We start from the raw sequence: 60,290 nt of genomic DNA, 5'->3' as shown, positions 1-60,290 counted from the left end.
GCCACTTTAGGACTTGAACAGCAGGTTAGGTGTAAAGATTCGCATTCTAATCAGTAATCTCTAAACTGTCTGTGCTTTATATGCTCTGTCCGAGGCCAGAACTCTCCATTCACCTGACGAAGAGGGAGTCCCCTCGAAAGCTTGTGAGTTTACTATCAAATAAATCGGTTGGACTAAAACCTGGTGTTGTCAGACTTTTTACTGTGCTAATTATATCAGCATGTATTCAGTACCAAGCCAACAACATCCACACTGGCTTGGCCATATTCATCACAAGGAAGATGGCTGTATCCCCACAGGCCATCCAAAACATCTCTACAAGTAGGCCTGCAAGTGAGATATAAAGATGGTGAACATTGACCGTGACTACCTCCAGAGGTTGACCGTTTGGACAGGTGTTGGAAGAGGCAAGCAGGAACAAAAAGCACAGCTGACCAAGGAGAGGGCCCAAAAAGAACGAAGGACAGCCAACTGTGCACTTCCTCAGCCCACTGTCTTCTTCTGCAGTGGCTGAAGCAGAACCCTGTCGTGTCAAAGTGAGCTTCCTATACACCAGGCAATGTTTAACATCATTGATCACCAAACCACATCCTCACGAGATGGAAAGCTGCCAAAGGGTGAATAGCAACATTTTCAGTAACACGTCCGCATGCTGTATTTACTATTATTTAAAGAGCAGCTGCTGTCTAATATCCTTTACCAGGAAACATTTTTAAACGACCAATGCAAATTTTTGTCCTTTTATACATTCTTACTGTAGTTTATTTGCATAATATTTTATTAAACTAACAGCATTTTATTAAACTAAGAAACAAGCCATTCATCCCAAATGGCCCATGTTGCTGTTTAAACTCCCCCTGCAACTCTTCCTGCACCTCTGCACCAGGCCTCATTAACTTATCCATCTATTCCTTTCTCCTTCCTGAGCTTATACATCCGACCTCTTGAATGTGTCAATTTTATTCACTTCAATAATTTTATGCACTTCCTTGTGTGGTTATTTATCATGGACCTGAGCCACGTGGACAATGAAGATTATTTGACCAGGGCAGCAGTACGGCATCTGCGAATGGCCTCAGCAGCCCAGTTCCAGGGGAAAGGGTGAGAATCAGCTACAGCTCGGGCATCTGAACACTTATTCAGTGGCTCTAAGTGGGAAGTCCACAACAGTGGGTTACACCTGAGTACAGCACTTGGCTTAGTGATTGTCTTTCCATCTCTGAATTGTTTGTTGAACTCCCTGTTCAGGTGTGAAGTATAACCCATTTGGTGAAGTACTGAAGGGTGCCTGACCCCCGTGGAACAATACCCCAGTGTGAGCCAGTACCTTTAGGGTGGAAGGGGTTGAGAAAGGCAACTGCTTCCACCCTTCCTCTTCCTCCCTACCATAATCCTCAGATCTCTGACTTCAAAAGCATTTCCTCCATCTAATTGGTACCTGAAAACTGGCTTGAATGGATTTGTAGGCCCTGCATTTTGCAGGTGGTATAATCTACAAGGTACAAATTTAAAACTAATCTGGTTCACTGATGTCCTTTGGGGAAGGAAATCTGCTGTCCCTACCTGGTCTGGCCTACATGTGACTCCAGACAGCAATGTGGTTGACTCTCAACTGTCCTTGGGCAATAAATGCTGGCCTGTCAACAATGCCCATGTCCCACGAATGAATAAAAACAAAATTGTGCCGGAATGAAAGGATTGTTTAGGGGCCAAAGGTAGAAACTGTCAAAATGGGATTTGGTATCAGCAGGCAGAAGATGATGACCATGGAGGTGTGAATCCTGGAGGTTATGTGACCACTGAAGAAGAGTGTGAAAAGTTTGGTGACTTTGTTGACCGTGGAACAATAATGCCTGCGAAAGGCCAGCTCACCAGAGAACGGAAAATAAAATTGCCAAAGACAGTGGGTCATTTTCTTGCTTGTCAAGTATCTAGATAAGTAGGAAGATATGTCTACACTCTACAATCGGATCACCCAACTGTTATCCTTTCCAATCTCATGCCCGACTCAGAAATATGCCAGGTGGCTCAGCCTGAACAGGAGCCTCAAAGCACTTCATCAGCTTTGAGAGTATTCTGGAAAGATTGTGTAACGGATGAGGGTAAGTGTCACACCACAAGCCACCAAGTGGTTCGTTTAAATCATCAAGTTATCCCATGACAGAGGCACAGAGTATGCCCTTAACTTCATTCCTAATAGATGGGAGAGATGATATAGAGGATACAAGAGCACAAGAAACAGTGTCAGGAGTAGACCATGTGGCCCATTAACCTGATCTGCCATTTAATACAATCATGGCTGATCTTGGGTTTCAACTCTTTTTCCCATTGGCTCCCCTGTCCCTGAATTCCCTAAGAAACCAAAAATCTGTCTATCCCAGACTTTAATGTATTCCATAATGAAGCATTTACTACCCTCTGGGGTAGAGGATTCCTAAGATTCACAACTGTTTGAGTCTTTCTCCTCATCTCAGTCCTTACTGATTGGCCCCTGTGTTGCCCTCTCCACTGTGGGATAAGCAGAATGGATGCCAGCAGCATTGAGATGGATTCAAACACATTGATCTGGATCGACAACAGTGGAGGAAATGGGTTGCTTCATGTCCCATTGGCCACATATAAAGTTGTGATTGTGCCGCACTCTGTCCCCAGACCCACCCCAGCAAACACAGCCTGACCAGTTCAGCACGGAAACAGACTTTCTGTTCTCTTTAGCTGGAGGGCTGCAGTGGGATCTCCCAGTGCCAGGGTGCCAGGCTGTCATTGCTCAAAGGGCACCCCCCTGCCCCAACCTCCTGGCGAGGGCCTCAATGGCCTCTGGCCCCATCAGCAGGGCGAGCACACATGGTTCCCGTTGATGAGAACAGTTGTAAACCCCTCTGCTGGTAACTTCTCCGGGTGGGGGGGGAAACGACACTATCAGGCCCGGGCACTACCAACCTGGACCCGCTAATCAGTCTGGTGGGGTGGGACCTAATAGAGCCGGCAATGCTGGCTCCACTGAGATTGAGGCGCCGTCTCTGAAGGGCACCCTGATCAGCGCTGAAGTTGAACTCCTCCCACCCCTCAAATGGACACAGAGCAGCCCCCCCCCGCCAACAAGCATTGCGGCAACTCCCCCATAACATAGAGGTATTGGGACTCCCAACACCCCTTCCAAACAGCACAAGGTACCCCTTTTCACAGGCAAGTCTCTCGATTGGCATATCTGGTCTGCTACCCCTGCTCACTGGCAGGTCTCCCCCCTCTTCAAATGCATTGCATCTTTCCCTTCCCCCCAACGCATATGATAGAAACCACCCCCCCAATGGGGCTCCCCAGTGCCCACTCCTGTCATTGTCCCCTGATGCAGTTAGCAGTGTCAGGTTAGCACTGCCAACCTGTGGCAGGGCAGTGCTGACCTGTGCTGGGGGACAGTGCCAGGACTTGTCCCTCTCCATCCAGGGACTATACTTAACATTGACACTCCTGGTGGGTTCTGCCTGATTGAATCCTATTGTTCTGAATCTGTTGTAAACCCAGCTGACGTGACGGATTTGAATATTCGGTGAGGGGAAGGGTGAGGAGGTTTGTGGCAGGAACCTCGTAACATCACCAGCAAGGGTAGGGGAAAATTCGGAAATGAGATCTCACCAATGAGAGTCTCTTTTACCGACCCTTGAGATATTGTGTCCGTGGCGTTGTTTACATTCGCGGTGAATGTAGGCACATAATCACCCCCTGTGGGTGGGGTGGGGGTGGTGGGGGTGGTGGTGTGGTTTGGGGGGGGTGCGGTGGGGGAGGTTAGTGGGAGCATGACTGATTAATCAGCCTGTGCTCTTGGACAAGTGACCTGAGGGATTCTCTGCTCCAGAATAGAAAGCTGTTGAGTTCCACTTTGCAAGCGGTTCAGGCATTTTCTGATTTAGTTTGAGGGAACATTTGGTTCTTTTGTTACCAGTTTGGGTTTGATCTTGGAATGGCCAAGGACTTGTTCTGCTTTTTCAAACTTGTGATCCTTGGGATTACTACCAATGTACAAGTTCAGCAAAATGGAATTGTATTTATTTAATCATCTCCTTCCTGGTGATTCAGTGTTCACCTACTGCACAGTTTCTCACAAGATTCTCTTCATGGAGATGACATAACTTTGCTTTTAAGAATGAACCTGTGCATATATAGAACATTGGAAGGAGGAATGGAGGCATAGACTATTTTCTAAATGGGAAAATGCTTAGGAAATCAGAACCACGAAGGGACTTGGAAGTCATTCTTCAAGAATCTCTGAAGGTTAACGTACAGGTTCAGTCGGCAATTAGGAAGGCAAATGCAATGTTAGCATTCATACCGAGAATGTTGCTGAATGATCATTGTGAAGGAAAGGAATTCCTTGACATCCCAAAGCATTTTTACCTCAGTTCAGCCACCCTGTGGCTAATTGGGTTGGATGGTTTTCTTGATTCTCTGGTGTGGTGTTAACGAGTCTGTTAATCATTTGGGTTAAAAGGTTAATACTTAACTTCCTTTAACTAACTGTTTAGTTTCGCTCGATACAAATTGACTGGTGGGACTTTGTTTCGATGAAATGAAGCAGTTTTCTCTCAGATTTTCTGACTCAGTTGGTTCTGACTATTTGCAGCGTCTGCCATGAATGTGGTGGTGACTGGCAGGCAGCGTTCTGTTTGCTGAAACCACAATATTTAACACTGCAGAGCAACTTGTGAAAGCTGGTTAGCTCTGTGGGCGGTTAGGAAGGCTATGTCCCATCTTGCTTGTTTAGCTGCTATAAGATCATAAGACTATAAGACATGGAAGCAGAATTAGGCCACTCAGCCCATTGAGTCTGCTCCGCCATTCAATCATGGCTGATATTTTTCTCATCCCCATTCTCGTCCCCAAATGAGAAAACCATCCAACCCAATTAGCCACAGGGTGACTGAACTGAGGTAAAAATGATTTGGGATGTCAAGAAATGTCTTTCCTTCCCATCATTCAATTTGTGTTGCGTGAAACCAAATAGTTAGTTAAAGGAAGTTAAATATTAACATATTAACCCAAATGATTAACAGACTCATTAACATCATACCATTGAATCAAGAAAACCATCCAGCCCAATTTTTGCTATAACCACTGATCCTCTTTTTAGTCAAGAACCTGTCTATCTCTACCTTAAAGACACTCAATGACCTGGCCTCCACAGCCTTCTGCGGCGAAGAGTTCCACAGATTCATTACTCTCTGGCTGAAGAAATTCCTCCTCATCTCTGTTTTAAAGGATTGTCCCTTTAGCCTGAGGTTGTGCCCTCTGGTTCTAGTTCTTCCTCCTAGCGGAAACATCCTCTCCACGTCCACTCTATCCAGGCCTTGCAGTATCCTGTAAGTTTCAATAGGAACCCCCTTCATCCTTCTAAACTCCAATGAGCACAGACCCAAAGTCCTCAGCCGTTCCTGTTACGACAAGTTCTTCGTTCCAGGGATCATTCTTGTGAATCTCCTCTGGAACCTTTCCAAGACCAGTACATCCTTCCTTAGATATGGGGCCCAAAACTGCTCACAATACTCCAAATGGGGCCTGACCACAACTTTATACAGCCTCAGAAGCACATCCTTACTCTTGTATTCTAGCCCTCTCGACATGAATGCTAACATTGCATTTGCCTTCCTAACTGCTGACTGAACCTGCATGTTAACCTTAAGAGAATCTTGAACAATGACTTCCAGGTTCTTTGTGTTTCTGATTTCCTAAGCATTTTCCCATTTAGAAAATAATCTATGTCTCCATTCCTCCTTCCAAAGTGCATAACCTCACATGGTCAGATCAGGTTTGTGATCGATTTGCATTTAAAAATAGGCTCTGCCTCTCTGCCCAAAATCATGGTCAGAGTTTTCAGAAAAGGTCCTGCAGCTGAGACTGAAAGTGGGACCCAAACCCACATCGATGGTTGGCAGACCTTTGGGTGCCATTTTATCAGCAGTGACCAAGAACAGTCCTCAGTGAGCAGGAAGGCTTTTTTTTCCGATTTGCTGGGGCCTGTTATTGGAGGAGTGAATACACCAGTGGCAGTGTCATAAGTCAGTAAGGACGTCCGAGGACCATGGTATCTCCATACAGGAGAGACTCCCTCCAGGAACCCACTGAAAGGCCACCAGGATTGACCTAGTGGTCTGTCCCCATGGCAGCAACCCCTTTTCTGGTACGCTGAGGGAGAATTTTAGCACTGCCAATCCATCTAACCAGCACATTTTTCAGACTGCGGGAGGAAACCGGAGCACCCAGAGGAAACGCACACAGACACGGGGAGAATGTGCAAACTCCACACAGACAGTGACCTAAGCCAGAAGTCAAACCCGAGTCCTTTTCACTGTGATGCACTGTGCCATCGTGCCACCTGTGCATGAGTGCCAATTCACCTGTTACTTCCTTAAATTATTTGCGTGTGGCTAACAAAAGTTAATGAACATGTACTAAAGGAGCCCTCAATTATTTCCAATATTTCTACTATTCAAGAATTTCTGCTGGATTATGGTAGGCATCATGCAGGAAAGATGGACAAATCTTAAGAATGGCTGCATTAATGTGCCAGGATTGAGAAACTTAAGGTTGGAAAAAGTTTGGACTGTTCTCCTTGGAGCAGAGAAAGTTAGCAGCTGACATGATGGAAGTTTCCAAGGTGGTGAGAGATTTTGACTGAGAAAGAAAAGCTACTCCCTCCAGTGGGTGGATCATAACCAGAGGTCACGGATTTAAAATGACTGACAAACCATCTAGAGGGGAGATGAGGATAAAACTTCATCACCCAGAGAGTTAATGGTATCTGGAACATCGGCTGGGATTTTCCAGCCCCGTCATGGTGAGAACCTCTGCAGGAGATTTGGCGGCCCAGCCAAAAGCCTATTGACATTCAGTGGGACTGCACGAGCGGGTGGAACTGGAATACCCTGTCTATTATCTGGAAACTGGTGGAAGTTGATTCCATGAATAATCTTAAGAGGGAGCTGGACATTCACTTCAAAATAAAGAACTTCCAGTGTTACACATGTAAGAGTGTGGGATTAAGCACACTTAATGGTGTCTCTCTGTGCTGCAAGATTCTATGATTGTTCCATCCCCACAGATATATGTTGAATGGCCGGTCTCATATGAATTATATATCATTTTTTAAAATGTGTTGAAATGCTCATCCTAAGCAGTAATCACAGTGACACAGTGATTAGCACTGCTGCGTCACAGCGTCAGGGACCCGGGTTCAATTCCTGGCTTGGGTGACTGTGCAGAGTCTGCACGTTCTCCCCATGCCTGCATGGGTTTCCTCTGGATGCTCTGGTTTCCTCCCATGGTCCGAAAGACATTCTTGTTAGGTGCATTGGCTATGCTAAATTCTCCCTCAATGTACCCGAACAAGCGCTAGAGTGTGGCGACTAGGAGATTTTCACAGTAACTTCATTGCAGTGTTAATGTAAGTGTTAACTTGCGACACTAATAAATGAACTTTAATCATTTCAGGGCATCATCAGTTATCTTGGAGAGAGAAACATAGTTCATGTTTAGTACCCATTGACCCCTCTGAGGGCCAATGGATTCGTAAAGTTCATTATGTTTCACTCACTAAAGATGCTGCCAGACCTGCTGAGCTTTTCCAGCATCCGCAGTATATTGCTTTTATCATCATTGGTTATTTACAGTTGAGGCAGTCTGAATAAACTGCTTATGTAGCATAATGGGATGAATTTTTTTTCAGTCATCCAGGGCAAAGGGACATATGACTCCTCTCAATCCCTGTACTTTGTATTACTTCCAGATCCCGTGAGGTGGTAAAACTTGTATTTTTTTGAAATCCCGTTCTCCTTCTCCTCAGAGACATGCGCCGGAATTCTACCACCCTGCCGCCGAATCAGAACGGGTGAGGGGCGGATAACGGAAATGTCCATTGACTTCAGTGGGAATTTCCGCTCTCGCTTGAGTAAGGTTGTAAAATCCCGCCCTGTAGAGTCATAAACCGGAATTTTACCGGCCTGCCTGCCGAGGGTATCAGAGTGGGCGAGGGGAGGAACATGGGAAGGTCCGTTGATCTTGGGTGGTATTTTATGATTTTGGGACGGGCAAGTCCGTAAAATCCTGCCATTGAGTGTTACGGCCCTTCAGCCCATCATGTCTGTGCCGGCCACCAAGCATCGATCTATTATAAGGAAAAACAGAAGTTGTGGCACATTGGGTCAAAGTATCACATTGAATCAGCCAGGCACTGACAACAGGGAAATGAAAAATACTGATAGAGTGGCACAGTGCATTGGCACCACCACAGAATACATGACAGGGGTGTTAGGCTTTGATTACAGGGTTGCAATTACTCATATGGAAAGTTGCTCCGTCAGCCATGTAACCAGTGATCTGTGTCAGAGAAGGCAGCTGACATCTATGGGTGAATCACATAACTCCTCACACGCAACTTAAAAGGCAGCACAGGCTGAGACTTCAATGTGTGGCTGTCTGCTTGCCTGGCTGCAGAATGGTATTTGCCAATTCCAGAGACAACAAACTTCTTAAATATCCAAAAAAAAAAGGTTACAAATAAAAGTAATTATACGATCACAGCACATCCTGTGGCTCCTCCAATTCCACATGTTTCTTGTGATTGACAAATGTGCTGGGAAAAGGTCTATGTTTTCTTCACTGCAATGTCCTTTTAAAACCAGAGTGTGGACTGGGACATATTGTAAAAGGCAATTGTTTCCTGACTAACATTTTTACATTAAGAAACGCTCATGTGATTTGAGGTTGCTGTGGAGATAAACAGCTAAGAAGCAAAGGATAAATAGAAAAGCTAATTGCAATGGGTTGGGTCAACCAGCTTTTTTTTTCCCCACACTGAAAATTTGTGTAATGAGGAAACAGGCAAGATTCTTGATGCGTGGAACGGCTTTCTGTTTGGTTGTCTTTGAATCAATACTGTTGCTTCAGTAGGTCTGTGACAATACAGAAGGGACTATGTTACTGTGTGTGTTACACAGTTAGAAAGGGCAGTGAGCTGAAGGCAGGAAGGGCATTGGATTATGGGTTAGGCAAGACTCATTGCTGTCATTTTAACCCACCTTTCCTTTTAAAGAATGACAGGGAAGGGAGTCTCTGGGCCATTAGGACTGTTGTGACCCGAGTGAGAGGGGATTTGTAGACATGTACCTTGATGGTGATAATGGTGTCCAGGGACTTTGCATGAAAAAAAAGAGTTGCTGGTGAAACCAATTCAAGGATAGAAGCAAACATAGTGGATTCGGACACTTTAGGAACTTTTGATATTAATGGATAGGCATGTGGAGCACACCAGAATGATAGGGAGTGGGATAGCTTGATCTTGGGATTGGACAAAGCTCAGTACAACAGAGGGCCGAAGGGCCTGTAGTGTGCTGTACTGTTCTACGTAAACAGTGAGAGGCTGTATAAAGCAGCAGCTGAGTTGGAAAGACTATGAGATTGCACATTGCCCCACTTTTGTGAGGCAAGTAACAGGAGGGCTTATAACTAGTTGAGGTGCATCTTTGTGTGGACTATTTAAACTTTCAATTTTAAAGTGAAATTTACCCCTTGATTTGAAATATCTTTCACCTGTTAATGCTTGAATTGTGTTGACTTTAGTCGGTTTGACACAATAGAAGTTTGAAGCAGTGAAATCTTGACCATTACTTGTCTTTTCATTAGCATATTGCAGGCATTCCCTTCTCTTTAAAAAGTTACCAGATTGTGAACAGTCTGAGTTAATCCCTAAAAGGTTGCCAAGGCTCCTAAAAAGAAATGCAGCAAAAACCCTAAACGGAGGTATTAAAGTGACAATTGCTAAAATATGATAGTGTAAGGATACTGAGTTAGAATCATTAAATCCCTGCAGTGCAGAAGGAGGCCTCTGTAGGGATTCCATGTTGAGCAGCACAATGGTTAGTATTGCTGCCTCAGTGCCAGGGATCTTGGTTCAATCCCGGACTCAAGTCACTTTCTGTGTGGAATCTGCACATTCTCCCTGTATCTGCATGGGTTTCCTTCCGGTGCTGTGGTTTCCTCCCACAGACCAAAGATGTGTGTGCAGGTTGGGTTGATTGGCTATGCTAAATTGCTGCTTAGTGTCAGGGGGATTAGCAGGGTAAATACCTGGGGTCACAGGGATAGGCCCTGGGTGGGATTGTTGTCGGTGCAGGCTTGATGGGCTGAATGGCCTCCTTCTGCATTGTAGGGTTTAAAGTTGAAGCTTGCTGTAGCAAAATGTACATTAAAAGTGTGAAAAAATACTTGGAAATAGTTTTGTAAATATCAAGACTTTATTAAGATACCAACATAGGAATAAATCATGAATAGTCTTGCTATAAGATTCATTTGTTTTGTCGTTTAAGCCAAGAAATTTAACAGAAACTTTGCTACTTTCACACCCAAAATTCCTCTGCCTTCTGCAAGACATTGGAAATGTAGTAAAACCCAAAAAGCCAGTTTCACACCCCTTACTGAGGTGAGGATCAGCCGTCCAGCCCTGTTGCTCAGAAAATCCAATATTGGCAAGCATGCTTGCAACGTAAGCAGTGAAGCCAGTGGCAGCAATTCAGTTTAGACACATGTAAGGCTACAAAGCTTCTGAAAACTCCTTAATATTTTGTGACGCAGTGCAAAGTGATTTTTGAAATTTACTTTTCGTCTGGCATATTGTCTAGTTCTCCCCCACCACCCCACCAGTCCAGCAATCTCCACCCGCCCCCTTCCCCCCCCTACCAAAACTATAAATTTAATATGCTACCAGCCATCCTCAAACCTGCACGGTGACCTTGGTCCTAAGTACCCAGGAATATTTGAATCACTTTCAAAATTATTATCGGTCCTCAATGGTGAGTGAGCATGAACAGTCTGTGTCTCCTCTATTCAAGGTGGAAACATCCACTTCGCAAGTCCCTCCTAATCTCTGTGGCAACTGACCACATCAGACAGGTTCCCTTCTGACAATGTCTCTCCTTTGCCCCTTGATTTAGTCCAAGTCCAAGTCCCATTCTTGCCTACAAGAAAGTACCAAACTGTTCAAATAATGCCACTGTATTGAGTCTCAACTCAATGTAAAATTGGAGGCTCAGGTTTTCTGGCCACCTTAATCCAGACTCTACCCCATGAAATACAACAGGCGCGATCTTACTGGCCATTCATGCCCCGCTACAAGCCAGGGTGGAGAATTTTGCACTCAGCCAAATCTCCGTTCACTGCGACGAGACCAGAAAACCCTGCCAGCATGAACAGCTGGAAAATCTCGCCCAATGTCAATGACTTGAAGGGAAGGATCAACAGTTAAACTTTGGGTCAGTGGCTTATTTTTCAACAGATGGCTGGCTCGCAATTCCTAGTTTTCGGAGCCTGAACCAACGGCAGAGGCAACACTGAATCTATTACTATTCCCAATATAAGTTATGAAATATCAAGCTTCCTTGAGTATACACATATTCACTCACTTTTCCATAAACGGTGAAAAATGCTGCGGAATTTCTACTGGCACTATAATACCCAACTCTGCAGAGCTTTACAGCTGGGGCATGCAAATAAAGAAAAGCGTGGCTCCATTTATCTCTTCCCAGCACTACATGTTGAGGCTGGCCAAGTATTTTTCCAGGGGGCTCATATCCCACATTTTGGGGTCCCAAGCCATGAACCACCCTGTGAATGTTGGAACTTCTTCTCCTTGCTTCATAATGGTAATAGGAGTCCCCGGGTCTCTTCCGGTTGGGTCAGATTCCAAGTATTGTTTTGCTGGAAAATGCAAAATAAATATATTAGTTGGGAAAGTTCATACAAGAGGTGACACAAATTCAGTTTCTTCGTGTTCACTTTTACATCTGTTTAGAGTGATTTTTCTAGTCAAGGATTAAAACCTTTTTGTTTAATTATCAAATTGGACTGAAGTTTGGAGTCTGCCGGAAAAAAAAACAAAATGCTAAATCAGGGAAGAATATTTCTTCATTTTCACTGTTGTGTTTTAAACTTCCTTTCAGATTGAATGGTTTTGCTCAATCATTAAGAGATTCTGAACCTCAAACACATGGCTGGGTTTTGCAAGCCGTCCAAAAAGCCACTAAATTTCATAATGCAACAGATTGCACCATCAGCAGCCCTGGAAAAGGGTCATCCAGACACGAAACGTTGGCTCTATTCTCTCTCCGCAGACGCTGTCAGGCCTGCAGAGTTTCTCCAGCATTTTCTGTTTTTGTTTCAGATTCCAGCACCCGTGGTATTTTGCCTGCACCATCTGGACTTGATCTTATGACCATCAAACCAATTCCTGACCAGGTAAGCCCCTTTTTAACTAACACAATCACTAACAGCTTCACACGGGAGGCCCGTGGGCTGTATTTAGCTCAGTTGGCTGGACAGCTGGTTAGTGATGCAGAGCAATGCCAACAGGGCAGGTTCGATTCCCGTACTGGCTGAGGTTATCAATGAAGACACTGCCTTCTCAATGGTAATCCTCAGGTTAAGTCACCACCAGTCAGCTCTCCCCCTCAAAATCTTCTGTAGGCATATAACTAGTGAAAGTGTGGTAAAATGAGGAGTAATGCAAACAGAGGCTGTGGCTGAAGTATTAAATGAATGGTTGGCATATGTTTTCACCAAGGAAGAAGATGCTTCCCAGGCCACGTTGAAGGAGGAGAAGGGGCGAAGGTATTGGTTAAGCGAAGTGTACAATTCTAAAGGAAGTGCAAGAGGGTCTTGGATGCATAAGTGCAAAAGTCAATGAAGGAACATGGAGCACAAGAGCAAGAGAAGTATGTTGCACTTGTATAAGACACAAGTTCAGCCTCACACAGAGTATGGTTTCCAATTCCAGGCACCACACTTTAATAAGGATGTGAAGACATTGGGGACAGTGCAGAGAATGGTTCTAGGGATGAAGAACATCAGTCATGAAGAGAGACTGGAGAAGTTAGAACTGTTTTTCTTGGAGAAAAGAAGGCCGAGAGGATTTTTGTAAGAGGTATTTAAAATCATGAGGGGTCTGGACAGAGTAGATAGGGAGAAACTCTTCCCACTCAAAGGATCAAGAATAAGAGGGCACAGATTTAAAGTAATTGACAAAAGAAATAAAGGAGACATGAGGAAAATCTTTTTCATGCAGTGACTGGTTAAGATGTGGAATGCACTGACAGTGAGTGTGGGGCAGGCAGGTTCAATCCAAACAGACTATAGGAATTAGACTTGTATTTTAAGGGAACAATGTGCATGGTTATGAGCAGAAGGCAGGAGAATGGCATTAAGTAAACTGCTCATTTGAAGAGCCAGTGCAGACATGATGGGCCAAGTGGCCTCTTTGCTCAGTAACAATTCTGCAAATCTGTAATTCTAGATAATTTTATAGAAAATTCTTGTTACTAATTCTTGCTGATCTTACAAACTGAGTGTTTTCATCACTCACCGCATTTCAGTGACTCCGACCTCTCCACTTCATTTGCAGAACTGCCAAGCCAAAGAAAGATCTACAAAATTTTGAAAGGAATAAATTATCAATTCTTTGTTACTTGCATAGTCAGTTGCAGCACATTTCCTGAAAATTTATTTATTAGTGTCATTAGTCGGCTTACGTTAACACTGCAATGAAGTTACTGTGAAAATCCCTTAGTTGCCACACTATGGCATTTGTTCAGGTACACTGAGGGAGAATTTAGCATGGCCAATCCACCTAACCAGCACATCTTTCAGACTGAGGGAGGAAACCGGCGCACTTGGAGGAAACCTACACAGACACAGGGGGAACGTGCAGATTCCGCACAGTGACCCAAGCCGGGAATCAAACCCAGGTCTCTGGCACTGTGAGGCAGCAGGACTAACCACCGTGCCACCCTTGTTAATGGCCAGAACAACCAAGGTCGGGATCTTCAATTCTGCTGTACCAATGCCACCAGGAAAGCTCCATGTTATTATACAGTAAGTTAAATGAGCCACAACTTTACCTGATCCCCGCTATCTAACAGCATCACATCGTCAACTGCCAAGTCACTCTGCGTGAAGTCACCAGGAACTTCCTCAATCTGTGTGGAAAAGATAGACATTAACTTTGTTCCACAATTAAAGCTTTAAAAATGAAATCAATCTGCGCAAGGAACAATTTGAATTTTCCGGGATTCAAAAGACTCACAACAAATGTTCCAGTTTTGTTTGAGCAGCCGAACAAGCGAACTGGGTGGGTCGCAACTTCCTCCTTGAGGCCTTTGGAACTCTGGTATTCCTTCTTGCCACCAAGATCCTTCCAGAAGCTGTCTGTATTTGGGAGGAAGCAGAGAGTGAATTGTGGTGGCAGGATAGGTCTTCCACAGCTATTTCCCACCAATCTCTCATTTGGCAGAAATCCCAGTAAGAGGGTAGCAGTGAATGTTCACGCCATTTTTTTGAGAAAACCCACCAAAGAGATGACAGGAGGTTGGAAGGTCAGCTAAAGGAGGGGTCCTTCAGCTAAACTATTCACAGATGCTGCTATTATCATGGGATAGGTTGTGGCGTAGTAGCTCAGAGGTGACCAGGTACATTTCAGATTTGAATCGTAACCAAGATAAACATGATTACAACACAGAACAGGCTACATGTTCACTCCACTCCTTCCTGGCATTGGTTCTCCATTCTGACTTTTATCCAGATCTAAGCCTGTTCCTGCACCTGTTAATCCCCACAAATATTTTACCTGCACTTACAGCACTGAAAGTTGGAAGAGCAAATATCCAGGGTTATGCAGAATAAGTCAAGGGAGAGGGATTAATGACCTCCTTCTGTGCTCAATAATTCTGTCTGAGTCTACAAAACACGCCATTCAGCCCAACACCTTTATGCTGATGTTTCTGTTCCACACCAGCCACGTCCCGCTTTATTCCACCCAACCCCATTAACATACCATTCTGTTCCTTTCTCTCGTGCACGTGTTTATCAAGTTCCTCCTTGAAGGCATCAGTTGTTGTTTGTCATCTTTATCAATGATCTGGATGATAATGTGGTAAATTCGATTGGCAAATTTGCTGATGATACAAAGATTGGAGGTGTAGTGGACAGTGAGGAAGGTTTTCAAAGCTTGCAGAGGGACTTGGACCAACCAGAATAATGGGCTGAAAAATGGCAAATGGAATTTAACGCAGACAAGTGTGAGGTATTGCACTTTGGAAGGACAAACCAAAGTAGAACGTACAGGCTAAATGGTAGGACTCTGAAGAGTGCAGTTGAACAGAGGGATCTGGGAATACAGGTACAGAATTCCCTAAAAGTGATGTCACAGGTGGATAGGGTCATAAAGAGTGCTTTTGGTACATTGGCCTTTATAAATCGGAGCATCGAGTATAAAAGTTGGAGTGTTATGGTAAGGTTGTATAAGGCATTGGTGAGGCCGAATTTAGAGTATTGTGTACAGTTTTGGTCACCTAGTTACAGGAAGGATGTAAATAAGGTTGAAAGAGTGCAGAGAAGGTTCACAAGGATGTTGCTGGGACTTGAGAAGCTGAGTTACAGAGAGAGATTGAACATGATAGGACTTTATTCCCTGGAGTGTAGAAGAATGAGGGGAGATTTGATAGAGGTGTATAAGATTTTGATGGGTATAGATAGAGTGAATGCAAGCAGGCTTTTTCCACTGAGGCTAGGGGAGAAAAAAAAGGGCATGGGTTAAGGGTGAAAGGGGAAAAGTTTAAAGGGAATATTAGCGGGGGGGGCTTCTTCATGCAGAGAGTGGTGGGAGTGTGGAATGAGCTGCTGGATAAAGTGGTAAATGCGGGGTCACTTTTAACATTTAAGAAAAACCTGGACAGGTACATGGATGAGAGGGGTGTGGAGGGATATGGTCCAAGTGCAGGTCAGTGGGACTAGGCAAAAAATGGTTCGGCACAGACAAGAAGGGCCAAAAGGCCTGTTTCTGAGCTGCAAATTTCTATGGTTCTATACCATTCTCCTCACTACTCTCCATGCAAATGATTTCCATGTTCTGATGACTCTCTGGTGAAAGTGGTTTCTCTGGAGTTCTTTATTGGATTTAAAAGGAAGAAGTGAAAACCTTACCTGGTTCCTTTCCTTCTTGGATCTCTGTTCCACTTCCTCCAAGAACACCAACCACGTACTTTGCAGTCTTTAATTCAGCATCACTGGCACCCACACCTTTCCAGATGTAAGTCTGCTGTGGTGTTTTCAGCACAAAGGTGTCATTGCTGTTTAGTGAGCCTGCTTCAGCGTTCACCTGGAAAGCGCACCAACATACTGTCAGCAACCACAGGCCATCGTGACACCTCAGAAAACCAAGAAGTTGTAATGACTCATTTATTTCTTTTAACTCAAATGTATCAGACTTCTTAGAAAAGGGAATTGATGCCTTGTGACTGAAAGAGATAGAAGCTGTGGTCCCGGTGGCTGCTCTGATAAGGGGTTGGCGGGGGTGGCGGAGGGGAGGTGGAGTTAATGGCCTCTCCATTACCCAAACACCAGGACTATTTGAATACTGCCTTACACCAACAGCAGTAGCATTTCTGAGTGAGACCAGGCCCAATGTGTTGAGGAGGAGACCAGACATGCTTCTCGCCCAAGTTGAGCTGCCTACAGCGTAGCAGCAACCAATCTCTCATGTCCTTTCGAAAACCACATTGTGGTCACCAATCTGCAGCGAGCACAAATGCTGATGTCCTTACCGTGGGGCAGGTCAGCTGAGACTTTGCGGGAAGCTCGACATTCTCACTCCCAAAAGCTGGCAGAAGGGGAAATGGGCAGTAGTAATGCCAATCACCACTCCCTTTACTCACCACATTAATATGTGTCAGAACAGCCAGAGGCTGTAGAAGTATAGTCAGAACAGCCTTGTCTTAAAAAAAATCCTAATTTCAACCTCTTTTCCCCTCCCATTGCCCACCCTACCCAATCGCTTTAACCTCTAAGTCTACTGCCACTATTTCATGATCTCGCTCAGGCAAGGCTCGTAAAGTCCCATCCAAGGTCAACAGAGAATTCCGTTCTGTAAGCCTCGCCCGCCCCAATTCTAGGGGGCAGGGGGGGTGCGAGGGAGTAAAATTCTGGCCTACGTCTTTACTGAATGTGTATTTTAGTTAGGCAATGGAATCAAAGGTTATGGGGGGGTGGATGGGGAATGTGTAACCTGAAACTCAAACAGTTCAGCCATGATCTTATCAAAAAACTGAGCAAGCTCGAGAGGCTGAATGGTCGACTTCTGTTCCCATTTTGTAGGTCGGTATGTTCTTACTGTCCATGTGTGAGGTGGAAGGAGACAGTGTCCTCTGGGGTGCTTTACCTCCTGACCAAATGAACATCAATGCAAAATGGAAGCCAATCACATCAGCACTATAGTTATTCTGTAAATGCAGGGAAAGGCAATGGACAGGATTTTCCAGTCACTGCCACTGGCGGGATTCTCCAGTCCTGCTGTATTTAACAGAAATTTCAGTGGATTGACGCATCCACTATGGCAAGGAAGACTCGGAGAATGTCTTTTCAATTAAATAGTGGCATCGACAATGACCAAGAAGCTATGCTGAACCTTTATAAAATACTACTGAGGCTTCAGGTGGAGTTCTCGGTCCAGTTTTGGACTGGGGCATTTCAGTTCCATAGAACAACTACTGAAACTGTGCTTGTTCTCTTCGAAACAGAGATGGTTAAGATTTGATAAAACAAAAGCAAAATACCACGGATGCTTCTTCAGCTCATCATCTGTGGAGAAAGAAATGGAATTAATGTTTCAAGTCCGCAACAGTCTAGCTCTGAAGAAGTCATATTGGCCCCAGAACGTTTACTGTGTTTCTCTCTCCACAGATGCTGCCAGACCTGCTGAGTTTATCCAACTTTTTCTGTTTTTATTTCAGATTTGATAAAAGTTTTCAAAACCATGAAGGATTTGGTCGACTGAATGAGATACTGTGTGGGATTCTCCAATCTCATCCACACTTACCCCACTGCAAGTGGGAAGTGCCCCTCCCCTATATCCCTGCACATTTACCACGGCCAATCCACCTAACCTACATATCTTTGGACACTAAGGGCCAATTTAGCATGGCCAATCCACTCAACCTGCATATCTTTGGATTGTGGGAGGAAACTAGAGCACCCGGAGGAAACCCATGCCGACACGGGGAGCATGTGCAAACTCCACACAGTCATCCAAGGCCAGAATTGAACCCAGGTCCCTGGCGCTGTGAGGCAGCAGTGCTAACCACTGTGCACTGATCATTCTATGGGTGGGACTTTCTGGTCACACCCGCTCCAAGGCCAGAAATTCCCAAATTGAGGTCAATTGACCTTTAAATGGAACACCAAATGGTCTGTCCCACCTGCAACGATTCCAGCAGCAGGTGGGACCAGAAAATTTTACATTTCATCCGAGTGTAGGGTGTCGAAATTTGCTGATGACACCAAGATTGGTGGAACGGCAAATTGTGCGGAGGGTGTGGAGAGTCTACAGAAGGATCTAGATAGGCTGGGCGAATGGGCCAGGAAATGGCAAATGGAATTTAATGTTGGCAAGTGCGAGGTGGTCCACTTTGGTAGGAATAATGGTAGGAAGGACTATTACTTACGTGGCGAAAAACTGCAGCAGGCGACGGTGCAGAGGGACCTTGGGGTCCTTGTGCATGAGTCACAAAAACCCAGCTTGCAGGTGCAGCAGGTGGTCAGGAAGGCGAATGGGATGCTGGCCTTCATAACGAGGGGGACTGAATATAAAAGTAGGGAGGTCTTGCTGCGGCTGTATAGAGCATTGGTGAGGCCGCAGCTGGAGTACTGTGTGCAGTTTTGGGCGCCGTACTTACGCAAGGATATTTTGGCCTTGGAGGGAGTGCAGAAGAGGTTTACTAGGCTGATACCGGAGTTGAGGGGGTTGAGCTATGAGGAGAGGCTGAATAAACTAGGCTTGTACTCGTTAGAGTTTAGAAGAATGAGGGGAGATCTCATTGAGACGTATAAGATGATGAATGGGATGGATAGGATAGAGGTGGAGAGACTCTTCCCGCTCAGAAAGGATAACAGGACTAGGGGGCACAGCCTCAAGATAAAGGGGGGGGCGGTTTAGAACGGAGTTGAGGAGGAACTTCTTCACTCAAAGGGTGGTGAATCTCTGGAATTCTCTGCCCGTTGAAGTGGTGGAGGCTGCCTCGCTAAATATTTTTAAGACACGGGTTGATGGGTTTTTGATAAGCGAGGGGATTAAGGGTTATGGGGAGAGGGCGGGAATGTGGAACTGAGCCACGACAGATCAGCCATGATCTTATTGAATGGCGGGGCAGGCTCGAAGGGCTAGATGGCCTACTCCTACTCCTATTTCTTATGTTCTTATCTTCAGAATGGCATCTGGGATCCAAACTGCCTGACTTTGTATTGTTGATGGAGCTCCTACCTGAAGACTTATTATGGAAAGTATCCTAAATAACACATGTCCTAATAAACATGAATGAAGTTAATTTCCAAACTCAATTACAACCTATATAGAAATACCAAAGCCATTAATCCCAGAATCTGCTTCCTCAGCCTTCTGTTATTTCCACATTAGCTTAACCTAAGATAAAAAAAGTTACTCAAAATGTAATATTAATCAGAGGTCTTTTGTAACGATAGGTAGATACAACTAATCTTTCACACACTCCCTTTAATTATGGTAGATACTAGTCAAGTATTTCCTTTGATGCAGTGAATACTGAGTTAAAATTTAGGCTAATTAGAATTTGAACACCATCGTTTTGGTTTGACTCACCTCAACAGCTCTCGTAGCGCCTGTTGAACTTTTCCGAATGTGGAAAAGCCGAATCGGCGCAGGCGCACTCTGGCCACTCTTCCTGGAGGTCCCTCCAAGGTATACGATGACTGGCTTATCTTTGAACAGGCTTAGCAGGTGAGCAGGCTCCTGACCCTGTGTCACTCGTACCTAGAAAGCAAACCACAACTCTCTTCCAACAAATGAAGTAAAAATAAGTGCTTAGCTCAGAACCATATTGACCAGAAAGGTTACTGAAAAAAAAAGAAGTGAACTTGGGGTTGATGAGGAAGTAATGACGCCAGGAGCTTGGACTTCCAGGAGTTTTGTGACCCTGAAAGAAGTTAGAGAAGGAGGTCAAACAATATCCTAGAGGCGGAGCACACTCCACTTCACTGCAAGTGCAGAGGAGCAGACACAGATCTGAGGAATCCCCTGTCTTCACAGTGGGGAGGTGATGGCCTAGTGGTATTATCGCTGGATTATCAATCCAGAAACTCAGCTAATGTGTCGGGAACCTGGGTTCAAATCCCCACCATGGCAGATGGTAGAATTTGAATTCAATGAAAACAAAATCTGGAATTGAGAATCTACTGATAACCGTGAAACCATTGTCGATTGATTGGAAAAACCCACCTACTTCACTAATGTCCCTTCAGGACGGAAATCTGTTGCCATTACCTGGTCTAGCCAACATGTGACTCCAGAGCCACAGCAAATTGGCAACTCTCAACTGCACTCCAAGAGCAACTAGGGATGGGCAATAAATGCTGGCCAGCCAGCAACACCCACAAATGAATTTTATAAACTTTGCTGTAATGGGAAGATACATGATGTTGCTTTTGGATTTCAGAAGGGGAACCTAGACAAGACAGAAAGGGATAATATTCCTTTCTGCACTCTCCCCATTATATTCTCTTGCACGTTCCTCCCAAACTGGACAAATCAAGACACAATCCACATGAAATAGGGACAGAAACCCCAAAAAATCTATTTCTGACATCTAGGCCTGAGTTTTAGCACAGATTTTTGAGTCTCTGTTATCAGAACCAAATTAGTTCTCAAGCCTGTAAACTGTCGTCTAAAGGACTCGTCTCCCTGGCAGGATCTAGATACAGAACTGGAAGTTTCATCGGGTGAGACAGGTGTTGCCATGGCAGTGAGGTATAGGGGGCTACCTCAAAATGGAGGCACACTCAGAGGGAAATTTTAACTTTGTGTTCTAGGTGGTCCAAGGAGAGGCCCCTCAAATGTGGCATTTCCCCCTACTGCCCCCCCTCCTTGGGGCATGGAGCCTCCAGCTTCAATGTTTACTCAACCCTGCAAACTGAACTGGATGAGCCATATAAATACTTTGCTACAACAGCAAGTCAGAAGCTAGGAATCCTGAGGTGTATAACTCACCTCCAAATCCCCCTTGAAGCCTGTCCACCATCAATAAGGCACAAGTCACAAGTGTGATGGAATACTCTCCATTTGTCTGGATGAGTGCCGCTCCAACACCACTTGAAAAGCACGACACCATCCAGGAGAAAGCAGCCCGCTTGATTGGCATCCCATCCACAAAGATTCACTCTCTCCATTACCGAGTGCAGTGGCAGCCGTGTGTACAAGATGCATCGCAGCAACTCAACAAGGTTCCTGAGACAACAGCTTCCAAACCCACAACTACTGCCATCTAGCGGGTCAAGGACAACAGATGCCTGGGAATACCACAGCCTGCAAGCTCCCCTCCAAGCCACTTGGAACTCTAGTCCACTGTCACTGTCAGAAATCGTAGGGCGCCTGCCCTAACAGCAATGTGGGTGTACCTACACCACATAAAACTGCAGCAGTTCAAGGCGGCAGCTCACCACCAGCTTCGCATGAGCAATTAAGGAGGGGCAACGAATACAGGCCTAGCCAGTGATGCCCAGATCCCATGAATGAATGAAAAGAAATCCATCCCCAGGGTGCTGGTCAGGGGTTGGAATTGGCCAATTCAGAACGGTGATTGCAGGCAGTGGCTATGCTGCCAAGTGTAGCCGTCTAAAATACCCGTAATACTTCAGAACTGACAAACCAGCCACATGACTCTGTGCCTGTGGGTGGCACAGTGATGCCCACATCATGTGATTCACAGAGATTAATTCTATCTTCCAGCAGGTTCAGACCAGTGTAGCAGAAATCCCTTCAGAGACAGTAAACACATACCTGGACAGGCAAACCATGCATCTGATCATCAAGTTCAACAGTGAGGGCTGCTGATGTTCCCAGCTCATCTTTTGTTGCCTTGTTGCCTTGCCTTAAGAAAGTAAACAAAAGTAAAAAATCCTTGTTCCCTTTTCAGTCTGTTATTTTAGCTTTCTCAGTCTGCCCAATTTTTAAGTTTCAAAGGCAGGTGAAGAAGCTTACCAAGTATAAATGAGGTGCTTGTCCTTGTCACCTGATTTGTAAGAGTACAGAATAATGTAACAGTCTCCGCCATAGAACTGACCGTACGTTGAAGGGTCAACAGGCTCTTTCTTGAAGCCTTCAATCCGCCAGATCTGCAGAGGAACAATTAAATACATTTTTATGCGCGTGACTGACTCTAGGTCTTCATGCTTTGACAAGATGAAAACATGCCAGCCATGGATTGTTACCTGGACTTTGCCCGATCCATCATCCACCATATTGTGTTGTGCAGCCATGGCGGGTGACTTGTGAAGCTTCGTGACATCGAAGGGAATGGACTCAATTTTGGCAATCGAGCCAATAGTGTACACTTTTCCAAGCCCTTCGCTTTGGTATTTAGCCTTCCAGTCCGAAAAGAATTGGGTGAACAATGCCGTCTCACCATTTTCTGGAAGTATTTCTATCTACAAAACAAAGAAAGACTCAGGTTTCTGTCCTTCGCCACACTCCCATGTGTCACCCATCCCTCCACTGGCCAGCACAAAACCACAATAACTGAGAAAAAGGGTTCAGTACGTATGTAACTGCTGTCAGGACGTGTAAAAATACAGCTGTAAGTCATTCACCTCATGACCTACAGAATTGTACATGATATCATTTGGACCCTGCCATGCTGGGGAGAGGTGCACATGGATGGTATCATTGGCTCTATTACTGCAGCAGGTGGTCAGGAAGGCGAATGGGATGCTGGCCTTCATCGCGAGGGGGATTGAATATAAAAGTAGGGAGGTCTTGCTGCAGCTGTATAGGGCATTGGTGAGGCCGCAGCTGGAGTACTGTGTGCAGTTTTGGGCGCCGCACCTGCGCAAAGATATTTTGGCCTTAGAGGGAGTGCAGAGGAGGTTTGCTAGGCTGATACCGGAGTTGAGGGGGTTGAGCTATGAGGAGAGGCTGAATAAACTGGGCTTGTACTCGTTAGAGTTTAGAAGAATGAGGGGAGATCTCATTGAGACGTATAAGATGATGAATGGGATGGATAGGATAGAGGTGGAGAGACTCTTCCCGCTCAAAAAAGACAGTAGGACTAGGGGGCACAGCCTCAAGATAAAGGGGGGCGGTTTAGAACGGAGTTGAGGAGGAACTTCTTCACTCAAAGGGTGGTGAATCTCTGGAATTCTCTGCCCGTTGAAGTGGTGGAGGCTGCCTCGCTAAATATTTTTAAGACGCGGGTTGATGGGTTTTTGATAAGAGAGGGGATTAAGGGTTATGGGGAGAAAGCGGGAAAGTGGAACTGAGCAGCGACAGATCAGCCATGATCTTATTGAATGGCGGGGCAGGCTCGAAGGGCTAGATGGCCTACTCCTGCTCCTATTTCCTATTTCTTATGTTCTAAACAAGAACCAGGTCAAGATCTGGGCTGCACTTGTGACACTTGGATATGTAGCATAGTGATGGAGGTTCAAAGTTTATATATATATATATATATATATTGGGCCTCAGCCAAGACTAGTTAAAAGTCAGACCTCCGCTAGACACTTGTGACATTGGCTGCCTCAGAGAAAACTAAGGACATCAAAACAACCCTGAGGCTCTAACTAACATAAACAAATGATCTAATGTCTGCTTCAATTTGGAGGAAAGGTCACCTCTTGTTTGTCTTTCCCCAGTATAGTCAGCGTTGCACTTTGGAGGACTTACCTTGCCCAGCTCCTGAAAAACAAACACAATGTGGCCCACTTCCTACTCTTTTGTTTGCAGGCCTGCCTGAGGAGTCATTGAATTTAAAAAGGTCTAAATCAACAATAGTGGAGGAAACCATCAAAGGTTGATGCAGCCGTTTAACATCGTGCATTCTGCCCCAATTAGTCTGATTACAAAGAATCACATATCCTGTTAGATAGATAAGACCAGTGAATATCTGACACGATCAGGAAACCTACAAACACAGACTGCACTGCCCTGTCCTCTGAAAGAGGAAGTGTGCTCTTCACAGAGTTTAAAGAAGAGAGAATGGAAAACTATACAGAAACATGCACTTCCTCAATAAGTTGAACAAAAACAATGGCACAATTTGCTACAGGCATATATTTACCAAATAATTACCTGATATTGGAACTAAGCAGTGATCACAAGGTGAATAAGGGAAGTGGAGGCCAAAACGCTTTTTAAACTTGAATCTTGCAAAGGGTATTTTATATTAATTAGAAGCTAAGGAACTAACCTCATATTCCTCATCTGCTCTGAATCATCTAAAGATTCATGAGGTGAAGTTGGTACCCTCCATGGCCTTGCCCCTCCCTATCTGTATAATCTCCTCCAGCCCCAAAACACTCCCAAGGTATCTGTACTTATTTAATTCCAACCATTTGGATAGCCTGATTTTACTCACTCAGTAACTGGTGGCTATGCTTTCAGTGGCCTTGGCTCCAATCTCTGGAATTCCCTCCCTACATCTGCCCATCTCTTGACCTTTTCTTCCTCCTTTCAGGCACTTAAACATTGGACTACAGTGGTTCACTAAGCCAGCTTACCACTGCCTTCTCAAGACCAACTAGGAATGGGTCTTAAATGCTGGCCTAGCCAGCGATACCCACATCCCATACATGAATAGCAAAAAAAGAACTATTCAAGGTTAGGCTATTCCTTTTGGCCTTTTGTTATAATATCTCTTTATGTAGTTCGATTTGTTTTGTAATGTCCCTATGAAGTACCTTGGTGTGTTTAATTATTTAAAGGGAACAATGTAAACAGAAGTTGTTGCCACTGAGTTTCCTTAGAGTGATCAGTTACCGTACCTTTGGCGGAAATCTCGGTAGAATGGTATTCACATTCTCTTCCCCGTGAAATCTATGGTGCTATCCTGAAGTGTGATTGAGTGGGGAAATTCCTGAGGTTCACCCCATAGTATTTCCTACTTGTACATTTATATTTAAAAAGATGTGGTACCCTACCTTAAAATGGATGCTGTGTATTTCATTAAAAATTAAAGTGGTCTTCGATGGCCAGTTGTCTGTCTTGTAACCTAATCAACTTTCTGGGCGTTACCACTGACCAGAAACTGAACTGCACTTGCCGTATCAATACTGTGGCTATCAGAGCAGCTCAAAAGCTAGGGATTCTGCAGCAAGTAACTCACCTCCTGACTCCCCGAAGCCTGTCCACAATCTACAAGGCACAAGTCAGGAGTGTGACGGAATACCCTCCACTTGACTGGATGAGTGCAGCTCCAACAACACTCAAGAAGTTTGACATCATCCAGGACAAAGCCGCCTGTGTGATTGCTACCCCTTCCACAGACAGTCAATTCCTCCACCACTGACTAACAGTGGTAGGAGCATGTGCCATCTACAAGTACTGCAGGAACGCACCAAAGTTCCGTAGTCAGCACCTTCCAAACCCATGACCACTACCACCTAGAAGGACAGGGGAAGCAGATACTTGGGAAGACCACCACCTTGACGTTCTCCTCCAAGTTACTCACCATCCTGACTTGGAAATATACTGCTGTTCCTTCACTGTCACTGGGTTAAAATCCTGGAACTCACTCCCTGACAGTACCGTGGGTGTATCTTCACCACACGGACTGCAGTGGTTCACTAAGTCAGCTGACCACCGCCTTCTCAAAACCAACTAGCAATGGGTCTTAAATGCTGGCCTAGCCAGCGACACCCGTATCCCATAAATGAAAAGCAAAAAAAAACTATTCAAGGTTAGGCTATTCCTTTTATGCTTAAAATGAGAATTTTCAAGTTGTCATCAGCATTTCTGTAAATTCTAAACAGTCAATTGATAAGGGTTACAGTTCAAGTGGCTCCCAGTTTCCCGTCCAAATGACTGTTGTGAGCTTAGACAGTGAATATTGGGACATTGTTGATTACCTGAGTATTTTTGGGATATCCTTTGGAATTTATGAAGAACTCACATGTCTCAAATCCAACCTTCCGTTCCCGCTGGCTGGACTCCTTCCCTGAAGGTAAAAGAGAAATTTATATTTGAATCTTTAGCCCTCACCTAGAAACTCATACAACTAATACAGGCCTTTTATCATTCAGTTTTCCCATGGCTCCTGGGTCTCCCATTTTAACTTGAATGGAAAAATATCAGCAGGAACACCCGAAAGAGCTTTGTAGCACACATCACATTGGTGAGACCACATTTGGAGTATTGTGTTCAGTTCTGGTCGCCTCATTATAAGAAGGTTGTGGAAGCATTGGAGAAAGTGCAAAGTAGATTTACCAGGATGCTGCCTGGTTTGGAGGGTAGGTCTTATGATGAAAGGTTGAGGGAGTTGGGGCTTTTCTCTTTGGAGTGGAGGAGGATGAGAGGCGACTTAGAGGTTTATAAGATGATGAGAGGGGTCGATAGAGTGGATGTGCAGAGACTATTTCTTCAGGTGGATGTAGCTGTTACAAGGGGGCATAACTATAAGGTTCATGGTGGGAGATATAGGAGGTATGTTCGAGGTAGATTCTTCACTCAGCAAGTGGTTGGGGTGTGGAATGCACTGCTGTGATAGTGGAGTTGGACACTTCAGGAATTTTCAAGCGGTTATTGGATAGGCACATGGAGCACACCAGAATTATAGGGAGGGGATAGCTTGATCTTGGGATTGGACATAGCTCGGCACAACATTGAGGGCCGAAGGGCCTGTACTGTGCTGTAATGTTCTCAATGTTTGGACATGGAACTCATTTGGCTTTGAAGGAACCTTCCATCCATTTGGTCAGGACACATTATAGGTGCAATTTCAATTTTTATGCTTCATAGAAGACACAGAAACTAGCCCAAAACTTGTGTTCTAGTACGTGGTAAAATCAAATTTAGCTGAATACGTAATTTTCACCCCTCAGCAGGTTACATTGCGAGACTAGGCGATATCCTGAGGAAATTAATGGAGTTAATACTCCCCAGTGCTGTGTCATTATGAACCTTACAACAAGGCTCATCTCAAGTCACTTCTGCAGTAGACTGCAAACACTTTATTGAAAATACCAACTGGTTTACCCTGAGACAATTTATCTGAGATCACATTTTAAAATTGTTCAAGATAAGGCTGCTTAAAATGGGACTTCCCAAGGTGCCAACTGCGCTTCTGCAAATCATAAACTGTGGACTGTAAGATGGTCTCGCTAGTACTGTAGTTGGCCTCTGCAAGTTACATTATTGTCATGTACAATCATAGAATCCCTACAGTGCAGAAGGAGGCCATTCAGCCCATTGAGCCAGCACCAGCAGCAATCCCATCCAGACCCTAACCCTGCTAATCCTGACACTAAAGGGCAATTTATCATGGCCAATCAATCTAAATTGCTCAGTTTTGGACTGTGGGAGGAAACCAGGGCATCTGGAGGAAACCCATGCAGACATGGGAAGAACGTGCAAACTCCACACAGACAGTCACCCAAGGCCAGAATTGAACCTGCGGCTGTGAGGTAGCAGTGTTAACCACTGTGCTACCCATACCATAGTGATAAACTAGATGGGCTGGAAAACTGAAAGTAGCAAGGGACACAATGGCCTAGAGGTATTATCACTAACCGTTAACCCAGAAACTCAGCTAATGTTCTGGGCACCCAGGTTCGAATCCCGTCACGGCAGATGGTGGAATTTGAATTCAATAAACAATATCTGGAATTAAGAATCTACTGATGACCACAAAATCATTGTCAGAAAAACCCATCTGGTTCACTGATGTCCCTTTAGGGAAGGAAATCCGCTGGCCTACGTGTGCGGGTTAGGTTGACTGGCCATGCTAAATTCCTCCTTAGTGTTCTGGGATGTGTAGGTTAGCGGGGTAAAAATGTGGTGTTACGGGGATGGGCCTGGATGGAATTGTTGTCGGTGCAGGCTTGAGGGGCTGAATGGCCTCCTGTAGGATTTCTATGATAACTTTACTGCTGTGTAAGCCTACTTGTGACATTAATAAATGAAAACTTAAAACAGTCAGTTAAGCCACCATCTTATTGAATGACGGAGCAGGCTCGAGGGTCTGAATGGCCTATGCCTGCTCCTACTTCTTGTGATCTGCACAAAGAATCTGTCCTTTAGTGTAAATGAACAAGTATGTGTACTGAGGAAACAAAGACGCTTATGATGAACAAGGGACAAGTGATTGTGGAGGATGTGCAAAAAAAAGAAAAACCAGATGCCATTACTAGTCACTCTCAGGGGAAAAGAAACTGGATCAATGTAGGAGAGACTTGATGTGAAAATATTTATAGAGTTGTATGTTTTTAATTAATGTCATAAACTGCAATACGAAGCATCCAAATGCTATTGATGATATTTAGTTATACAACTACAGAAGATTACATGGAGGTGATGAATAGACCCTCCCCTCAAATACCAGGAAATCACTGGTGCGCTGCCAACCTTTTCCTATCAAGTTCTGATTGCCATCAGCCTACAGCACAAAGCTGCCCCAGAGATTCCCCTGCAGTATCCACTTCCACTTGTACTTCAGAGCAAAACAAAAGGCCTTGTGTCTTATCATACTTAACCACAGCAAACAAAAGAGCCTCTCTCTTTCATTCTATCTGTAGAAAGACTTCCACACAAAGAGCTTTCACGAGATTTGAGCCTTTCTGACTGCACTCCATATAAACAAATTAGAAGGGTAAAGGCTGCTTTTTGTGAGGTCTCCACCTTTAAACAGAGGAGAATCGCCGTTTTCCCTGTAATAGTGACAAGACTCACACTGAACAGCTGCTTTGGCCACTCAGTGTGTACACTGTCCCACAAGTCGCTTTAATTCTTTAAAAACTGACTAAAATGATGCTGAATCACTGGAAACGAGAGGGTAAGCTAATCAAAGTAAAAAGGGTTTGGTTTCTTTGGGAGATTTAACAACACTTTGTTGCAAGTAAAATCCCTAAAATTCTCAATGTGGCAGCAGAGATTACAATATGATATTTTGGTGGTTTCTTTTACAGTCAGAAACCACACACATATCATATCCATGTCAGGAAAAAGGATACAAGTCTCACGAGGCCCCCGTGCACAAGATTTGAAGGGTGGCATTGTATGATGCATGCAAATTACTATAGCCTCAATAAAGCAAATTTCCTGAAGAAAAAAGGTCTACCCGGGGACTAGGGAATTAACTACATTGTCAAGACGGACTTTAAGAGGTAACACTCTCACCTATGAGAGACAGCCAAAGTCCCTCGTCAGTAAGCATCTATTTGAACATACAGGACATCAGACCCCAAACTACTCCTGTCTTCAGAATTATAAGAAGTCTCACAACACCAGGTGAAAGTCCAACAGGTTTATTTGGAATCACCTGATGAAGGAGCAGCGCTCTGAAAGCTCGTGATACCAAATAAACCTGTTGGACTTTCACCTGGTGTTGTGAGACTTCCTACTGCATCCCCCTCAGTCCAACGCTGGCATCTCCACTTCAGAACTATACATAGAGCTTTACTGCACTGACAGAGGCCCTTCAGATCTGAGCCAGTCATTAAGCACCTATCCACTCTAATCCATTTTCCAGCATTTGGTCCGTAGCTCTGTATGCTACATTTCAAGTGCTCATCTGTAAAAAAACATTGATGAGCAAAATACTTTTGTCAATGCCAATAGAGCTACCTGGACTCTTGTCCCAGGTGAAATCAGGTATGAATGTTTGTATTTTAGCAGAGATAGTGGAAATATTTATTATCCATTCCCCCAAGGGTATTTAAAGAGAATTTGCATTAAGGGAGATGTTAGGTTGTGGTTCGTTTTCAGTACTTTAGATCTGTTGTGGTTTGTTTTATATTTATAATAACAACTTTGATGAATGGACAGACTGGCCGGAATTCTCCAGCTGTTCATGTCAACAGGATCTTCTGCTTCCGCCAGCGTGCACCCTCGCTATGGGTTTACCAGCGGTGTGGAGAGCAATCAACCCCACTGGCAGAGGCAGGAGTATAAGATCTCATCGCTGGCAAACCATGTACCACCTCCCGCCGCGAGAAAGACATCACAGGGAGGCCAGAGACACACCCACCCCACTGACCCCCCCCCCCCCCCCCCAACCGCTGTGCACCCCCCCCCCCCCCCCCCCCCCACTGTATTGGAACTCAATTTGCTGAGGATACAAGGATAAGTTTGAAAGTAAGTTGTGAGGAGGATACAAAGGCTGCAATTTTCCAGCTGTGCCAGGTGTGGATCGCACCAATCTGCGAAAATTGCACGTGGATCTAAAGATGGGTTTTGTGCCCGGCGCCAAACAGTTTGCAATCATGCCTGTCGTTTTCTGGGAACTCATCCAGAAAGGCACTTTGTTTTAAGGCACTGGCATTTAAATAAGCTTAGACCATTCGATGCCAGCTCCTGGGATCTTCTGACCCTCGGGCTCAGTGTGAAACATTACGGTTTCCACTAGCAGAGACCAGTTGTGGTGGCCACGCCAAGGCGTTTGGATGCCATTGAAGCTGTCAGTGTGCCAGGGACCGTGCCAAGGGGGGGGGTGGGACATGAAGGGGAGGCTATGAAGAAGGTCAATGCAAGGGGGCTATGGGGGGGGTGGGGTGGGAAAACAAAGGGGAGGCAACAAAGGCCTAGGCCATAAAGGGAGACCTATTAGGGAGGACCTCACTGCCCTGATATCAGCAATCCGTATTGGGGATGGGGGGGAGTAGGTAAACATGCCACCGACGAGTGGAAGGTGTTCCGATGTCTGTGAGGGGGGAGAGGGAGTCTTCCAGTGTACTGTGAGATTAGAGATACTCTTTCAAAATGGTGCCCAATCGCTTTGCAACTGGGCTCCCTGAGATGTTTAGGCCCCTCCCCTCCCAGAACCTCACCTCCAAAACGACTAAGTTTGGGAAGATTGCAATCTGATTTGTGCTGGACAGACCGGCATGAATCACACCAGATTTCATGGCGGAAATGACATTTAGGAATTTTCCAGCTGTCCAAGCCAATGGGATTCTTCGGTCCCACCAGCAGTGCATCCCTGCCTGCAGATTTCACTGCGGCATGGGAATCCTTCAACGGAAGGCCCATTGACAGCGGTGGGACCAGAGAATCCCATCGCCAGAATCCCACGCATGGCTTCTACCACCGAGAACCACTCGGCTGTTCTCTGGAAAAATTCCACCCTTTAAGTTTCTGTAAAGAGATATAGATAGATTAATTGAATGAGCAAAAAAAAAGTGGCAGACACAGTATGATGTGGGAAAATGTGAGGTTTTCTACTTTGTCAGAAAGAGTGGAGAAGCAGAATATTATTCCATATTGCTTCCCCAAACTCCTGCTCTAACTCCGTCAGCAGATTGTGTGTTAAGGCAATTTGCAGAATTTCCCATTGATCATAAGAAATTGGTGCAGGAGTAGGCATTCAGTCCTTCAAACTGCTCTACTGTTCACCAAGATCATGACTGATTTGATTATGGCCTTAACTCCACTTTGCTCTCTGCTCCCTTGTCAATCAAAACTCTGTCCAACTCAACCCTGAATATATTCAATGACCCAGCCTTGACTACTCGTAGAGAGGGGCAGCAGAATGTTGCAGTACAGAGGGATCTGGATAAGAATCTGCAAGAATCACATAAAGTTACCATGCAGGTACAGCAAATGGAATGTTGGCCCTTATTGCAAAGGGGATGGAGTATAAAAACAGAGAGGTCTTGCTACAGCTGTACAAGACATTGGTGAAATTCCACCTGGAATACTCTATACAGTTTTGAGTTCCTTATTTAAGAGATAAATTTGCATTGGAAGCAATTCAGAGAAGGTTCACTGGGTTGACTCCTGAAGGACTTATCTTATGAGGAAAGAATGAGTAGGCTGGGTCTATATTCCTGGAGGTTAGGAGAATGAGAGGTGATCTTATTGAAAAATAAGATTCTCAGGGGATACAACGAGGTCAATACTAAAAGCATGTTTCCTCTTGCGGAGAGCGGAATCTAGAACCATGGGACACAGTTTCAGAATAAGAGTTTTGTTATTTAAAATGGAGATGAGGAGGAATTTCTTCTCTTGGATGGTCAATGTTCACAGACAGCACTGGAGACTGGTCATTGAATATATTCAAGGTTGAGTTAGATAAGATTTTTGATTGACAAGGAAGTTGAGGGGACAGAGAGGAATGTGGAGATAAGGCATAATCAGTCATGATTTTAGTGAACAGCAAAGCAGGTTCAAAGGGCTGAATGGCCTACTCCTGCACTTATGATCAGTGAGAAATTCTGTAAATTGCCTGAACAGGCAATCTGCTGATGTAGTTAGAGCAGGAACATGGGGAAGCAATGTGGAATTCCTTCCTCTGTGTATAGACTCCAGTATGGTCTCCAAAGCACAAGCAACACAAACAAGACTGAAAAGGCAGTGATTTTGGAAAAGAAGGCACAGACTGTGTGTTAATTTGGAAAAGTCTTGGAAAAAATGCAGCCTCCTTAGGGGAGCACATGGAACGTACGCTGCTGATGCTCTTGGTATAGATGTTCTGGGCCTGGAATTTCCCAATTCAGTGGGAATACCACTCGTTCGGTGGTAGTGCAGGTTTTATAAACGGACCACAACAGATATTCTAGAGTCAGGCACACTTACAATTATGTGGAGCGTTCCTCACAGTATTTCCACGTCTACCTGGGTCGCAAGCCTCTGGTACTGGGAGGCAGAAACCGCTGTGTTTGCTACAACGTGACATAACTAACAATGCCAGCAGAAGACACTTTCCCCATCCCCGCATCTTGCCTAGTGCGAACAAAGGGCTCAGAGGTTCACAGCAGTGATTCAGAGGCTCCCTGCCTCTCCCACCAACAGTAGCTGTTAGCAGCACGACTGTGTGTCTGACAACCAGTGTAGCAAATGCATTTATGGCAAGAAATGTTCATAATGTAATAAAGGCACAATTATCTAGGTCTACCTTTCCACAAATATATGAGGCCATTAGCCCCGTTGTCGAGAATATAACACTCTTTGGTTGATAGTGTAGCCATGCGGAATGGATTTTCCGAAGCCACTTCTGTTAAAGACAGCTGTCCACTGGCATCAGAAATCTGAAAGAAATGACAGTGATTTTGTCAGCCAGTGTGTTGATTTTTTGTGTAGTATTTTATTGAAATATTTCTGTTGTTCAGGAAGACTGCAGCATTAACTGATCTTTGTGAAAGAAATCATACATTTAAAGGCCGTCTTTTAAAAGTGAACGGTTAGTTACCATGTAGAGTTTGGCTTTTTGCTTGCTGGCAGTATCTGCTGTAGTATCTTCAACAGCTGCATCAGGAAGCGATGGTTTGGGACCCAGTAACTACCATTTCATGTAAAACAAAAAGGAAAGTTTTATTTTGCAGAATCCCTCCAGCCTTTCTCTTTCTGCAAAAATAGACATTATTCATAAAATATCTGAAAGAACGTTACAAAATACTCATTACAAAAAGTGCAATGAATTTCAGATTTTCTACACAGGTTAGGTTGCTCTCTGAGGTGACACATGTAATGTCCACTGTATCCATTCATTGTGAGTCATACAGTCTGAGGGATTCAATACAAACTCTTGGTGCATTGTGGCTCTAAGATCTTAGACAGCAACCTTCCCCATTGGCACCTCTGTGGCAGCTGCCCCAAGCTATAGTATGTCCCTCAAGACATAGTCCTGCGCTTTGGAATGTGCCAGTTTGCAACATTTGGTTGGGGGTAACTCTTTGCACTGGAAGATCAGCAAGTTTCGGATGGACCAAAGAGCATCTTTCATTGAGTTGATGATCCTCCAGCAGCAGCTGACGTTTGTCTCGGTGTGTGACTCTGGGAACAGCCCGTAGTCATGATGTGGAGATACCGGTGTTGGACTGGGATAAAACAGAAAGAAATCCCACAACACCAGTTTAAAGTCCAAACAGGTTTATTTGTAGCAAAAGCCACAAGCTTTTGCCCGTAGAGCACAGAGTCCTGCATCATGGAGCTGCCTGGGATGAAACTCGTCAAAAATCACCTCATCTCCCTCCAGATTTTCTTTGCAAAGGCACATTCCACAAGGAAGTGGACAATGGTCTCCTCCCCACCACAGTCACCTTCGCTACACTGGGGACAGGTAAAACCTCAGCACATAGTGACACTTGGTGTTTGCGCACTAAGGATCTACACAGTTTGATGCAGCCACATACAAAAGGTGGCCATCAGGATGAGGGCAATGTTGGGCATTTTTTTTCTCCCTTTATCTGGAGGTTTTCACATCACGTTCCTTTCAAACATGGTCCATTTTTGATCTCAGATAAGATGGAAGATGGCTCAGGTGGTTGCCACAATGCAGGAGTGAGGAATGGGTCAGACCTGTGCCAAGTACAGCAACACCGAGAGTGCATCACACCTGATGACAAAGTTTTTAAGCCACAATGAAGGGGGAGCAAGGCTCCCACATACTCCAGGTTTATTTTTTGACCATCTCTATTTATTGCTTTCAGTTTCTAATGCATGCCCTGGTCCCTCTGAACCATATCCCCAGCATCTTCAGTCTGACCTGACAGTGAAGGGGACAGACATAAGATAGCTTAGCCCAGTTCCCAAAGAACATGGCCTTACTCTTTCTGCAATTTACCTTGGCACTCGAGGCCAGCTCAGACTGGTTACAGCTGTTGACCAGCCCGTGGACCCAAGCAGAAGAAGACGGTGACATCGTCCATGTACAGGGAGGCCTGTGTGCCCCCACTGCCTAGTATTGTCACTCCTCTTATACCCGAATCCTTCCTAATGGACTCAAAGGGTTCTATACAACACGTGAGCAGGACGGGCGAGAGGGTAGCCCTGCCCAATTCTAGATGTAACTGGAAAGCTTTCTTATTCCCGCCCATTGATTGAAATTGTGCTTTTCATGTTTGTGTGGATCCAATTGCAAATTTCGTCCTCAAACCCCATTGGAATGTACATCCATTGTGCAAGTGTGCGATATGCTGTCAAAGGCTTCTCTTTTTCCACACCAAATTCTCACATGCTCTCCAAATACTCACATCAATAACTTCTTTGGGCTCGCTCCCTTCAGCCACCACTTGTACCTTGGCACGGCCCACCCTCTCACCATCACGGATGCCAGCAGCAAGCTGACAGCACTTCAGCCGCTCATACATGTTGCTCTTTGTTCCGTTCCATTGATATATCAACTGCAATTGCAATGTTTAACTGTAATTTCATATCCCATAAAAGTACATTTCAGCCTAAACATTAAGCTAATCGAGTGCACGGTAATCTAATTATAACTCAGCATCTGCAAATACTATTCAGTTTTTATTTAAGTTTAATTATTACTGTCACAAATAGGCTAACATTAACACTGCAATGAAGTTACTGTAAAAATTCCCTAGTCGTCACACACTGGCGCCTTTTCGGATACACTGAGGGAGAATTTAGCATGGTTAATGCACCTAACCTATGCACATCTTTCAAACTGTAGGAAGAAATCGGAGCACCCAGAGGAAACCCACACAGACACGGGGAGAAAGTACAGACTCCGCATAGACAGTGAATTGAATGTGGGTCCCTGGTGCTGTGAGACAGAAGTGCCACCCATTAATTAATTATTAATGTTTGAAAATGGTCTTTTGGTCAATAGCTTACACTTTAAAATGTACCGTAATACAGTGTTGCTTCCCCAGCCCCTACCCAGAGTCTGTTCCTTTCCAATGTCTTCATTCTCCACCCATTTTTTCCCACCCTCCCCCATTCTCACTGCTTTAGACCAAGGTGATTAAATTGTTCAAAGGTGTGCTGCTGGAGCTGGGAGAAGGTGGGGAGGTTGTCCAGCGTGTATATGTATAAATAACAAAAAAAAAACAAACTGCTTTATAATGTTTTATCCCTGCTACATGTTTCTGCTAAATATTTATGTGATTCACATACTTGTGGTCAGGCATTCCAATGTCACTCTGTAATCCTGAAAATTTCAGAATGACTTGGTACTAAAGTGTTCCAGATTGGAACATTTACAGTGTACTACACGTAGAAACATCAAATAATGCACAAAAGTTAGTCCAAAGTTCCTCTGTGTATTACAGAGTCTGGGGTCTGTGTTCTATTCTAATCCAGATGGATGACTACAAGGATGATAGGTGGAGAAGGGTTCCTTGTGAACAGCAGTTGAACATGGGTCAGTCGGTCCTAATAGCACGATGACCAAGATAAGGTAGCAAGAGTGGGGAGGGGCGGATACTGAAAGGGACAAGGATCAAAGTGCAGCCGAGCTCGCCACCCTTTCTCCGAAACGTTAACATGTTGCACTCACAGCTCCTACGTCAATGAGGAAGCAGTCTCCACTGTTAAAGCTGGACCACTCAAAAGGCACTTCCATGGCCCTCACATTCCGCCTGCCCTTAACATGCAACAGCCTCTTCACATTGACATCATTGGTGACGACATGAACAAATCCAGACGCGACACCACCTTTCTGTAAAGAAAAAAGATAAAATTAAACGCTGCAGAATGTTACGAAGGTAACAAGCGAGTTGCCTCCGATAAAAAGGACAAAAATCCCACAGTCCTTTGAACCCTGTTGTTGCAGATTTCTAACATTTAATCTAAGTTACAAAGTATACTTGATGTGTGGAGATGCCGGCGATGGACTGGGGTGAGCACAGTAAGAAGTCTCACAACACCAGGCTGAAATCCAACAGGTTTATCTGAAATCGAGCTTTCGGGTAACACTGCTCCTTCATCAGATAATTACTTGGAATTAGGGCGGCACGGTAGCACAGTGGTTAGCACTGCTGCTTCACAGCTCCAGGGACCTGGGTTCGATTCCCAGCTTGGATCACTGTCTGTGTGGAGTTTGCACATTCTCCTCGTGTCTGCGTGGGTTTCCTGCGGGTGCTCCGGGTTCCTCCCACAGTCCAAAGATGTGCAGATTAGGTTGATTGGCCATGCTAAAAATTGCCCCTTACTGTATTAGGACGCTTAGGTTAGAGGGATTAGTGGGTAAAATATGTAGGGATATGGGGGTAGGGCCTGGGTGGGATTGTGGTCAGTGCAGACTCGATGGGCCGAAGGGCCTCTTTCTGCACTGTAGGGTTCTATGATCATTCACCTGGACGCTCATGATTCCAAATAAACCTGTTGGACTTTAACCTGGTGTTGTGAGACATCTCGCAAAGTAACCTCTCCAGTTGGGAAATCTATTGATTGGATACACCAGTTATCCGGACCAAGGACTCGCCACATGATTGATGCAGTTGGGTCATAGATTTTTACAGCACAGAAAGAGGCCCTTCAGCCCATCGTGTCTGCGCCAGCCATCAAATAGCTATCCACTCTCATCCTATTTTCTAGCACTTGGTCCGTAACCCTGTCCATAGCATCTTGGAAGTGAAACATAGAAGACACAGTTTGTGGATAAATAAAAAAACAAACTGCTCCATAATGTTTTATCCCTGCTACATGTTTCTGCTAAATATTTATGTGATTCACATACTTGTGGTCAGGCATTCCAATGTCACTCTGTAATCCTGAAAATTTCAGAATGGCTTGGTACTAAAGTATTCCAGATTGGAGCGTTTACAGTGTACTACACGTAGAAATATCAAATAGTGCACAAAAATTAGTCCAAAGTTCCTCTGTGTATTACAGACTGCAGTCTGGGGTCTGTGTTCTATTCTAATCCAGATGGATGACTACAAGGATTCCGAGTGAAAGAAGGATGGTGAGCGTAATGACAATTTCAAGGAATCCTAAATTTATAGCAAAAAAAAAAGCCACTTAGAAGGTCGAGCAAATGGGTCAATCCCACACTAAGAACAGCATCAGGCTGACTGGTGTGGAAGACCGAGATATTACAGAGATGTAAAGAGCGTTTTATCCTCAGAGTAACTCATGCTTTTTCATTCCCTGAATGCTTGACGACAAGACCTGATACGAAAAGGGAAAAAATGGGTAATTCTCTGATACGGTCGTCCCTCATTGTAGGAGGATAAAACTCAGCAGTGAAAAATCCATAGGCGTTAAGTTTTACAAATTATAATCACCAAAGGAATGCAGGAGAAGTCAAATGGACGCAAACTCTGTTTCTCTCTCCACAGATGCTGCCAGACCTGCTGCGTTTTTGTATTTTAGTTTGGAGTCAGCATGGATAAGTCTTCTGGCCCTTGGCCATCCCAATCTAATCAGGGACACAACTGAACATTCCCATTGCCAAAAGCTCAGCACACAAAGCTTTAATTTGTAGAAGTTATCCTGCACTGTGAAGGAAATTGCCCGAGTGTCCTGCCTCTTTGCTCTTCTGTCAGTTCCCCCATCATTACTGTTGGGTCAGGCTGCTGTACAGTACAAACAACACTAATGGTATCTTTATCAGATTTAATTCTCACCAGTAGAGTAGTTTTTATATAAGTAACATCTTATAATTTTGGTTGCACACTTCCTGTGCATGACTACAAAGATAGCCAATTATACCATGCAATCTGTCGGCTCCATTAGGAATTCCCTTGGGATCCAAAAGATTCTCTCAATCCATTAAACTCAAATTGTCATGAATTATTTAAACATTCAGAGAGCCCAGTGAAAAGAAAAATCAAGACTTCTTCCAGTAAAGCTTCATGTACCCTACATTTAAAGTATTATGACAGAATACAACTGAAACAGGAGATACAACTAAAAACAGAAAATGCTGGAGAGACTCAGCAGATCTGGAGAGAGAAGCAGAGCCAGAAACGTCCAATCTTGCCCGCGGCTGGGATTCTCCAGTGCCGCTGCAGTGAATGGAGTTTTGGCTGAGTGCCTAATCCTCCATTCTCGCTGGGGGCAGGGGCAGGGATAACGAGGTTGGAGAATCCCGCCCAGTATTTGGAGTCCATGTGACTCTGTTCTTCGGAACTGGATATTTACTGACACTAACAGTAGGGAAGGTATTTTCAGATGTCAAGGTGGTTCTTGAGCCATCAACTCATTATTGCTGCCTCCTCATTTCTTAACGGGGCCCCTACATGGACAGAAATTGCCAATCCTCTGAAAGAGCTATGAAGCAAACTCTGTAGATCAATAGTATGAGACCACCGTGTGTGTCCCACACACTTGTCCCCTGTAACTTTCTCTGGTAAACATTTGGTTGTGGCTGACATGTTTTGTGTAATCATGGTAGGTCCCTCTGCACTGTTCATTTCATTCCATCTCAGGAAAGGGAGAAAGCAAAAGAAGATCAGTTGGGATGGGCAGCACAGTAGCACAGTGGTTAGCACTGCTGCTTCATAGCTCCAGGAGCCTGGGTTCGATTCCCAGCTTGGGTCACTGTCTGTGTGGAGTTTGCACATTCTCCTCGTGTCTGCATGGGTTTCCTCCGGGTGCTCCAATTCCTCCCACAGTCCAAAAGATGTGTGGGTTAGGCTGATTGGTCATGCTAAAATTGCCCCTTAGTGTCCTGAGATGTGTTAGTTAGAGGGATTATTGGATAAAATATGTAGGGATATGGGAGTAGGGCCTGGGTGGGATTGTGATCAGTGCAGACTTGATGGGCCGAATGGCCTCTTTCTGTACTGTAGGGTTTCTATTTCTATGATCAGAGGATCTGGACCAGGGTCGAGTGTGGTGCTGCCTAAGGATTCCCAGCTGAGGAGGGCTGCCTCTTCACCAAGTGGAAGTGGAAGCCATTCAGCTCTATTTGTACAGCCTCCCAGTTGCAGAATCCAATCATTTCTTAAATGATTCAAGTTTTCACCTCTCCTAGCAACCCATAAGCTTCAAAATCAGCCCTACATTGCTCCATTAGAATTTTGTTTATTAGTGTCATAAATAGGCTTAACACTGAATGAAGTTACTGCGAAAATCCCCTAGTCGCCACATTCCAGCACCTGTTTGGGTACACTGAGGGAGAATTTAGCATGGCCAATGCACCTAACCAGCACATCTTTTGGACTGTGGGAGGAAACCAGAGCACCTGGAGGAAACCCATGCAGATATGAGGAGAACATGCAGGCTCCACACAGACAGTGGCCCCCAAACCAGGAATTAAACCCGGGTCCCTAGTACTGTGAGGCAAAAGCGCTAACCACTGTGCCACCATGACAATACCGCTATGACACTACTTCCACATGTTCAAAGCCAGTAAGGCACATTTACTGCTGAAATGTAATTGCTTATTAACAAGCCAAAATTAGAAACCGATTGAATTTAGTATGGACCAGAATTTTTTTTTTTTTAAATCCACATGAATGAAGATAGTACAGTCATTGGAGAATACGCAATCCCTTTTAGACTATTCAAAATTGTTTGTTTACAACAGTTAATCAATAAACAGATAAACGGTGCCTCCAGCATTCTCTGACAGTTCACTCAAGCGTAGCATGAATACGCAAAGATTAGATAGCCCAGAGTCTAGTTATTTGTGATTTGAAAGATTTCAAGCTCTTCAGAAGATGCTGTATATATTGTCTCCATTACCTTGTACACAAGTCCATTTTTAAAGTAGCCCAAGAACATGCTCGACTCATTGCCTTGTGGTTCCCTGTACTGCACAGCCCGACCACTGAGGCTATCATCCAGCTGAACAAAGAAAATGGCACCAGATCCAGCTTCATCTTGAGAACACTGATTGCCTGGAAGGAAACATTTAAAAAAAAATCAAATATCAACCTGAAGTACTTTTTAAAAAACCCCAAACATTTTAATCAGTATTCATAGAATCCCTGTAGTGCAGAGGGAGCCTGCACCACCAACAATCCCATCCAGGCCCTATCCCCCTCACCCATGTATTTATCCTGCTAATCCCCCTGACACAAAGGGGCAATTTAGCATGCCCAATTTAACCTAACCCACACATCGCTAAATATTTTTAAGAAGCGGGTTGATGGGTTTTTGATAAGAGAGGGGATTAAGGGTTATGGGGAGAGGGCGGGAAAGTGGAACTGAGCCACGACAGATCAGCCATGATCTTATTGAATGGCGGGGCAGGCTCGAAGGGCCAGATGGCCTACTCCTGCTCCTATTTCTTATGTTCTTATGTTCTTATGTTATCTTCAGATTGTGGGAGGAAACTGGAGCACCCGGAAGAAACCCACGCAGACACGAGGAGAACGTGCAGACGCCACACAGTCAACCGGGGCTGGAATTGAACCCAGGTCCCTGGTGCTGATGAGATAGCAAGGCTAACCGCTGTGCCACCATCCTACCCACCAGGTGGTATTGCACTCGCAACAGCCTGTAAATTTACATGAATGTAAACGTACCTAGCCACAAGTGGGCATTGAGTTTCAATTGTGAAGTTGTGTGTAGTACAAGGTAGACATCACCCATGTAAAAACTCCCGTGCAGCTTTTCAGGAACTAGAACTGGGTTCATCTGCTCAATCCTCCAGATGGTGAGGCCAGGTTTTTTGCCAACATTTTCAAATGCCTTGTGATAAGCCATTATCTGTGGAGAGGGATTAAATATCAGACTATGGATAACTGGAGATTGAAACAGCAATAAGCAGAGCCAACAATTAGAATGCTGAGATGTAGAGATTTTTTAGCCAGCGGACAGTGGTAGTTTCAAAAGGAAGTCAATAATTTTAACAGCATGGGACAGACTAACCACTCACCAAGTATCTGCATAGCAAAATAACTTTCCATGTTCTCCAAGTTACAATGGACGTTATAGTTAAGAAAGCCCACCAACGCCTCTACTTTCTCAGAAAACTAATGAAATTTAGCATGTCCGCTATAACTTTCACCAACTTTTACAGTTGCACCATTGAAAGCAGACATTATGGATGTGTCACAGCTTGGTATGTCTCCTACTCTGTTCTAGACCGCAAGAAACCACTAAAGGTCATTAACTAATCGCAGTTCATCGTGCAAAGCAGCCTCCCATCCATACTTTGTCTACGCTCCTGCTGCCTCAGAAACACAGCCAGGATAATCAAGGAGCCCATACACCCCAGGCATACTCTCTTCCACCTTCTCCCACCAGGAAAAAGATACAGAAGTCTGAGGTCATGTTACAACTGACTCAAGAACAGCTTCTTCTCTGCTGACAGACTTTTGAATGGACTTCCCCCATATTAAGTTGATCTTTCTCTACACTTTAGCTATGACTGTAACACTACATACTGCGCCCAGTCCTTTCCTTCTCTATGAACAGTATGCTTTGTCTGTATAGCGTGCAACAATATTTTTCACTGCATATTAATACATGTGACAATAATAAGTCAAATCGTACAGAGGGAATATTGGGTGCAGCACAGGCATTTAGTAAAAGGCAGCAACTTGCCCACAGGAAGGAACTAACAAAGAACAGACCTTGGTAGTGAAAATCTGAAATGTCTATCAGAAATTAGAATCTATTCCAGAAAAAAAAACTGGTTTTTAAAATGTGTAAACATACCTAGCTTTAACAACAGTATTAAAATACTGATCTGACAAATAATGATTATACCTGTCATATTATTTAAATAGAGCACACACTTTGCGTTCCTACCCCATTTAACTGTCCCACTCAATATCCTATTGGCAAGTTTACAATTCTAGTTGGATGTCTCGATGCAGTTCACTAACGCCTGAAAGTGTTGTAATACAATACGACATTGGCACCAATCTGTTTCAAAGCTGATCATATAAATGGTTTCCTGCCAGGACACAATTAATGCTAATTCCCAAGGCGTCACTGCAAAGCTTATCCATTATCAGATATGGAACCGCTTAAAGGGTGGGATCCGAATATCCTCAGAAACTTGCTTAAAAGTCAACTCTCTAAATACTTCAACCTGTGCTTATTCCTTGTGGTGGCGAGTTTCTCAAGAGGATTAATTGCAGGATATTTTTAAAAATGCAATAAAACTGCCGAAGGCACTTTGGCATAGAATTATAGAATTCCTACAGCGCAGAAAGAGGCCATTTGGCCCATCAAGCCTGCACTGACAACAATCCCACTCAGGCCCTATTCCTGTCACCCCACATATTTATTCTGCTAATCCCCCTGACAATAAGGGGCAATTTAGCACAGGCAATTAACCTAGCAATCAATATAACCTACACATGTTTGGACTATTCAAGAATGGCAATACTTAAGACTACTTATACGTTATGTTCCCCACAATTATTTTAAGTTGACTTTGGAAATATGTCACAGACAAAATTTGAAGAATTTACTCCTCCCAATCAGTTTATCAACATTTAGCATAAGCATCTGGGGAAAAAAGTCCATTTTGCTGTAAAATATGTAAAATGCAGACACAAGGAAATAAATTGTATAACTTGGCTAATGATTCAGGACCCAGGACACTCAGTGGACACAACAGTAGGACACAGAACTTTGTGGGAGCATAACTGAATCCAATCTGCATTTCTCTACCAAGCAGAAACCTCAATCATGTAATTTACATGTTAATTATCCAGCGAGGGCAAATTTCAGATATACAGTGTTCTTCTCAGTTAAAACACATTTTTTAGGAGGAAACAACTGGAATTCTTGCAGGTGCTGAATATATATATATATTTTAAGAAGTATCTCATGGTCATACACTTTAGATCAAAGAAAAATTTGCCCTGTGTTTATTCAGTCAACTGAAAATCTTTCAGCAAATTCACTGATAAGCTAGTAAGATTTTGAAAGTGAGATCACTTGCATCTGGCAAGAGCATCCAGTAATAGCACTGATGACTTGTGCTCCAGAACTTGCTACACGCCTAGCCAAGCTGTCCCAGTATGGTTAAAACACTGGCATCTACCCAGCAATGTGAAAAATTGCTCAGGTATGTCCTGTATACAAAAATGAGGACAAATGCAACCTGGCCAATTATCACCCCTTCAGTCTGCTCTTGATCATCAGTAAGGTGATGGAAAGAGTCATCAAGCAGCACTTGCTGAGCAATAACCTGCTCATGGTCACTCAGTTTGGTTTCTGCCAGGGTCACTTAGCTCCTGACCTCATTACACTCTTGGTTCAAACACGGGCAAAACTTGAAGTCCAGAGGTGGGGTGAGAATGACAGGCCTTGCCATCATTTAACTAAATGCGGCATCAAATAACCTTGCAAAACCTGGAGTCAATGGGAACCAGAGGGAAAATCCTCTGCTGGTTGGAGTCATACCTGACACAAAGGAAGATGGTTGTAGTTTATGGAGGTCAGTCATCTCAGTTCCAGAACATCATTGAAGGGGTTCCTCAGGATAGTGTCCTAGGCCCAATCAGCTACTTCATCAATGACCTTCATTCCATCATAAGGTCAGAAGTGGGGATGTTCATTAATGATCGGACAATGTTCACCAACATTCAATTTTTTTTATTCATTCATGGGATGCGGCATCACTGACTAGTATTTATTGCCCACCCTTAATTGTTAACTACCTTGCTATGGATCTGAAGTCACATGTAGGCCAGGCCAGGTAAGGATGGTAGATTTCCTTCCTAAAGGGTATTAGTGAATCAGATGGGCTTATGACAGTTGGAATGGTTTCATAATCATCAGTAGATGTCCACACATAAACAATATCCAGGCTGACAATTGGAAAGTAACATTCACACCTCACAAGTGTCAGACAATGATCATCTCCAAGAAGAGAGAATGCAATCATGGCCTTTGACATTCAAGGCATTATCATTGTTGCAAACCCCACCATCAACATCCTGGGGCTACCACTGACCAGAAACCAAGCTGGACTCACCATATAAATACAATGGGTCAGAGGCTCGGAATCTTGTGGCACATATCTCACCTCCTGACTCCTTAAAGTCTATCCACCATCTACAAGGCACAAATCAGGAGTGTGAACATAGAACACTACAGCACAAACAGGCCCTTCAGCCCACAAGCTGCGCAACTTGTTGCGAGTTGTGAGTTGATGGAATACTCTCTACTTGCTTGGATGGATGCAGCTCCAACTAAATGCAAGAAATTTGACACCATTTGGCAATGCACGCTGCTAGATTGCCTCCCCTTTCACAAAAATTCATTCTCTCCACCACTGGCGAACAATGGTTGCAGTGTGCACCATCCACAAGATGCATTGCAAGAAATCACCAAGGCTCTTTAATCAACACCTTTCAAACCCATGATCACTTCCATATAGAAGCACAAGGACAGCAGACAGATAGGAACAAATGGAAGTTCCTCTCCAAGTCACTCACCATCCTGACATGGAAATGTATCACCGTTCCTTCATTGTCACTGGGTCCTGGAACTCCCTCCCTAACTAACTACACATCAGACTTCAGACGTTCAAGAAGATAGCTCACCACCACCTTCTCAAGGGCAATTTTATGATTCTAATTAGGGATGGGCAATAAATACTGACCTAGCCTGTGACATCCATAAATGAATGTTTAAAATCATGTGGAAACTGGGACCTGTGCTAGTTTTGGACTGGTATACTTACTGTGTACTCTCCTGGAACAAGTTTCAAATAGTTTCTTTTAAAAACAAAAAAGGCTTTTCCTTCCCAACTGGAAACCCAAGGTTAAGACACCCAAGAGACAGAGTTACAAGTTCCTGTTGAGTAAATAAGCCCAATTGTGTTTTTATTACACAAGACTTTTATTGATGTTTCAGAGATTGCAATCTACAATGCTTTCTATTTTTATCTATTGTCAGAGTTAATATTTTACAGTTAAATTAATTTATGAATTGCGTTTCCAGCGTTTTCAACCAGCAGTCTAATCAATTGCATTCTATCCAGTTTGTTATTGTAAGCTTAACCCAATTCTCTAGTGAATGAGAATTCCACTGCCGCATCCCCTGCAATGTTTTCACTACGGTACGGTGCACGTATGTTGGGACTTATTCTAAACCTGCTTTCATGGGGATAACCCAAAGAACTGCTCTGAGTTTCAGCACATCTATTCCACATCTGCTTCTTAGTTTATAACATTGTGCATGGAGGGACAATCCTCTTCCTGGTTCTAGCAAGAATACATAGTGCTAGACTTCAGGACACTGGCAGGTGGGCCAATAGGTGGCAAATGCAGCTTAACGTGCAGCCACACACTCTGCTCGAATGGGGAAGAAAATAAATGCTAAAAGGTAAAGTGTAAAGCATCACTGGAAGAGGGAGATTTGAATGGCGCGAAACAAAAGATGACACAGCAAGTTGAATGCAACGAGACAATGTTGGATTTATACAAACCTTAATTAGGCTACATTTGGAATATCATAGAATCCCTACAATGCAGAATGAGGTCATGTGGCCCATTGCGTCTGCACAAATTTTACCCCTTCCTACCCCGTAACCCCACATATCCATCCACTAATTCCCCTAATCTTCACAACTTTAGACACTAAGGGGCAATTTCCCATGGCTAATCAACCTAACCTTCATATTTTTGGAGTGAGGGAGGAAACCGGAGCACCTGCAGGAAACCCACGCAGACATGGGGAGAATGTGCAAACTCCACACAGACAGTGACCTGAGGCCGGAATTGAACCCGGGTCCCTGGCGCTGTGAGGCAGCAGTGCTAACCACTGTGCCACCGTGCTGCCCATAATGTTGTTTGCTGTTAAAATAGCAACTTACATTCTCTGGGAAGTTGCTAACAATGAGCTATTTTCAAAAATGGGAATCTTGTGGAAAATAAGTGTATGGGTGATCCAGGAGTGGTCTATGAAAGGTTGAAGGTTTATATGAGGTGACTGGTGATAAGTTATTGGTACTGATTGGTGAGATGTCAAGAGTATAAAAATGACCAAAAAGTTAGAAATCACTCTTTGGACACAGGACAGTTACAACGCACAATTCTGTGTCACAGCCCACTGTTAAATCGTTTATTTATAAATCTTCTTTGAAAAAGGAAGTAGTTGCTGGAAAGAAGAGAAACATCAGACAGGATGGGGAGCAGGGCTGTGAGATCTCAGCCATTCTGGAAATTACAACCAATGCCTTCTGAAGTTTCCGTTCAGGGGGTGGAGGGCGATGCAGGTTTCAGATCCCTGACTGCAGGGCTCTGCATCCAGTGGGGCTCCCGTTGTTCAAATCAAGATTAAAAGGTGTGGGAGAGTGAAACGACAGGTAGCATGGTCGGTGCAGGCTTGGAGGGGCCGAAGGGCCTGTTCCTGTTCTGTAATTTTCTTCATTCTTGCTCTTGACACAGTGTCAACATCCTCAGAATTGCTGCGGCCGCTGCTTCATCCGTGAAAGCTTCAAACTCCCAGATCTTTAACGATACAGAGAGCCAGAAGCCGGAGTTGTCCCCATCACTAAACCGGACCCAGACCTACGGCTGGCGAGGACGCTGAGCAGTATTACAGTCAGAAAGCCGGCATCTCCACATCAGTATTACAGTGCAGGGCTGAACAGTGTTACAGTGCAGGGCTGAGACAGGCAGCGAGAGGAGGAGGCTCTTTAAATCAGGGCTACAGCAAATGGACAGACAGAAGAAAGAAAACGCAAGGAGCGGAAGAAGTTCTCAGCCGGAATGGACCCAGCCCACATCCTGCTCAAATCGAAGAGCAGAATTTAAACCGAATGCTCAGCCCTGCGGCTGCAATACAAAATTAGAATTAACCCATCCAACTAACCATCCAGTCTCTCTCTAATTCTGTAAGGAAAAATGTGGCAATCTAATTTTAAGAGAAAAAAAACTTTATTTTTCATCAACATTGACTTGGCAAGTAACAGCCCCAATTATCAAACATTTTGCATCATCTTAAAGATTTAGAAATGAACTGAGGGCTGAGTTACTTTAAAACCCAGGAAAATCCAGTCTGCATGTTGTTACAGCCCGCTACAACCTGCAGCTGTGTATACAGCCCGCTACAACCTGCAGCTGTGTATACAGCCCGCTACACCTTGTATCTTGTTACAGTCCAATACAATCCACAGCTGTGTTACAGTGCAATACAACCAGCAACTGTGTTTTAATATGTTACAACCTGCAGCAGGTTAGTTTGTTACAAGCAGTGGCTGTGTTACAGTCCATGACACTTGCAGCCATGTTACATCCCATTACAAGCTAATCTGTATCATAGTTTATTACAATCTGCAGTTATCCATTACAATCTACAGGTATGAATCTATTACAATCCACAGATGTGTTACAATCTGCAGCCATATATACAGTCCACTACAACTTGCAACTATGTATACAGTCCATTACAATTTGCAGCAGAATTAGTCAACTGGAATTGAAGCTGTATTATAGTCGATTACAATCTACAGTTGTGTTTTAACCCATTACACCTGTACCTTGTTACAGTTCAATACAACCAGCAGCTGTGTTACATTCCATTATGGGCTCCAACTGTTTACAGTCCACTATTATCTGCAGATATGTGTTACAGTCCACTATTATCTGCAGATATGTGTTACAGTCCACTATTATCTGCAGATATGTGTTACAGTCCACTATTATCTGCAGATATGTGTTACAGTCCACTATTATCTGCAGATATGTGTTACAGTCCACTATTATCTGCAGATATGTGTTACAGTCCACTATTATCTGCAGATATGTGTTACAGTCCACTATTATCTGCAGATATGTGTTACAGTCCACTATTATCTGCAGATATGTGTTACAGTCCACTATTATCTGCAGATATGTGTTACAGTCCACTATTATCTGCAGATATGTGTTACAGTCCACTATTATCTGCAGATATGTGTTACAGTCCACTATTATCTGCAGATATGTGTTACAGTCCACTATTATCTGCAGATATGTGTTACAGTCCACTATTATCTGCAGATATGTGTTACAGTCCACTATTATCTGCAGATATGTGTTACAGTCCACTATTATCTGCAGATATGTGTTACAGTCCACTATTATCTGCAGATATGTGTTACAGTCCACTATTATCTGCAGATATGTGTTACAGTCCACTATTATCTGCAGATATGTGTTACAGTCCACTATTATCTGCAGATATGTGTTACAGTCCACTATTATCTGCAGATATGTGTTACAGTCCACTATTATCTGCAGATATGTGTTACAGTCCACTATTATCTGCAGATATGTGTTACAGTCCACTATTATCTGCAGATATGTGTTACAGTCCACTATTATCTGCAGATATAAGAACATAAGAAATAGGAGCAGGAGTAGGCCAACTAGCCCTTCGAGCCTGCCCCGCCATTCAATAAGATCATGGCTGATCTGTCGTGGCTCAGTTCCACATTCCCGCCCTCTCCCCATAACCCTTAATCCCCTCTCTCATCAAAAACCCATCAACCCGCGTCTTAAAAATATTTAGCGAGGTAGCCTCCACCACTTCAATGGGCAGAGAATTCCAGAGATTCACCACCCTTTGAGTGAAGAAGTTCCTCCTCAACTCCGTTCTAAACCGCACCCCCTTTATCTTGAGGCTGTGCCCCCTAGTCCTACTATCCTTTCTGAGCGGGAAGAGTCTCTCCACCTCTATCATATCCATCCCATTCATCATCTTATACATCTCAATGAGATCTCCCCTCATTCTTCTAAACTCTAACAAGTACAAGCCTAATTTATTCAGCCTCTCCTCATAGCTCAACCCCCTCAACTCCGGCATCAGCCAAGTAAACCTCCTCTGCACTCCCTCCAAGGCCAAAATATCCTTGTGTAAGTACGGCGCCCAAAACTGCACACAGTACTCCAGCTGCGGCCTCACCAATGCCCTATACAGCCGCAGCAAGACCTCCCTACTTTTATATTCAATCCCCTTCGCGATGAAGGCCAGCATCCCATTCGCCTTTCTGACCACCTGCTGCACCTGCAAGCTGGGTTTTTGCGACTCATGCACAAGGACCCTGAGGTCCCTCTGCACCGTCGCCTGCTGCAGTTTTTCTCCACGTAAGTAATAATCCTTCCTACCATTATTCTTACCAAAGTGGACCACCTCGTACAGTCCACTATTATCTGCAGATATGTGTTACAGTCAATTACCATCAGCAACTGTGTTACAGTATTTTACAATCTGGTGCTGTGTTACAGCCTGTTACAATCGGGAGATCTGTTACAGTCCATTACAATCTGAAGCTGTGTTACAGTCCAATGTAACCTACACCGAGTTAGTCGGCTGCAGCCTGCACTGAGTCACAGTTTGTTGAAGCTGGCACGGGGTATAGGCTGACCTGAGTTATACAGCCTGTTACAATCTGCAGCCCAGTCTACCCTGAATGAAAATCTCAGTCTGCTGCCACCTTTTCCCGCTGGCATTCCGCCTCCGCTAAACAGCCAGCGCTACTTTGCAAGCGAACAACTCCAGGGAAAAGAAAAAAAAATTCTCAAGATCTCCCGAAGCCAACAACTAGAATCCTGCAAAATGGGAGAGGAGGAAAGTGCAGTTTCCCGCTGTGTGTTGCTTTCTTTTCCCACTGCTCGGAGTAAAACAGCTCAGCTTTCACAATCTTACTCTTTAAACTCTTAACACAGGCTCGGGAGCCATTTTTTTGAACCGAAGTTGAATTTTTTTTTACAGACAGGGTGGGGTTGGCAGGAACTGCAGGAGAGCCGGGGGGTGGGGGGGGAGAGGAAAGGGGCAAACTACTTTCCCCCCAATTAAAATCGAAATGGTTACTCAGCTCCCTTCGCTTTCCCAGCTTCTGCAGATCCACCCAGAGTGTTTCTGCATCTAACTCATTCCACTGGGGCAATGAGAGTTGTCAGGAAACTGTGTGAAACTGACTGGAGCTGTGTTAACGGGAGAAAAACAAGGCGATGCAAAACAAAAAGGCAGCAGAGATTAAAGTGGTGAAAGTTCACCTACCAAGAAACAAAGCGAGGTGCCAACCTGATCCTTGAAGTAATAGCAAAGTGGAGATGCTCAGTTCTCCTCTCCTCTCGTCCGCTTTCACTCAACAACTTATATCAACAGGCTAATGAAGACACAACTGCACTCCTATTGGCCAACGTCTACCTAATCATTTTTATTTAAATATATTAATATCCAGCTCTCTGATCCAACCCTCCTTTCACATACCATCTTCCACCCATCAGAAAAGGGATAAAATATTTTTTTACAAAAAGAGACAAAAACATATTTTCACAAGAAGGGGAGTTAGAAAACCCCACCCCCACAGCACGGATCACCTCAAGCCCCGGACTGACAAAAGCTTTAAAATGATTTGCACAAGAAGGGAATGAGATGTGAGATCCAAGTGTGTGGTTGGGGCCTGGAAGGCGCAGCCTGGAGGGGAACACTGGAGTCAGCTTCAATCGAGGCAGGACGGCTGGACCAGCAGAACAAAGGTCAGCAAGTGATCGGCGGAGCTAAGCAATCCCACAACCAACGGATCAGGTCCAAGCTCGAGGGTCCTGCTGCGTCCAGTCATGCATGGTGGTGGACAATTAAACAACCCCCTGGAAGGGGAGGCTCCACCAATATCCCCACCCTCAGGAGCCCAACACATCAGTGCAAAAGATAAGGCAGCAATCTTCAGCTGGAAGTGCCAAGTGAATCCTCCATCTCGGCTTCCTCCAATGGTCCCCAGCGTCACAGCCTCCAGCCAATTCGATCCGCTCCATATAATATCAAGAAATGGTTGGAGGCACTGGACACTGCAAAGGCAATGGGCCCTGATAACATTCCGGCAACAGTACTGAAGATTTGTGGTCCAGAACTGCCGCCCCCCTCGTCAAGCTCTTCCAGTACAGTTACAAACCTGACATCTACCCGACAATGTGGAAAAATTGCCCAGGTGTGTCCTGTACACAAAAAGCAGGGCAAATCCAACCCAGCCAATTACTGCCCCATCAGTCCACTCTTTATTATCATGGGGCTGCACAGTGGTTAACACTGCTGCCTCACAGCGCCAGGGACCCTAGTTCAGTTCCAGCACAGCTTGGGTCACTGTCTGTGTGGAGTCTGCACTTTCTCCCCATGTTTGCATGAGTTTCCTTCAGCTGCTCTCCTTTCTTCCCACAGTCCGAAAGGTGTGCTGGTTCGATGCATTGGCCATGCTAAATTCTCCCTCAGTGTATCCGAACAGGAGTGTGGCAACTTGGGGATTTTCACAGTAACTTAAAGTTTAAATTTTATTTATTAGTGTCATAAGCAAGGCTTACATTAACACTGCAATGAAATTACTGTCAAATTCCCCTAGTCACCATAGTCCGGTGCTTGTTCAGGTCAATGCACCAAACCAGCACGTCTTTCAGAGTGTGAGGGGAAACTGGAGCACTGAGAGGAAACCCACGCAGACACGGGGAGAATGTGCAAACTCCACATAGACAGTGATCCAACCCAGAATCGAACTGCAGGTCCCTGGCACTGTGAAGCAGCCGTGTTAACCACTGTGCTACCGTGCCACCCCCACCCCCCCCAACCCCGCAACCAGCACTTCATTGCAGTGTTAATGTAAGCCTTTCTTGTGACTAATAAATAAACTTAAATTTAAATGAAACTAAACTGTAGTGATGGAAGGGGTCATCAACAGTGCTATCAAGCAACACCTGCTCAGCAATAACCTGCTCAGTGACGGTCAGTTTGGGTTTCGTCAGGGTCACTCAACTCCTGACTTCATTACAACCTTGGTTCAAACATGGACGATAGAGCTGAATTCCAGAGGTGAGGTGAGAGTGATAGCCCTTGACTGTAAGGCTGCATTCGACTGTGTGTGTCATCAAGGAGCCCTAGTGAAACTGGAATCAATGGGTGCCAGGAGGCACACACTCTGCTGATTGGAGTCATACCTGGCACATCAGAAGATGGTTGTAGTTGTGGCTCAGGACATCCTTCAGCTCCAGGACATCTCAGGGTAGTTTCCTAGTCCCAACTATGGATGGCCTGTCAGTACAATGGTTAGCATTGCTGCCTCACAGCGCCAGGGACCCAGGTTCAATTCCGGCCTTGAGTCACCGTCTGTGTGGAGTTTGCACATTCTCCCCATGTCTGTGTGGGTTTCTTCCAGGTGCTTTGGTTTCCTCCTACAGTCCAAAGATGTGCAGATTGTGTTGATTGGCCATGCTAAATTGACCCTAGTGTCGGGGATAAATGTGTGGTGTTACGGGAATAGGGCCTGTGTGGGATAGTGCTTGGCAGAGACTCGATGGGCCGAATGGCCTCCTTTTCTATTGTAGGATTCTATTGTATGAACTTCAGCTTCTTCATCAATGATCTTCCCTCCGTCATAATGTCAGAAATGGGGTTGATTGTCAATGATTGCACAATGTTCAGGACTGTTTGTGACTCCTGAGATAGTGAAGCAGTTCATCTGTTCAAATGCAATCTACGCAATATCCAGGCTTGGACTGGTAAGTGACAAGTAACACTCACGTCACACATATGCAATGATCATCACCAATAAGAGACACTCTAACCACTGCCCCTAGACATTCAATGATAATACCATCATTGATTCCCCCCACTATCAACATCCTTGGGGTTACCATTGACCAGAAACTCACTACATAAACGTAGTGGTCACAAGGGCAGTTCAGAGGCTAGGAATACTACAGTGAGTAACTCACCTCCTGACTCCCCAAACCATCTCCAAGGCATAAATCATGAGTGTGATGGAATACATTCCACTTGCCTGGATGAGTGCACACTCAAGAAGCTTGCCACCATCCAGGACAAAGTAGCCCCCTTGTTTGGCACCACATCTGCAAACATTCATTGATAGCACCACCAAGGCTCAGTAGCAGCAGCGTGTACTATCTACAAAATGCACTGCAGCAATTCACCAAAGATCTTTAGACAGCACCTTCTAAATCCATGAGCACTTCCATCTAGAAGGACAAGGGCAGCAGATACATGTAAACACTACCACCTGCAAGTTCCCCTCCAAACCACTCACTTGGAAATATTTCACCGTTCCTTCTGGGTCAAAATCATGGAATTCCCTCCCTAAGGGAATTGTGAGTCAGCCCAAAGCACATGGACTGCAGCGATTCAAGAAGGCAGCTCACCATCACCTTCTCACGGGCAACTAAGGATGGGCAATAAGTGCTGGCCAGCAATGCCCACGAATGAATTTTAAAAAACTGTCTGAAAGTAAAAGGTCAGGACAAGTCAGAGATGTGGGGTAACAGGGTTGGGATAAAAATATCAACGTGGAAGACATGTTGAAGTTGTTGAACTCAATGTTGAGTCGAGAAGATTATAAAATGCCCAATCAGAAGATGAGGTGTTGTTCCTCCAGTTTGTGTTGGAGAACCATTCAAGTCGGTATGACTTCCTGCAGATCTGAAGAAGAGCTGTTCAGACTCGAAATGTTAACTCTGTTTCTCTCTTCACAGGGAACCGTGTTTACTAATTGTGAGATAAGCTATGGCTTCTTCATCTGATGCTGCTTGGACGTCAGGAGAAATAATCACGTGCAGCGCATCCTGTTTCCGGATCCTGGAATGGGTCAGTATCTTGGCTCAAGAGTGTTTTGACAATCGTAAGACAATGATATCAAAATAGCAAATTGATTTTTGGCAGTCCAAGTGGTTAACAAGAGTTACATAGTTTCAGCTTTGTAAAACAGGGTACAAAAGAGCACTTCATCTTTGCACAGTCTATGATACCCATGAGTCATTTGATCCCCAGCATCGCTATAACCCTTCCTAGTTAAAGTTCTCACTGTTTGAGGATGGAATTCCTGCAGGCCATCTTTGCAAAAAAGGTCTACCCTTCCAAGGATTTCTCAGGCATTGTTCTCTTGCTTAGCGTCGTACAATGGAATCTTCTAATTCAGGAGAGTTTGACCATCATGCGGGGCAGAGCTTGCATAAGGAGAGGCTTATGTACCAATTGTGAAGTTATTCCCCTATAGCCTTTGAGTTGTTCCTTCATCTGCTAATTGCATGACTCGGAAGGGAAGCAAGAATGAGTTCACATAAGGGGCTCCACAACCTTGTACTTTTTGGGAGAAGTGACAATAAGTGCACATTAAAGGCCATAGCTGCATCAGAAATTGCATCCTGCCAACAAATGACTAAGTCATTGAATTACATTTATCAGAGAACCACTAAGTTATTTTTCCCAGCATTTCTGTTTTTATTTCAGGTTTCTAGCATCTGCAGTATTTTCTTATATCTGAGCTAAATTTAACTTGACTTACTCGATCAGGCTGGAAAATGCACAAGTCTTCATTCTGCATTGTAGACACACCCAACTGACCATCTGATGGATCATCTGATGCACTGTCCCGTGCCAGAGGGTCCACTGAAGCGTTGCCCATGGCCTTGTTCTGGGTCACGTAGCATCTGGTCAACCCCGTCCTCCAGCACTCACAGGGTGGATGACAGCCTGTAACACGCCCTTGGTGCCAATTGACAACAATTGCCATGTTATTGGGAGCGCACCGACGGTAGTCCTGGAAATTGTAACACCAGCGACTTCCAGGTGCACAACATCAGCGTCTGACCACATGGAGAAAATCCTGAAGGAGAGAATGAATGCCTACTTGAAAAGGCATGGGTTAATTCGGATAGTCAGCATGGCTTTGTCCGAGGGACAGCATGCCTAACAAATCTGATAAACTTTATGGAAAATGTGATCAAGTGTGTGGATGAGGGAAGTGCAGTTGATTTCATTTATATGGACTTTAGCAAAACTTTTGACAAGGTCCCACGTGGGAGACTGATTGAGAAGATTAAAGCACATGGAATTCAGGGAAACTTGGCAAGATGAATCAGAAACTGGATTAATATTAGGGCACAAAAGATAGTGGTGGAAGGCTTTTCGAGTGACTGGAGGTCGATGTCCAGTGGAGTGCACAAGGATCAGTACTGGGACCCATATTGTTTGTTATTTATATATAAATGATATAGATGAAAATGCGGGAGACGTTTGCAGACAACACAAAATAGGTATTGTGGTTAATAATGAAGAAGATGGTTAGAGGTTACAGGAAGATATAGATGGTTGGTCAGGTGATCAGAGCAGTTGTGAAATACTTCCTCAGAGCTCGGTTTCCCTTCACCAGGTTTACATTAAAGATCTTGGCACCATCACTGTACAGAAATTGTACCCTATCAATAAATGAATCACTTTCCTTCTCATCGGGAGACAGACTAGAAAGAAACTTGCACCAGCACCAGCCCATGGTTGGAATAATAATCTGAAAGTATCCTGCCTAAACATACCAAGCTGCAGAACAATAGCCACGTGTACCATTCAGAGATCTTCCAGTAACTCCTTTTGTCTAATGGTCATAGGAACTTTGCTCCAAAACGTGGTGGCCAAAGGGAATGCTGACACTCATTCAGTGCAGCCATACTTCAGAGAGAATGGTTCCTGTAATAAGAAACCTCAGTTGGAGTAATACAGAGAAAGATGGTTGTTGGAGATCAGCTCCAGGACATCACCGCTGGAGTTCCTCACGATAGTGTTCTTGGCTCAAGCTTCTTCAGCTACTTCATCAATGACCTTCCCTCCATAATAAGGTTCGAAGTGGGATGTTCATAGATGACTGCATTCCTCAGACACTGAAGCAGTTCGTGCTCAAATACAGCAAGACCTGGACAATATCCAGGCTTGGGCTGATCAGTGGAAAATTACACTTGTGCCACACACGTGCCAGGCAATAACAATCTACAACAAGAAAGGATCTAACCATCGCCTCTTGCCATTCAATGGCATTCCCATTGTTTAACCCCCCCACTATCAACACCCTGGGCATTATCATTGATCAGAAACTGAACTGGACTAACCATATAAATACTGTGGCTACCAGACCAGGTCTAAGGCTAGGAATCCTGAAGGAAGTAGCTTATCTCCTGACCCCCCAAAGCTTGTCCACCATCTTCAAGGCACAAGTCAGGAATGTGATGGAATACTCCCCACTTGCCTGGATGAGTGCAGCTCCAACAGTCAAGAAACTCCACATCAGTAAGGACAAAGCAGCCTGCTTGATTGCTACCCCTTCCACAAACATTCAATCACAACCACCGATGAACAGTGACAGCCATGTGTACCATCTACAAGATGCGCTGTGGGAACTCACCAAGGCTGCTTAGGCAGCACCTTCCAAACCCATAACCATTATCATCTAGTAGGACAAGGGTAGCAGATACCATCACCTGGTGATTCCCCTCCAAGTCACTCACCATCCTGACTTGAAAATATATCGCAGTTCCTTCACTGTCACTGGGTCAAAATCCTGGAACTCTCTCTCTAACAACTTTGTGGGTATACCTAAACCGTATGGACTGCAGAGGTTCAAGAAGGTAGCTCACCACTACCTCCTGAAGGGCAACTAGGTATGGGCAATCAATGCTGGCCTAGCCAGTGATGACCACATCAGTAAATTAATTTTAAAAATCGCTACGTGGAAGTTGACATTTAAGTCCACAAAGCTAAATCTTAAAAAAATCTCTTCCAACAAGTTTATTTATTCACGTCATAAGTAGGCTTACATTAACACTGCAATGAAGTTACTGTGAAAGTCTCCTAGTTGCCACACTCTGATGTCTGTTGCGGCACACTGAGGGTGAATTTAGCATGGCCAATGTGCCTAACCAGCACATCTCTCGGACTGTGGGAGGAAATTGGAGCACCCGGAAGAAACCCATGCAGACATGGGGAGAACATGCAAACTCCACACAGATAGTGACCCAAGCGAGAATCAAACCTGCGCCTCTGGTGCTATGAGGCAGCAGTGCTAACCACTGTGCCACCCAATGCAGTCAGCCTGTAATTTCATTTCTATTGCCTACATTGCTATAGTCGGTCAGCTTGTCCAGAGCTCATGAAGAAACAAAGGTTCCACACCCCAATTGAGTGCAGCCAAGTGTTGGTAAGAATCTAACCAGTGGCAACTTTTTGTCACTCCAGATCTCGAGTTGAAAATGCCAACACCCTTCCACAGAAATGAAAGAAGAGGGAATTTGAAGTACAGAGAAAACTGTGGAAATGTGGTAGAGGAAAATATTAAATGGAATATATGACAGAAACATGTCTGAGGAAGGAAAACCACTTAGTGATAGAAATAATTTCTCATACGTCATCGGATCGGAAGGACTCCCAGTATTTAACTCTCCCAAGTGCTCATTATGGCTTGTGCATTTGAGGGTTAATGACCTTCCCCCAAAACTCTGAACTAGTCATTTTATTCCAGCTGGATTATGACTTGGAAAATGTGAACTGAAGATGGAACTATTCCTGGATGAAGTTGTCAATGAAGCGAGGAGACTGTCAGGAGAAGGGGTTGAATGGGATTGAGGGGGAACGTGGTACTCAATCAGATTGTTTCCATTGTGTACATTCTCCTGCACATGCTGCAATGCAGAATACACTCAGACTGAACGGATATCGTGGAAGCTGCTTGTGCCGCCAGCAGTCAGCCAGGTTGTGAAATACCCAATAGATGTCTGTGAAGATAAGGATAGGATGGAAGATGAAATACTTTATGAGATGGCAAGGACATTGTAAAGGTGGTGGCGGGGGGGTGGGGGGGGGCACGGGAGGGGGGGGAGCAGTTCAAGGTGTTAAGTGACCGGGTGCCTTTGTGAACTTACCACATTTTCCATTACACTGATCAAGTGTAGTATCGACATGCTGTACTTGGTTGGAGCCATTAGGTTACATTTCAGCTTCATTTGAAGCAATTTTTTCAAGCGGCATCTCGGCCTTTTGGCTAAGATGCAAATGAGATCAAGCCTTGGAGGAGGAGCTACACCTACTCCAATCAGCTTGGATCATGTAGATCAAGCCCACGACAGGAGGTGAGAGCCCTGTCTTGTCAGCTCGGATCGGGAATGTCCCAATTTGTTGGGACTCTGAATTGGTTTTAATTTGACTTGATTGGATTGGAATAAAGTCAACAAAAAAAAAACAATTTCCGTTACACTGGGGACACCTCCCAAACTTGGTGCGCTGCCATCCATTGGGAGTTGCCAGTCAGTTCACTGAATTGTGGCTCTCCTCACCAATACGTGAGGAATTTTACATTGCATCTCACACAGAGTCACAGAATTGTTGTGACGCAGCAGGAGGCCATTCAGCCCATCGTCTCTGCACCAGCTCTCCAAATGAGCATTATGGCTTCGTGCCATTCCCCTGTTTTCTCCCCCTATCCCTGCACCATTCTTTCTATTCAAATAATCATCTAATGTTCTCTTAAATTCCTCACTTGAACTTGCCTTCAGCACATTCCAGACAGTGAATTCCAGACCCCAAACACTCCCTGTATCAACAAGTTTTTTTCCCATATCTCATTCTCTTCTTTTGCAAATCATATTAAATCTGCGCCCTCTCCTTTTCGGTTGTTTTACAAACAGGAACAGTTTCTCCCAATGCACTCTGTCCAGCTCCCTCATGATTTTGAACATGATTTTGACCTCTTGTTCCTTGTGAACAATTTATGCAGAGAAACACCTTTGACCAGAAATCCATCAGGCAGCGGTCTGCATGTAATGTCCTAGAGACCCTCCGGGGAAAGGAGGGGTTGGATCCTGGCAGTGGTTCCTTGAACAGACCATCAAAGTTATTTAGCAAAATGCCTTACGGCAGAACTTTCAAATAAGCACCAAGATGCAACTTGAGTGGTGGTGAGAAAAACTCTATCATCAAATCTTTCCAACATACCTGTTGTCGCTGCGGTGGGGAAATAACTGTTATCGACCTTGTTGTGGAACGTGCCTTTGCAAAAAAAGGTCAGGAGAAAGGTGAGGTGGTTCCTGATGGGATTCACCCCAAGCAGCTCTGTGACACAGGACTCTGTGCTCTGTGGGCTGTTCCCAGGGATGCGGGACTCTGTGCTCTATGGGCTGTTCCCAGGGATGCGGGACTCTGTGCTCTATGGGCTGTTCCCAGGGATGCGGGACTGCGTGCTTTATGGGCTGTTCCCAGGGATGCGGGACTCTGTGCTCTATGGGCTGTTCTCAGGGATGCGGGACTCTGTGCTCTATGGGCTGTTCCCAGGAATGTGGGACTCTGTGCTCTATGGGCTGTTCCCAGGGATGCGGGACTCTGTGCTTTATGGGCTGTTCCCAGGGATGCGGAACTCTGTGCTCTGTGGGCTGTTCCCAGGGATGCGGAACTCTGTGCTCTGTGGGCTGTTCCCAGGGATGCGGGACTCTGTGCTCTGTGGGCTGTTCCCAGGAATGTGGGACTCTGTGCTCTGTGGGCTGTTCCCAGGAATGTGGGACTCTGTGCTCTATGGGCTGTTCCCAGGGATGCGGGACTCTGTGCTTTATGGGCTGTTCCCAGGGATGCGGGACTCTGTGCTCTGTGGGCTGTTCCCAGGGATGCGGGACTCTGTGCTCTGTGGGCTGTTCCCAGGAATGTGGGACTCTGTGCTCTATGGGCTGTTCCCAGGGATGCAGGACTCTGTGCTCTATGGGCTGTTCCCAGGGATGCGGGACTCTGTGCTCTATGGGCTGTTCCCAGGGATGCGGGACTCTGTGCTCTATGGGCTGTTCCCAGGGATGCGGGACTCTGTGCTTTATGGGCTGTTCCCAGGGATGTGGGACTCTGTGCTCTATGG

General features: G+C 44.7%; 1 protein-coding gene across 2 annotated transcripts; it reads right to left on the bottom strand.

Moving 5' to 3' along the window:
• Positions 1–10,261: 10,261 nt before the first annotated feature.
• Positions 10,262–50,750, bottom strand: scinlb (scinderin like b). Of its 2 annotated transcripts, none has more exons than XM_080195237.1 (17): positions 50,639–50,750; positions 41,206–41,389; positions 40,421–40,575; positions 36,282–36,443; positions 35,014–35,163; positions 33,231–33,320; positions 32,937–33,069; positions 25,957–26,045; positions 22,327–22,542; positions 22,097–22,230; positions 21,896–21,986; positions 19,703–19,873; positions 16,018–16,192; positions 14,123–14,244; positions 13,938–14,015; positions 13,403–13,463; positions 10,262–11,742 (listed from the first exon to the last, which is right to left on the bottom strand). In XM_080195237.1, exons 2-17 carry the CDS (start codon positions 41,384–41,386, stop codon positions 11,573–11,575), a joined length of 2,178 nt encoding a protein of 725 aa, XP_080051363.1. In that variant the 5' UTR covers positions 41,387–41,389; positions 50,639–50,750; the 3' UTR covers positions 10,262–11,572. The 2 variants fall into 2 exon arrangements, with proteins under 2 accessions (XP_080051363.1, XP_080051364.1); XM_080195238.1 differs by having other exon boundaries at positions 50,663–50,743.
• Between the last annotated feature and the right edge of the window lie 9,540 nt (positions 50,751–60,290).

This window comes from Carcharhinus amblyrhynchos, chromosome 9 (genome assembly GCF_965287045.1).
Source record: "Carcharhinus amblyrhynchos chromosome 9, sCarAmb.v2.hapA, whole genome shotgun sequence".
In the NCBI taxonomy this organism is placed as follows: domain Eukaryota; kingdom Metazoa; phylum Chordata; class Chondrichthyes; order Carcharhiniformes; family Carcharhinidae; genus Carcharhinus; species Carcharhinus amblyrhynchos.
Note: the sequence above shows the minus strand (reverse complement) of the source record. Positions and strands in the feature narration are given on the sequence as shown.

What these genes read in the sequence shown, in the direction of transcription:
- scinlb (XM_080195237.1), bottom strand. Translation starts at nt 41,386, where the DNA reads ATGGCTTATCACAAGGCATTTGAAAATGTTGGCAAAAAACCTGGCCTC. An exon ending in ATGGATCGGGCAAAGTCCAG is followed by an intron (nt 22,231 to 22,326) that starts GTAACAATCCAT and finishes GTTCCTCTGCAG; the next exon opens with ATCTGGCGGATTGAAGGCTT. An exon ending in TGCATGGTTTGCCTGTCCAG is followed by an intron (nt 19,874 to 21,895) that starts GTATGTGTTTAC and finishes TTTGCTTTCTAG; the next exon opens with GTACGAGTGACACAGGGTCA.